The sequence below is a fragment of the Cololabis saira genome, chromosome 15 (assembly GCF_033807715.1).
Source record: "Cololabis saira isolate AMF1-May2022 chromosome 15, fColSai1.1, whole genome shotgun sequence".
In the NCBI taxonomy this organism is placed as follows: domain Eukaryota; kingdom Metazoa; phylum Chordata; class Actinopteri; order Beloniformes; family Belonidae; genus Cololabis; species Cololabis saira.
In genome coordinates, this window is record NC_084601.1 from 19,367,600 (window position 1) to 19,430,669 (window position 63,070).

Sequence of the window (63,070 nt, forward strand, 5' to 3'; positions counted from 1 at the left end):
CAGTTATTCCTTTTTGTATGAATGAATATGGGGCCGTTCCAACAGAAAGTTGTCCTGGATGAAATCTTGGACCTTTTCGAACATTCTCTAATCACATAGATGGATCATCACCTTGCGGCTGCACCGGACAGTGCACTTAATTCTTCATGTGACAGTCATAATGAGATTTATGCATCGAGCACAGGCAGCCGCTGTCCTGTCTTCTCTGATCTGAACAATAATAGTTTCCCTGAGTGACTGATGGTATTTACAGGCCAGAGATTTATTTTTACACACAAAGGTACCAGCCAAACTGACATTTGCACAATTTACAAAAAAAAAAAACAAGAAGTCTGTGGAATCAATGTAAAATGAAAGGAAGATATTTCTTCTTGTCTGCCTTTATGAGATTATTTATTATCATATCACAGATCTGAGAACGCCACATTCTTCTCTGTCATTATGCAGCGAGAGCCCTTCACTGCACCTCGCAGCTCTCGGATTACGCTAAAAGCGAGTCTAATGATCACAGCATTTAGATTCTGACTGAGTGCATGAGGAAGGCCTGAGCAGAGCCGGGCCTGCCAGCTGGGTGGTTGCTCTCTGCAGCCTCAGTGCAGAAAAAGCTGCTGATGTGACGATTTCTTCATCCCACAGGAGGAATGAAAAGGATCTGAGGAAGCACTGAAACGATTTTAAGGTCGCGGAAAGGCATCTCAACGCTGACATTAGATGCAGAAGTGAAGCGCTTGTGACTCGTAAAATCCCGCGAAGCTGCTAATTTTCTCTCCTTTCACTGAAACAGATAATTCTGGCCTTTGAGTGTCTTCCTGTCACAAGAAACTCATAGCAGCTGTTTCAAACTTTAATGATGATTTTTTTTTTGTTTTGTTTTTTCACCCATGACCACATTATTACAAACATTCCCGAGTATTTTCTAGAGTATGAAGCTGGGGGTTGCATGAGAAACGCATCTGGATGAACACATTTAATGTTTATGTGATAGTGGATCAGTAATGCTTGATGCTTGATCTTGAGATACGATCAAACAACATAGCAGATTTCTCTGTTACTTTATTTTTGTAGCTTTTTTGCTTGTATCTTTGGTGTTTTTCTGACACCATGTCTGTGTGAAACCCTTCACCATTTCAACTTTTGTTTGTTTTGAGCCTTTATCCATTTGAACATTTGTTCTGATTCATTCGCCTATTCGTTCGTTCATTCAAACCTTTATTTATGCATTTAGGCCAGTTAGGAGCGATCTCACCTAGTTAAATTAAGAGCAATAATAATAGATATAAAAAAAGAGCCTGCATTTTAGTGTATCTGAAATACTGTTAATATGAGAGTTCAGTTCAAAGGGTTTAGATTGGTTAAAAGTTAAAAACAGGTTTCCCAACAGTGTGTTTTTTCTGGTGTGTTAGAAACATCAGGGAACCATCTAAAACATGGAGAGACACCAGTCCTGAGGACCTGGACTGGAAACACTGATTTATGTTCATGTAAAGATGTGGCAAAGGCCAGGATTTTGTCAAGAAAAAACCCATAAATTAGTGGAAACACAGTTGTACTGCTAAAGACTGCAGGCCAGTTGTGTCATTGAGAATACAAAGACAAAATCTAAAGGTGTCCTCAGTTTTAAGACATATTGCAAACGACAGTGAGTTTAAAAGCAGAAGGAGAATTTTATCACTGCAATAAGAAATGATGAACATATAGTGCTGAGCATCAACAACTGGATCATAAAGAAATCCCAAATTAGTTTTTGAAACAAAGCTCATCATAAACAGCCCTTGTCATAACAACCAGTGGGGATGAATTTGTTTAATTAGCTGATACAACACTGGGATAATTAAAATACTACAGTGATTCAGCACCAAGGCTCATCAATCATGTCTTTTTACATCTTTTCATAGGAGTTGGTTTTAGAGGACTGCTCTTGCTCCCCCGTCAAAGGTGTGCCTCTCTTTAGGTCTGACCTACGACTTTGTGATATCCAGGATCAATGCAAATGCATCACGAGGGGAAGTCAAGCTGAGAGAAAGGTTGAAAAGCTTGATAACGATCTCTCATCTGGGTCTATGATGTCACAGAACCCTGCAAACCTGAATGGCCCACAGACCGACGGGATTTCAGTCTTAAATGGTCCCAAAAAAAGTGAGCAGGTTGTGTTAGAGCTGAGCTTGTGATTCAGTGATCACCTTGAACACCCAAATATATGCTTTAAATGCAGAAAAAGCCCCCCCCCAGCATGTCCCCTTTGATGGCAATAAAACAGACCCTTTCAGTCACTCTCCTGTTTTCCTTCTGGCAGGCTGTCACAGCTCATAAAATGTGCCTTTAATTTAGCTTTAACTGAATTACCGTCTCTGCCTGTGTCTGTGCCAGCCTTTCTCGCTCTTTCTCTTCCCCTCTGACAGACCTTGATTTCTCATTGTGTGGCGAGTGAGCAAACACAGTGTTTCTGTATAAAAATGAAGCTGAATAAACCTGCAGTAAAAGCAAATTTACTCAAATGTTCACACAAGCCCGGCTTCTCTACGCACCTCGCAATGTTAGTCTGAAAAAAGCTTCATCAGGTGCCCAAACATGGTCTGTGTATCCAGAGATCAATTGTTTGTATGTGCATGTGTGGGCACAGGAACAAAAACGAAAAAAATCAACCATGCCGTGTCCCTCCAGGCAGGTTTCTGGTTCACTCTCTGCTATATTGTGTTTTGGCGCCAGCGTGCATGTGTGTGCTGAGGGGCTTTGTTTCCTGCACCACTTTTATCATCGGCTACAATGACAGCCTGGTTGCAGGAGTTCAGCCTTCACATTCAGCTCCACTGACGGGTTTAATGTCCTGCTGACACACCTCCAACCTCACAGGTGTTACATCAGCCCACTCCAGACACCCACAGTAGAACCTTATAATTATACATCCCATGGTACAGGTGCAAACATGTTACTTAGGAAGGAAATGAATCAGCGCTGATAACTTATCACCATCCTGTAATTTACTAAACTATGGTACAAATAAGTAATTTAGGGTTCTCTGACTTTATGGCGTTCATAGTTAAAGAAAAGACTGGAAGGAAATCTACAAAACTGCAAACTGTTATTTGTACATAACATCTACTATGTATAAAATGAAGAAAATAAAAATGTAAAAAAGAAAGCGAAAGACATTTCAAGTTCTGCGAGCAGAACTGGCTGATCCTTACTGTAGACTTGTAGTCAAGAGCACTTAAACCGAGACCAAGACACTACCAAGACCTGAGAGTATCAAGACCGAGACCAGACCTAGACTTGTTCAGCTCGAGACTAATCTTGTGTGAGTTGTAGAGCATCAGCACCATCCTGGTTCAGCTAGTTTCCATATGAGGTTGTATTCAACTGCAGCTCAATAACCGACAAGTGGATGTTTGATGTTGAACTCACTATAAATGTTTTCATCAATCAGCCGAGATCAGATATGTGTGGCGACTGCACTACCGTTATTTCTACACTATTGGAGGATTGACTCGAGTGCTTTTAAGGATTGATACAACTACTAACAAGTCCCCAAGTCACCTAACAAAATAACCAGCCTCCAACACCCTCCTCCCCCTCAGAAAAGTAATGAATAGTAAATGTTACTGATTTAAATTGTACTTAATTTGGAGATGAAACGTGAATTTTAAATTAAAAATACACACAATTATCTATAACTTGCATTATTTACCATTAAAGTAGCCAGATTACCGTACACCATATATCAGCATCACTGAAATGCATAGACCTAATGCTAATCAATCACAACGATATGCAAATATTATTCAAAGGCCATTGATGCCATATATTTATTCAAACAAGGCTGTTATAGTCACAAAACTGTAATTAAATACAGACACACATGCAGATGCACCAAAACATTAAATCAAATGCAAAATACAAATAGTTTACAAAACTGTACATTAACAAGAGGAAGAACTGGTGATCACCAGATTCTGTCACCTTGATGTGCAACGGCATCTCAGTTATCCGAGACATGGCAAGACCGAGACAAGACCAAGAGCACAAAAAAGTGGTCTTGAGAACTACAAGTCTACCTTACTGCAAACGAACCGTTCACGGACCGTTTCACCAGCATGCTGTCATTCAGTTTCTTTGAGTTACTGGTGCTGACGCTGTCGTTAAACACAAACTTGGAGAACAACGTCTTGTGGTAAATGTTAAAGGACTCTTCTCTCCTTTGTTTCATCCATGTTCAGGATTAGGTCACAACCAGGCCCCCAGTTGTGCTCCTTTTCCTGTACTTCATTTCTTGATTTCAAAACGTAATACTTGAAAATGTAAAACTTAATTGCCTCAATTTCTGCACATTATGGAACATTATAGGAGATGTGATGAAATGAGGAGTTGTACATGAGGAAAAAGAAGATGGGAGGGAACAGTCCCTTGTGCTGCATATTGCATATAAAGAGTATCACGGAGATCAAAATATGCAAAAAGTCAGTTTTGTAATCGAGCTTGAAGGGGGAAAAGTTGAAGGGCATGTCTGACAGCTTTGATAATCCAATATGTGTTGCTGAAGTCACTGCTGGAAGTAAATGAAAAACATCAACCATGGAAGTGGTGATAGAGGCTGAGAAGCACCGCCAGGGTTTGCCCGCAGGCAATAATGAGATTTTTAGCACAGAAGCAAGGAAATATTAAGACTACTAAGAAGCTGCCAGAGGGTTTCTCCAGCTGCTGATCTGACTGACGGGAGCATGTGGGGAGGGAGAAGAGAACTCATGTCTAGTCCTCATACAGATTCTTAAAACAGACCCATTTCATGTGTGAAACTGTGCACAAAGAGCAGAAATGTGCATCCGTTGGCCTCTTTTATAAATCTAATTTATCCTTAAATTGCATACATGTGCACAGGCATGAATTGAGACACCATTTGTGTCATGGGACATGTATGAGGGCAGCATGACAGCAGTGAGAAGTGTAACAGTTTGGTTTCAGGCGGAAGGATCAGCATCAAGGATCGAGCGTCCCCTCGTTTGTCAGGGTGATGAAAGGATTGACAGATGACTTTAGACAGGAGTGTCCATGGACTAGGATGTTTGTGGATGAGCTGTTGCGAGAACAAGACAGGATACTTGTATAAATGAAAGGGAAGCAGAGGAAATAGTAAGGTGAAGAAGTGCAGGAGAGTAAATACTATGCAGAGCAGTGGGGACACTAGAAACCAGGTGAAGAAGAGAGGACTGGCTTGGAGACAGCGGCTCTGACCAAGGAACAGGAAGCACAGCTGGAGGTATTAAGATGTCCTTAGGCGGTGAAGAGGATGGATAGGTTTGAAAATAAACCAGTCACAGAAACAGCCAGGTTTTGATGTCTTGGAGATAAAGTAAGAGATGTTTCAAATACATCAGGAAGAGGGATGGTGAATACATTGATAGCAGGATGCTACTGACGGAGAAGATTTGTGGAAGCTGTGGTTGGTGTGACAGACACAGCAAAATAGAAGCACAGTCTTATCAAACGTGAAAGTGAGACACTTTTAAGTATGATTCACCTGGCGGCTACGTGAATTGTGGTGGAAGCATTGCATTGTAGCCGGCAGCAGCAGTTGTTGCTTTCAGTTAAGAGTCGGCTGGCGCTGCCCAGATCCGGAGGCCAAAGCTTCACCACCGTGGCCCCAACTTGGCCCCGTGCCGTCAGCTCCTCCCCCCCGGCACAGGCCGGCCAGTTGCTGCCTGTTGCACCCGGCAGAAGCCTGATTTAACTGCCTGCTCGTCCCCAGCTACCATCTTGACTTTCATCCAAAAGCTGCACCGGGGCTGTTCGATGCCAACCCAGAGCCGGTTGTGCCAGTCTGTTAGGGCCATTAACAGAAAATCAAGCCATGTCATGTTCAGAGTAAGAGTTATTCAAATTAAAATGTACTTTATTAACCCTAGAAGGCAAATTATAATAATTAATTAGTAAATAATGCTTTATTACCCCTTAATTCACAGCTCAAATTCATCTAGTGGTCAGTGGAGGAGCTGCTGGTTGTTGTGAGATTGTGAAGCCAAATGCAGCCCCTTGGTTATTCCTTTGAAGACAAATGCAAGAGCTGATTCCATCGTTCTGGCTACGAGATGCTCTTCAGCTTCTATAGCTGGTGCAGCTTGTCAAGAATATCCTGAGATGAGGGAGCTGTGCTGTCTCTCACCGCTGTGAGGCGACTGCAAGCGTATGACAGGACCTGATTCCTGCACGTGCCCTGGTGCACACATGACACACTCGCTCTGACACACTATCCCCCGTAATCCATTCAGTATTTGAAACAAGACAAATCTGTCTCCTGCACATTTATGCATCTGTTATCCCGTGTGGCCTCTGTGCTTGTTTGGGTGTCGCTGTGATTGCAGCTGGCATCAGATCTGTGCTTGTGAGTGAGTGTGTGCGTGAGTGTGTGTGTGTGTGTGTGTGTGTGTGTGTGTGCGTGTGTGTGCGTGTTTTTCAGCATGTGGGTCACACAGTTCACATGATGACTCGAGAGCTCATCTGGTCTGATCTGATTTCCCCCCAGCTGGCAGATGTGGAAGAGTAGCCCAGATGTTACAGAGATTACAACTCGTCAGTGTTCGAGGACGAAGCATGGAGACCATTCAGGAAAAAGAAATGCCCACAGGCATGAGATGTTTTTCTCTTTTACAGACGACCAAACTGTAGCTCATGTAGTTATTTATTTATCATCTAATATTACTTCTAAAATAAGCAAAGAAATTAAATGCATTAATATCTTAATTTCAAAATGATTATGTATATATATATATATATATATATATATATATATATATATATATATATATATATATATATATATATATATATATATATATATATATATATATATACCGGTGTATATATATATATATATATATATAATGTATGTATGTATGTATGTATGTATGTATGTATGTATGTATGTATGTATGTATGTATGTATGTATGTATGTATGTATATAATAATTACCCCATGAAGTAACAATGGTAAGGAAAATATATTTAAAAAAAGACATTTTAAATATTTATATTTAAATATTTTGTTGTTTTTTTGTTATATACCGGTATTTATATGGCAGGCATTAAAAGGGTAATGATAGAAGCGTGTGTGTTAGTTGCAATGAGGAGCATTTGTGCATGGAGAATGGAGCCCCTAATCTAAATTAAAAGAGCCAATAACACTCAACGACGGTGGCAAAAGTTACAAAAAATAATAATAAACGAAAATAAATATTGTATTGCAGGTTTTTTTTGTTGTCTTTTATTATTTCTTTTCAATTGTGTCAGCGGATTTGCCAATCGTTTTTCTGGATGAATATGGCTGAAACGTCACATTCTCATGTGTGAAAAACAAACAAAAACACCTTTAAAACGGACACTGAAAGTGTCCTGCGTGTCCGTCCAGAGAACGCCGAGCCCGTCCCTCCTTTGAGTGTTTTTTTCCCACACAAACTGCACTTTGCTGGTCCTTTCACAACATTTCTGAAGATCAACTTGTGTGCTTCGAGGTGTTGTTTTTCTGACGCATAAATCTCCAGTTTGTGTAATTTTGTGGCAAACATCATTCTGATTAGTCCACATAACCTTTAGCAAACTGCAGGAGAGCAGCATTCTTGGAAAGTTGTTACACACACACACACACACACACACACACACACACACACACACACACACACACACACACACACACACACACACACACACACACACACACACACACACACACACACACACACACCGCTGTTAAGGGTCCTACTTATGTACTAACGCAGAGCGGAAATAAAAAGAGACACGTCCTGCTCTTGGAGTGAACCTTGTTGCTGGAAGACTCCTGGACAGCGTTCCTGCATTTCTGCACAAACCAAATGTGAAATCCAAACTTTCTTGGAAATATTTCGTAAACTTTCCAGCCCACTGGGCCCCAGCAACCTTTTTCTTGTGAGAAGAAATCTTTGTGTCAAGATACATTTCCACAAACACATTGCAAAAGTCCATTTCTCTGAAGTCTAATTATGGGTTTGTTTGGCTCATGGAGTTCTGCCATTACTTTTGTTAGCTTTAGAAAACACAGGTTCAGGTTCAGGTTCAGGAGAAAAGTCAACAGCCTTTAGCCACATGATTTTTATTGTAATAGATCTCTATCATATACATACAGTACAATATGCTCAAGACAGATTTTATGGCACATCCATTTTGCACTCGCTGGTATTGCTGTGAGGTTACAGTAAAGTGACCATCTGAATTTTACTTGGGTAGATACAACAGGTGGTTCGACCTCAGTGGGTTAAGAATAAAGTTGCTACAGCAAAACTCATGCACTGTTAAGTTATATATATATATATTCATATATATTCCACTAGGGATAGGTGACACATCCAGTTACACACATCAACACCTGAAGGGGGTGGGGGGGTGTTGTTTTCTATTAAAACCCCTCGGTTGTCATCTTTGAATGTGCTACAACAGTGGCTACTGTGATCCTGGACAGCTACAGGATGTACATAGTTCGGGTGTTCGGTTCTAATTCCGGCGGCGTGAATCAAGTGCCACATTAATGTTTGAAGAGCTGACACTGCAGGTTTAGTGATTTTGGAGGTTTGAGTTTTATTCATTTTATTCTTCGACCAGCAAACACCTTCTGAGTTCTGGGTTCAAGCAGAACCTGGACTGTCCAGTGGGATCGAAGAATAGTGGTGTTCCAGGATCAGACATTCAGGTCTCTACTGCAATACGACATGACCATCGATACTACATGTGCAGAGTAGCGCTAAGCTATTCACATATATACAAACTCTGTCATGAGTGCAGAGATTTGACAAGTGAATGTGCTTTTTTTTTTTTAATATATACATATACTGCAGAGCATGTTCGAAATAAATAAAAAAAGCACAAAAAAAAAAGCAGTGATAGACTACAAACCATTGCGTGCCACCAGCATGCTGCAGTGCTGTTGTCTGTTTTTCACCCTGTATTTGTTGCCAGTTGAACCAAAAAAAATCAGGACTTAAATATTTCAATTACAATTTAAAAAAAAAAAGCTTAAAATGATTGTCTTATAAATAATTTAAAAGTTATGAAAATAAAAAGCCAAGTAGATACATAACATGATACAAAATCTCATCAGCGCTCCCTTTCAATCAGCTTATGTGAGTGTCGCAGGTGTGTACATTGTATATATATATATATATATATATATATATATATATATATATATATATATATATATATACACACACAAACATCTGCATAGTTTTACACACACATCCTATATATATATATATATATATATATATATATATATATATATATATATATATATATATATATGTGTGTGTGTGTGTGTGTGTGTGTGTAAAACTATGCGGATGAAGGGTTGTGAGCGTTTGTGGTATCTACTTCCATCCTTAATGTGCCATCTTAAAACATAACATGTTGTGCCATCTTAAAACTTGCTTCACAAGCGTGCGCCCAGCCTCCTCCGTGGAGACGCTTTGTGTTTTTAAATGTGCAATTTTAGCATTTGGATTTTCTCCCAGTTTTCCACCGTTTAGTGTCAGACAAAACTAAAACAGTACAAAAAAAACCAACCGAACAATTAAAAAAAATACACAAACAGTGTGCAGTCCTGATATACAGTAGAGTAGACTTGGCTGAAGTCAATGCAGATAAAAGGTGGAGTGTAGAGGTGCGGGCGGGGGATCCAGCTGCGTGTTATATGACCTGGCAGCAGCTGTGCGGGGTGGGGGTGCAGAGGAGCCCCTCCTTGGGGCCCCGGTGGATGTTGACAGAGAGAGTCTTCTCCGTCAGAGGCATCTGCAGCACGTGGTTCTTCATGTTCCTGTGGTTGTCCCTGGCCAGGTCCAGCTCCCGGAGCCTCAGGCTCCCCGTGCAGGCTCCCTCCAGCAGCGGGTCTGCCAGCGCGTCCCCGAGCACCGGCTGGTGGTACAGGTTCCCCCGGGGGGAAGGGCCCCCCAGGAGGGACACCTTATCCAGGCTGCCGGTGGAGCCGCCCATGCACATCCTCCACACGGGCCGGTCCTGCGCCTCCCCCCCCACCACGCCTCCGCTGCCTCCACCTCCTCCCGTGAGGGTTTGGAACTGAGAGCTCAGGCACAGGCTCATCAGCTTCAGGCTCTCCACCAGGCCGCTGGCCGCCTTGGCCGTGCTCTTATTATGGGCCGCTCCTGATCCCGGACTAGCACAGTTCGGGGGGGAACCCCCTTGTCCTGTCCCCCCTTTCTCTACATCCTCTTTCCTCCCTTCTCTCCCGTCTCCTTGTCCACCTTCGTGAAATGTCTCCGGTTTAAAGTGACTCTCCGTCTCGTCGTCACTAGTCTCTGAGCTTGGAGAGAAAGACGCAACTGGCGCCATCACGCCGACAGTCTGAGGTGACGCCGTTTGTGACGAAGGTGACGGTATCCTAGAGTTCAGATTGAGGCTCAGACTAGGTTTGGGGGGGTTAAGTCCATGCAACTCTTTTCTCACCTCCTCCTCGTCCTCCTCTTTATCTTCTTCATGAATCTGGTTAAGAACCGGGGCGCTCATACGAGACGTCATACGGTTACCGGAAGACATGGATGATGAGGAAGAGGCGGCTTTGCGACGAAGCACCACCTGGGAAGGCAGTGAGAAAGGGGGCAAACACTTGTCTGGAGCCCCTTCTTCCTCCTCATCTTCTTCCACGCTGAAAAGACTGGGGCTGCGTGGCTTGCAAGGGCCCACCGCCCCCAGGGAGCCCAGGGAGCCCAGGGAGCCCAGCCGGAGGGGGTTGGAGTGCGGCTTCGCCAGAGGCCTGAGACCCCTCTCCTGGTTGGGTTGTGTGGACTGCTGCTGCTGGCTGGACGCTGGGGACGGGTTCTCCTGGCGCTGACCGAGGTCCAGCAGGGCTGTTTTGGGTCTGGGACCTTTGTGGAGGCTCTCTGCACTGCGGGCAGGAGACTGTGGCCCTCCGGGGTGGGACATGGCGGGACCTCCTAACCCATCACTGACATCCTGGTGCACGTCCACTCTGGTGGGCCAAGACTGCCTGTGTAGAGGAGAACGGCGTTAAGTGGTTTCAACTTTATATGCAAACGTTTAACATGTTTAATAGTAAGAAGATAATGATGCTTTTGTTAAGAAAAAAAGGAAAAAAGAGAGAAGATTTGTGCCCTTTCTAACAATCCTGAGTTACACGGCAGGAATATCAGTCACCGTAGAATAAAGACTTGAGACAACTCACCCTGACACATTTTTCAGTCTTTACCGTAAGCTACGCAAAAACGCATATATCATTTAGTACCGTATTTTCCGCACCAAAAAGCCTTTAATTTTCCTCAAAACCCCTTATAAGGCACACTGCCTTATATAGGATCATTAAGGTCATTTCTGTTACTGTAGTCAGGGGGATTGTGGGTATTGTAGTCGGTGTCGCCGAAGTAATGCTGCGAAAAACGGCTGTAATGGGGGTTTCACAAAGGCAGGAATCGTCACAGACGCTCAAGACAGTAACCGTAGCGACGCTGACTTACATAATGACGACTGAGGAGACGGAGCCAGGAACATTGGGTGCCGCACTCGCCCAGCTGCTCCACTCTGACACGAGAAGATTTTGAGGGATTTGGGAGTGATCAAAATTTTCCGAAAGTTGGATTTTATTCTGTTAATAAAGTTTGACTTACAGTACTTTTCTTCTTGTTTTTTTTATTTCCATCAGGTACAATAGATACTTAACTCAGCCACTATACTACGGTATCTTGCCGTGTATTCGGTGCGCCTTATATATGGAGAGAGTTTTAAAATAGGCCATTTATTGAAGGTGCGCACTATAATACGATGTGCCTTATGGTGCAGAAAATACCGTATTTACTGCTTAAAAATGGGCAAGAAAATTAAAACGTTTGCTACCGTCCAGCGTATGAATCCATGTTGCTTATCTGCATGACTCAGTTTCCCTCAGCAAGATGAATGTTCTCCCTCTTTTTCCATCTCCATCTTTACATTTACAAGGTTTTGGCCGACCTAGAACCAAAGCTGGCGGGGGCCACACTCGTGCAGGAGGAGAGTTTTCATCACCAGAGGGCGCCCCCGTCCCAACCTGCAACCTTACATGACGTCCCTTTAAATTCTTCATAAACCAGCTGGAGTGGTTTGTTGCAGATCACTGCTTCAGTGCAGGAAATTAAACTGAAATCATGTCCTTAAAGTTATCTTTCCCTTCATTTTCTGTCGTATATCCATGACAGGCTTATTTCCTGGAGGTGACGGTACCAAACACTGCAGAGGGAGCGCGCCGTTTCTTAGGAAAATGCTTGTGCACGTGCATGTGTACCTAAACTGGGCCTTGCTGGGGCTGGGCGACCGCGTCTGACTGTGTTGCTCCTTCTCCTGTCTGTCTCTCAGCATCCTCTCTGCCAGCAGGAAGTAGGTGGCGGTGATGTGGTTGTACTGGTTCGACTCCAGAGCCCTGAGGAAACAGCATCAGCCATCAGTTTGACATCAACCCTGTACACCGGCATCAGAGAGACTGAGGTGAACATGCCAGGGGTTCACATTCCACTGCCATCTGCTTTCTAATGGCAATTAAATTCTTGATTACTGTCAATTAAGCTTTAGCGGGATGAATGAAACATGAGGGATCTTTGGAGATTAGGCAGGGAAAACAGCCAGCTGCATGTTAACTTATGCATGTGTGGGGTTGGTGGCGGGCCGACACGTACTCAGTTATGGCGTCTCTGTCTGCGATGGCCCCCAGCACCATGCGCTGGATGATGGAGCCATGCTCCTCCTCAGATAAGCTCCGGTGGGACACCAGAGGGGTGGACAGCTTGGTGGCCGGGGAGGGGTCGACACCTTGCAGCCACTGGTGGTCCCCGATCTGCTCCAGGGTCGCCCTTTTCTTGGGGTCTCTCTGCAGCATATGGCCTATGAGGCTGGAGGGGGGGACAACGGAGATTAGCATCACGGCCGGACCAAAGAAACATCTGCTCTTTGCTTCAGGAATATTTAGATGTACATATACATTTGTAGTTGCTACGTTGCTTCACCAATATTTCATGACTGTAAATTTGTATTTATCAAAAAACATCTGGGAACACAACAAGTACAAGCTGAAAAAAGACAAGCAAACAGTCTAAACACAAATGTGTATATGATTAAAGTCAACATTTCCATGTTCTTCCCTCCCCCTTTTTTAAGAAAAAAAAACTATTTGCACCCCAAATGGTTTAGATTCTTTAGAGTCTCCATGCGCTGTAACACCACCAACATGGCACGCAAAAACTTTCTTCGTAATTATCTTTCCATCTTGGTGACTGAAACAGATATGTTGTTTCTGTGGTGTTTAGTTCCCTTTTTCTTTTATTTGCCAAACAAAACCCTTGGCTGCTCCCAGACAGCTATGTTTTTATTGTTCCTTATCAGGTGGCTTCTATGCAGACCACCCATGTGGCGTAAGCAGGTTCTGCCAGAATAGAGACAATCATCAGGATGTTACTCCCTGGGTCTGGAACGATCCAAACACACGCTATATTAAGACCGTACAAGAAAAAAAAAAAAAAAACTCTCCAGCCTGCAGAAAGTATTTCCTTAGGAAGCACCGGAGCCTCCAGCAGGACAATGAGAGGATAGACCAGTTCCACAGAGGAGCTGGGTCTCCGTATCAATGGACCATTAGTGGTGGAATTTCTGGGGTCGCGGCTTCCAAAGTATCGGAGCATCAAGTCACGTAACTCATTGGTTTCGGAAGCAAGAATTTTAAGCCCATTTTTCTTTGTGCTGAGCGCAGCCATGTTGATTGGGAAGCCGGTGGGAACACGCACACCATATGTCAATCAAAGTTAGCTGTGGCCCCCAGCTCCTACAGCAGATCCCTGCCGAAATATCTACAGAATATCTGCCAAAATGTCCCGTTTCACATGTTGACTAAGTGGCAAAATCAAAAAGTACTGTTTGGCCGACGTTGGGTTTAATGTGAACTGCTGATTGTTTCACTGAACGCAGTAGCATGATGGTTACAGAGGATAAAGTGATAACAATTCACCCCTCAGAGATTTCATGTGTGTGAAATCAAACGACTGAGACCAAAACTTTGTTTTTTTTCCCCAGCAGGCTGTAAATATGCTCATTTCTGCTCTGAAGGTGGACATTTTAACATGGAGGTCAATGGAGAGCGACTCGCCATTGCTCTAGTGGCCAGGAGAGGAACTGCAACAAAACTGATCGCCCTCAACCCAGAAGTTAGATGGCTGGCGCTCGAGCTACAGTCAAAACTTTGACACCAAAGGACAGTTTGGTGTCCTTGGTGTCGCCCGCACGCAAGACAAACTTTACAAACCAACTGCAGAGTACTTGTCCTGCCAAAACCTGCTGCGTCTTAAAGCCTGTGGATAAATCCCGGTGGGGTAAAAGAAATAAATAAATAAAGAAAGGCTGGAGAGCGATGGAAAGCGTTTGCACAAATGTTCGGGGAGCTCAATAGCACTTGGTGTGACATGTTTGAAATGTCAGGCTGCAGATCGTTGCTTAAATATACCGAAGATTTGCAAAAGGTGAGATAACACATTAGTCTTATCCTCCTCTAACAGCATGTGGAGCCTCTGTGTAATTTCTGCCGATCCTCAAAAGATTAAGTTATGTAATTGACCAGTTTTTTGTTTCACATTGTAGTCATGAGGTGAGCAGCTCGTGGGTGCTGGTGAGATGTGACAAACCTTTAACCGTTACTTCGCAAATTAAATCAGGTGCTACTTCTAAAATTAATGTACCATTGGTTTTGTTTCCAAATACTATACAATAACCCTGACAAGGTGATCAAACATACAACAAAGCAGCATTTATTATAACGGCTGGATAAACAACATGTGTTGTGTCTTGTCATCTGGAAGCCATGGAGCTAATGAAAGGGAGGCACATTGTTAATCAGCTAATGCAGGTGTGACTTCACCGTCCCTGATCTATTATTACTGCCAAACTTGCTGCACAAAGATCAAAGTTATAAACAGTTACCACATTTCTCTTTAAACCACGCAGCATTTGGAGCATCAGTTTGAAGTTTAAACGATCTTATCAAATAAAGAAACATTTCGCCTCTCGGCATCTCAAATCCAAAAATAACCCTAACAAAAAAAAAACATTTGCTGGGGGGAAGTGTTGTTCCTGCGAGGCAACGTGGGAAATCGGCTTGTATATGGTTTTAAATATAACAACAATGATACAACGCGTGAACCAGGAAGCGTGCCAGTATTTGAAGTACCGTGTAACAGTCAAGATAATCCAATGAAGTGACGTCCAAACACAATGTGTTTGCAGAGCCACAGACATTCAAAATACTCAGCAAATATTTGTCCCTGCTCCGCTTTGACGCATCCTTAAACCCTCACCGTGTTAAAAATAGAGGGCTGATTTAAAAGGGAACATTAGATACACTTAACGCAGCACTGCAGCACCGACTGAAAGCAGGACAGCGATGAGCAGCAGCAGAGACGCTGCACCCGCTCTCTTCACTCTCCTTTTCCTTCACACATCTATAAACATGAAATATGCAGAACCTGCAGAGTACTCCGTCCATCTGTGTGGGTTTGAGCGCTCGGGCATTACTCACTCTTTGCATGCATGGGAGATGTGCGGAGGCACTGTGTATTTACAGTCCATGATCATAGTTAGTGTCTCGCTGTCGTTGGTCTCCTGAAAGGGGGGCTGACCGCAGACCAGCATGAAGAGGATCACCCCCAGACTCCAGATATCTGCAGACACACAGGGACAAAAAAGAAATGCAAAGTAAGGAGGAGGAAGACCACAAACATGCAAAAAGAAGCACATAAATATGATGCTTTAACGGAGTCAAGCATGTATCTCCTCGCTGCCTAGTGACCTGGATAGGAGCCGTCTCCTCCCGAGTTCAAATGAAGCGTGAAACACATTCGATCACAGCCGTTTCCGTAAATATGTGCTTAGGACACATCTGTCAGAGCAAGGATGAGACTCGGCCCCGGCTGCCCGCAGCCAACAGCACGCTCGCGTGCACGCCAGCTCAAAACACACAGACCCCAGAAAGTGGGTTAACGTGTTCGCCCCTTGCAGCTTCACGCGAATGCTAATTTGACGAAGAGTCTGATTATTCCAACAGAACAACTGTTTGCTCAGGGCTTTCTCTGCCGCTCTGGTCAATGGGATGCTCCACTGACACACTTTCTACAAGGCCCGCCATCGTCTCTCAGTAATTAGTCAGGGCGTTGACCCCTCCTCTGCAAATGTCGCTTTTCGCCGCTTTGATGAAACAGCGAGATGAAAGTACATCCACCGCTGCTAATCCTGTGCACCTGTGCCAAATCTTTAATTAACTTTCATCGGAATTAACTCTAAAGAATAAATTCCTCGAGCATGATTGAAGCAACTCGCTGGCCCCGCACACTCTTGATTTACTTTGTTTTGAAGGTGAAGGAGGTCATATCTACGCAATCTTTCTCTCCATCAAATGATTTCTCGTTTTAATCTGCAATGCGTCACCTTATTGAGCTGAAAGACGCACAAATTGCCACCCCGCTGTGATATTTAAGCTGCAATAATTGATTTTTTAGGCCATTAACTACAGTGGAAGAAGTGCAATATGGTTGCATTATTGATGTGACATCAAATAGCATTCAAATGTTTGGTCCAAATGTTCTGTTGCTGCGAGTGGTTTAATGAGCAGGAGATGGTACAATGGTCTATTTTCAGCAGGAACAGCGTCCTTTTTGTTCAATTTTAGAGTAAAAAGGAGGAAAGAGCATTGTGTGTGTGTGTACATTTATATTTCAAAGCTTTATTAATTGTCTGGCTCTTCAAATCCAACAAATGGCAGCCATGGCGACGGCTAAACAGCCGTCTGTCATTCTATCGAGAAGTAATTTCCTGGTTTTAAATTGTCCTTCACACGTTACTACAAAAGACTGGAGAGAAGGTCTGCATTTATGAGTCTCCGTTTTACACGCCACTCAAGCAGCAGATGCTCAAAGAGAACACATTATAGGGGAAATACAAATCTGTCCTTGAGACATTTATAAGTGTGCTTAGACTCAACAACTTTTCCATAAAACAACCCAGACATGTTATTGAAGGAGGCCCTGGAAATGTTGTGATTAAAGTGAGTTGTTCTGACTTGTAGGATTATGTCACATCACCATCCCCGATCCTGACATGTACCATCGAGGCCTGGAGCAAGTGGCAACAATGCAACAATGAGGCCGATGGGGAAGCAAAACAACCCTGCAGTTCATCTCACTTTAAAAACCCCATATTGTACATTTCTGTTTATACATTTTACCTGTCCTAAGTCATCCTACGTCACTTTTTGTAAAGACTCACATCCGACACTTTAAAACCTCATATTGTACATTTCTGTTTATACATTTTATTTTATCTCTTATATATTTGTTTGTTTTTATATTTTTATTGTATTGCAACTTGGCAATAAACCCTTTTCTGATTCTGATTCTGATCAACTGACCACTAGGAGCTGGCTCCAAGCATGTGTCAATCTCCGTTGACTTCAGGGTCAAAACTTTGAACTTTGCAGCTAAAATAAACATATTTAGACCCTGCTTTCAAAAAAAAGAAAAAAAAAAAACAGTTTTGGTCTCCATAGTTAGATTTCACAAACATGACAACCATTTGTCATTGTATACCTTTACTTGATACTCCAGAGCTCATAAAACAGTATTCATTTCGTACCAGCCCTCATATCATCTTTATTTCCAACCAAAATATATTTGAACCCAGGCAACACAGGGAGGGCGAGCTGGGTCTGAGTGGCCGACTCCACCCTCCAACAGGGACCGCAACGACCAGAGCTGCAGAGACACGGTTGAAATAAGACGTATCCCAAGACGTACTAAGACCTCAGTAAATCACGTCGGCTTGTTGAAAACAGAAACAGATCAGAATGTCTCTTTTAAGATGCTGCAGTCATGAGAACTTTTACTGGAATTGACTCCCTGCAGTTGGAGGTTATGCGAGTGGTGTGAACAAGTGAAAACAGTAAAATCTGAACCAAGAGCTGAGAGGGGTGATAAATCCCTCCACGGAGATGAGGGAAACTGCAGGATCAGGGGTGAAACTGGTGATGAGTTTGGCTCTCCTTTGCGGTCCTTTCATCTGATTTATTGTGAAAGTAAATATATTGATCAGTGCGGCCTTAAAGCTGTTGCTCTGCCAACGTCACAATTTAATCAGTGTGTCTGTTCCCTTTAAAAAAGGAGACATATGCACCATTTCAAAATTAAACACAGTCTTTGTGTGCAGCTGGAGGGGGAGTTAGCATCTCAAGCCCACCGCTCTTCCTCTGAAGGGTGTGCCTCTTGATGAAATGGCGCTGCAGCTTTGTGACTTCAGACGTACAGCAAACGGTGGTTAAAGTGAAATTGCTTGGGGGTGTTTTCGCTGAATGACACATTTTCAGACTCAGTGGAGCTCGGCAGAGGACATTCTTTCATAACACGGGTGAATAATGATGCTTGCTCGCCCGTGGCGGCGGTGGCCTGTCTGGACTTGACAGACAAGCAGAGTTTGTGTTTTTACAGTAACGGTGAAATGGCAGCTCTTGTACCACAACAATACCTGCTAATTTGTAACTGGATCAGTCAGGAATTTAAAAAAAACAACCTCAGTGGCGTCGCCATCCTCAGCCCCCTTGGGTGATGTTTTCCTGTTTTCTTTAAATCCCTCCAGTTAGGAGTGATTTAAAGAAATTCAATCTATGGGAGTGAATGTGCTGCTTTACCGAGCTGGGAGGCTGTTTCATCGTGCTGATGGAAGGAGCAAATGCTTCAGCAGTTCCCACCGCCACCTCACCCCTCGCCAACGTATCCTAGCAACCGCAGCCCTGCTCCCTTATCACTTGCGTCAGTCGTCCGCCAAACTTCCTTCCTCGATAACTTTATTTATAAACCAGATGGTTGACACATCTCTGCAGAACACTGTTGGAGTCACCACACGGCAGCATCGCTGGCGGCGATCACACCGGCTACTTAGCGTTGGCGGCCGGGGATGTAAACATCCCTTTCTGGAGCCCCGCAAGTTGCATTTTTAACACCCTCCCTGAGATAATGAACAAGCAGTCCCCTGTGTGTTGACACAGTAACCCTCGCCTGAGCGGGTCAAGCTCAGCATCCTGTCCTACTCAACATTATGCAACACATTCTTTCTAAAATAATACAATATACAGACTTTTTTTTCTTATAAAGGACAGCTTCTTCCTCTTAAAGAAAACTACACTTTGAGGTTCTTTTTATTGACAAGCAAACTATCTGGGACCAAAGAAGTCCGTCATCATTTCCAGGTGAGAAACTGTGGACCAGCTGGCAGTAGACACATTAACATTAGTCAAAATCTAATGAATAAATAGAAATGATAATAAAAACTGCCATTGATAGGGGTTTTTATTTTATTTTATGCGCAACAGTCATACGAAGCTTGAAGCTGAGGTTAGTCAAAAGTTCTGTTAAAGATAAATTGCAGCACAGATTCTTAGGTCTGATCATCTTGTTGGTTTTGAGCGCAGCGACAGAGCACTTGTGCCCATGTGAGACGAGGATCATCGCTATCAGAGGTGAGGAACAGTGGAAGAGTCAGTGGTGAACCTAAGGATATGAGGTCTCTAACGTCCTCTGTGAGAGCGCCCCCAAGGTCCAAGCCAGCGTCAGGGAAAAAAAGAACTGAAGAAAGAAAAAAAGGTGCCATTAAATTAGGGCCGCTCTTGTTTAACTGTGAAAGCGTTTGCTTCACACTCTTTGGGTAAAATATTGAAATTTCTCCAGCGAGCGGGACTTTCATAGAGTTTTAACAACAGTGTAAAGATTAATCCAGATCATTATCTGCATACTCTGACAGATTTCACAAATGACCCTGATGTCAAGGCCTGGACTTTGTCATTTTTATACATTTCTGGATCATAAACGCTGATTAGATGTGACTAACAGATAAATGCTATCAACTGTTATCAACAGCAGCTACGTTGATAACAGTCATTCTGAAAGTAAAAGCAATAAATTCACGGAATTTCATGAGTCATATATGACTAATATTTATGTAAAATAGCTTTAATTAGATTTTTTTGTGTGTGTGTGTGTGTGTGTGTGTGTGTGTGGGTGTTTTAAGACTGATTAATCACCAAAACAGCCCCTGACTCTTTAATTTGGAAGACAAAAACAGAGAACGCAACACTATTAATAATCTAGTGCGCAGTTTCTGCTGAGCGAGTCCTGTGCTATCGGGAGGACTGACTCACACCTCCGACCGGACCTGAGCAGGAACAGCCTCCTTATCTCTGCAACCGACTGGGCTCGCTGCCACCGGCCAGCAGGAGTCGTCAGCGCAGCCTCAGCCGTCACCCCGGGCCATCGGGCCATCGGGCTCTCCGGTTCTGGGCGGTCCAGGCGGTTCCGGGTGGCACGGCTGCGCCCTCCACTTGCTCTGCCGCTGATACGATCGCACGAAAATTACATCTCGGCTGAGCGGATTAATCCCGGCAATCAAAACAGCGTCATCTCGGCTGAAGGAAACGATAACAGTCGCTCCTGGAAGCAGAGATGAAGCGGCGGAGACGTGCACGAACACGCGCTCAGACAGGCCTCACATTATCAGGCGAGAAACAAAGAGACAACATACGCAGCCCAACTGTCCACTGAGAGCTCGGAAGCTGCCTGGCAGGAAGGAGAGGGAGCTCAAACGGACGGAAATAGCTCTGCAGACCACTCGGGTAGAAAAACCCGCCCGTCTGGGCCGACAGACGGACTGCTGACACTTTTCTTGTTTCATCTGTTTTTCATGCTCCTCCACTCCTCTCCTCCCTCATTCTGCAGGCCCCTCTTTTGATTTCCATGCCCGTGCCTACTCGATTCAGTGTCCGAGCACCGACATGCACGAGTGAGGCCGTTTTTAGGTGTGCGTGAGGCTCACCAGTGTCAGCAAAACGTCACTGCAGGACAGAAATAAAACCCAGTTGTGAGACTGCAGAGCTTGTGGGTCAACCGTAAGTTATCGCTCCGGACTTTGCACAGTCCCTCTCCTTTTATCGAGTCACTGATAATAAGTGTGCCAGTCAGTCTACCGGGTTCACCGCCCGGGCGCTGCGGATCATATATAACACGTCCAATGCCATGATGGTGGCAGAGCCAGAGTGTGAATGTGAAAGCGCGAGTTAATCACGCTGATGTGCAGCGGAAGACAGCGTGCTCCGCCGCTGGGATCAGGCTAGACAGCTGGAGCGGCTACTGAACTTGAATCAGCATCTTCCCGCTGCGTGACCCAGATGCCACTCTGATCCCCCCCCCACCCCCGACTTACCCACGGCGGGAGCGTCGTACTCGTCCCCCAGCAGTATTTCCGGAGCGGAGTAGGCCAGCGAGCCGCAGGAGGTGTGCAGCGTCGTCCCGGGCTGAAAGCGGTTGCTGAAGCCGAAGTCGGTGAGCTTGACGATGCCCTGCTTCTCGAAGAACACCACGTTCTCGGGCTTGAGGTCCCGGTGCACCACGTGCAGCCGGTGGCAGTAGGAGATGGCGTGGACGATCTGAGCAAAGTAACACTTCGCCACCTGGGAGAAGAGAGGGGGGAGAGACAGGAAACGCAATCAAGAAACAGTATCTCGTGACTGTCGGACTACGTAACTGATTGGCGCTGGTTTCATGACGAGAACCTGCTGAGACGCGGTTCACTTCTCCCCCTCATTCACTGGTCGAAAGAGAAAATACCAATTTAGTCTCGTTATGTTCTGAAAATATGTGGACCGTGAAAATAAAGGTCAAATCTTTCATCCGTGTGAAATAATGAAACCAGGACCTGTCACAGGTCTCATGCTCACGTCTTAACTTATAAAGATCCACCTTAAATGTCACCTTAAATGAAGCCCTGGTGTCCAGAATTCATTAACTTCCAACACCCCATATGACCTCAACTACGTCTATATTCAAAAGTTAAACATCTAAACTTTGTTCCCTAGGGAGATAATCTTTATTAACATGGATCTTGGAGCTAATTCCAGGTCAGGTGGTCTAATAACCCCCCAAACCTCCACTGATGCAGGTAAAACAAGCAATAATCGTCCGGGTTCCCGTCATCCTGCGTGCTCTTACGTCTTCTCCGAGGCCTCCCTCGTGCTTCATGATGCAGTCGTACATGTCGCCCCCGTCGCCCAGCTCCAGGATGAGGTAGAGCTTGGTGGACGTGTCGATGGCCTCGTACAGGCGCACCACGTTGGGGTGCTGCACCATCTTCATGCACCGCACCTCCTGGAAGAGGTGGGCCCGCGCCACCGGGTCCAGCTTGGTCTTATCTATCACCTTTACCGCCACCTGGAAGGGAAGGCAAACGCAGGAGCGCGATAACGTTATCAGTCGCCCCGCTCGATGTACAGCCAAGACAGCAAAACTATTCCGAAGTTTGGGAACGCCTTGAGAAACAATGTGAAGGCATTCTGGGGATGCTGTTGACATTCCTTCACAAAGCCAAGACAAACACAAGCTGCTCAGCACTCCTGTCTATTATTAAGAGCAGGGGTGCAGTCTTCAGCTTCGGCATGTTCAGACCGGCTATTTAAATATGTCCTGGCTCTAAAACGGCGTACCTTTTCCCCAGTGAACACATGGCGGGCCAGTTTGACCACGGCAAAGTGGCCGCGGCCCAGCGTCTTGTCCAGGTCGTACAGCCCGGCGATCTTCCCGTCGTGGTGGCGTTTGAGCCCGGCCATGTCTGCCGGCAGACGGGAGGGAGGAGCGGCTTTCTGTCCCCTGCTGGTCCCCGGGTCGTCAGTCCTCCATCTCTCCCCCTGCTGAGGATGGATTTAGAGGAAGCTCGAATCTCTGCTGTGTCGCTTCCAGAGGCAGCTTTTCAGGAAGTTTCAGGAAGGATCTCCTGTTGGTTGTGGCAAACGGTTCCAGGGATTTGTCCTGCTGTGCTGCAAATGTTCACCGGCTCAGTTCAGGCCCATTCTGTTGTGATCTGAGGAGGTGGGGGGGTAAAACACAGACGATACATGATCCAAATGTCCAAAATTCATGCTTAAAATGTCACGCTGTTGAACCGCGTCAATAAATTACCTTTAAATTACCTTTAAGAAATGACCATACTTTAGTATGCAGTGAGCAGAAACAATAACTGGGTATTTTATTATAAATGTCTTGTAATTATTAGTTTTCTACTTATGTCATAGAAGAGTTATATAACCAGACAACCGTAACTGCACTACAGGAGTGTTTTTGGTTCCACCGTTCATGACATTTATGTCTGTAAAGGCAAACTTAATCTGTTAACATGCTGAAGTTCATCTCATTGTGATTATTTCCCCCTAATTTTGATGTGCAGTTGAAAAAGATTTCATTCTTTTCATATCAAGTCTGGTTGTAGGTTTATTGCATAACTGGCACCCATAGTGTAATAAATCAGTAACGTCAGATTTAACTGTAGAACTGTTAACTATTTTAATGTATCAGTACAATTAGGATTATACTTGGGTGTAAGAGAGTACAAGCCAACACGTAGCTTTCATGAAACAAACACGCCGATGGCTGTTTGGAGACAATATCTGTTGTTTCATAGGAATAAGATTTGAAACATTAGTCATATTACACAAAATTTACTACATCTAAGAGTTGAGGAGACATATTGCATTTCTTTCCAAGAGACAGTTATCGTAATTATTCACTTAAATAAAAATGGTTGTCTGGAAACAATAATGAAAAAAAAAAAATGAAATGAAATTCTTACATTTTTTTAAATGTTATTTTTAACAAAAGTAATAGTGTTACGCTACTTGATCGTAATTTGTGCCAAAAGGATGACAACACTCTGCTAATCCGACTCCTCTCAAACGCAGCTTTGTTCGCATGTGACCCTTCTCTCGGTTCGTTCGCTCCCGTCACACAAAATGCAGCTTCACAGGCCTGATTGTGCAACAACGCCTGCAGGGGAGGCATGCCATTCCACCTCCAGGAATCTACCTGCGTGCCGACAGCACGGCAACGGCACAGGCCACACAATGTACTAGCACATAGCATTCCTGGGAAGTGATTCTCACCCAGGTGTGCCCCTTCACTTCGGATTTCACAAACACAAGAGTAAAGACTGGTTGGCAGGGAGTTCACCCGCCACTTATCAACCTCACACAATGTGACTAAACAAGAGCATCCATAATCCATCTTTTGTTGCTTCAATTAAACCCGCCTAGGCTACTCCCTTTCTGTCATACGCTGACATAAAAAAGTCATAGTGCTCAGCATTCTTGTCCTTGACATTGCCAACATGTGAACCATGAAAGACGCCTGCTCTCTCTTTCTCTTTCTCTTTCACACACACTACTCTAAATGATGGGGGGGGCAGCAGAGATCAATGTGAGCCGGGTTGGCCTCAGTCAAACCCGGTGATCACCTATGAATGGGCAGATCAGCTCATCTAAATCCAGGCTTCTTATTTACCCTAAGCGAGTATTTAATCGCTTGATCAGTTTAAAGCCGCCGACAGGTGAACTAACTCGCTTACGACACCGTTGGCTATTTTGACTCCCGACCCGGCCTTTGGCTCCAGCCTTGGTGCCACGTCCACATGGAAGGCAGCCGTGTACCAGCCATGTCCACATGTTGGTTGTGTAACTGTCCGAGGCGGCTGGTTGGGTATTGATCAACAGGGGGAATTGTGTGTGCGTGATTACACAAGCGTACACAAACACGCAGGTCAAGAGCCTGTTTTAATGGCTGCTCTGCTCTCTGAGCCCGGTGACTGACTCAAGATAAGAACATGAACTTGTTCATTGTAAAATCAATTTCCTGGTGCAATCGAGAAAAGTATGTCAAAGACGCTCCCACTTAACCCACAAGGAACACGTTGACACACAAATGGTGAAATATTGAACATAACAGCTCTTACTATGGTTGTATTTCATTTTTAGCTTTAATTACTTCCCTGGAAAATTGAATATTATTATGAATTTTACATTATAACAATAATTCTTCAGTACTTTAACAAATACTACATAATCTTGTATTCATGTTACTGCAGGATTATAGTTAGTTAGTTGTGTTATATTCCTGCATCCATTCATTGAATTATAAACAAGCCAATAGCCTTCATCAACAATGATCCATACTGTGTCTCGATGTCTTGCTCAAAGACACTTGGACATGAGGACTGGATGGCAACTTAACCAACTTTGAATGTCTTTGTTACTGTTTTTTACCGTGCAATACTTCTAACTGTGCAATATTCCACTACATGTGTAACTAAATACTATCATCTGTAAATAGAATCTCAGGTCCTCACTATTCAAATGCACCTTAACCTTTTTTATATTTTTTACATTATTTATATTTCTTATTTTTCTTATTGTTTGCACTATTGTTTCTTATTTGTCTTAGACTGGAGAGGTGATGCTGCTTTCAATCTCACTGTACCCAGGTACATTGACAATAAAGTATTCTATTCTATTAACCAGTGACTGTGATTAGCAAATTTGTTAAATCAGCACGTGATATCAACAAAATCTTATCAAACAGGGGCTTCTGAATCAGATTAAATAAAAATTGGATCATGGTTGATCTTGTGATAGCATTAAAAATTAAATTGTCATCCAGTGACTGGATTAATTATTGTACCCTGATGAGAGCTACCATTTAGACCCCTACTACAAAATAAAGCAGGGACACGTTCAAGTCCACATCACATAGCATCAGTCCATTTGCATTATGTAAAACGTAAAACAGTGAGTGGAATATGAAGTGATCCCTGTGTTCAGGGTGGTAGATGATACTGTATGGATCAGCTGTAGCTCCCACTCCCACCATGTCAACATGCTTGCAGGCTGCATGAATGCACGTCCCCGTCTGGAGAGGGAGGACCCCACTATCCTGAACACAACTGCAGCAATGATGCATGACCCGAAACAGACCCGTGACAACTTAAAACACATACACATAACCCGGCCGGCCGCTGCCAGGCTGCACCGTGCAGACCTGCCCACATGAGTCCACTTACCGCAGCCCGAGCACCGGCCGGGACCGACACATCCACACGCCTCCCGGTGCTTCTAACCAGCCCGCCGGTGTTCCCGGTCAACCAGCGACACGCTGACAGCAGACAGGTCCGGGATCTCAGGGCAGCAGCGGTAATCTGTTACCTTGTCAACTCCAGTCGCTTTCCCTCTCACCGCTCAGGCGCTTTCAGCTGCGCCAAGTAAACACCGGCGACAGGAAGACGGCTGGAGACTTTCACAATAAAGGCCTGGACAACGCGGTGCAACGCTGATGAAAATTATGGAGGACCAAATCTGACATGATTAAAAATAAAAGCAGAAATATATATATATATATATATATATATATATATATATATATATATATATATATATATATATATATATATATATATTGTTAATCCTATTCCGTATACATGCAATGTCGTCAAAAATTATGTGTATTTTGTTTTTTTCCTTTTCCTTGTACATGCATTTGTTGTTTGTTTTTTTTTACATTCCCTCATCTCCTCTTTTCACTTTACATGTAATGGTAAAGTAAAAAGGGCTTTTTTACTTTACCTGATGCAAAAATGCTCATTTGCATATAAGGCCGAAATGAATAAGGTAAAATGAAAAGAGGAGACTAGGAAATGTAAAAAAAAAAAAGGAAATGTAAAAACAACAAATGCATTTACAAGGAACCGGGTCGCGGGGGCAGCAGCCTCAGCAGGGATGCCCAGACTTCCCTCACCCCAGACACTTCCTCCAGCTCTTCCGGGGGGAGTCCGAGGCGTTCCCAGGCCAGCCGAGAGACATAGTCTCTCCAGCATGTCCTGGGTCTTCCCCGGGGTCTCCTCCCGGTGGGACATGCCTGGAACACCTCCCTAGGGAGGCGTCCAGGAGGCATCCGGTACAGATGCCCAAGCCACCTCAGCTCACTCCTCTCAATGTGAAGGAGCAGCGGCTCGACTCCGAGCTCCTCCCGGGTGACCGAACTCCTCACCCTATCTCTAAGGGAGCGTCCAGCCACCCTGTGGAGGAAACTCATCTCGACCGCTTGTATCCGCGATCTTGTCCTTTCGGTCACTACCCAAAGTTCATGACCATAGGTGAGGGTAGGGGCGTAGATTGACCGGTAAATCGAGAGCTTCGCCTTTCGACTCAGCTCCCTCTTCACCACGACGGTCCAGTACATCGACCGCATTACTGCGGACACTGCACCGATCCGTCTGTCAATCTCACGCTCCATTGTTCCCTCACTCGTGAACAAGATCCCGAGATACTTGAACTCCTCCACCTGAGGCAGGACTTCTCCACCCACCCGGAGAAGGCACGCCACCCTTTTCCGGTCGAGAACCATGGCCTCGGTCTTGGAGGTGCTGATTCTCATCCCTGCCGCGTCGCACTCGGCCGCAAACCGCCCCAGCACATGCTGGAGGTCCCGGTCTGATGAAGCCAACAGGACAACATCATCTGCAAAAAGCAGAAATGAAGTCCTGAGGTTCCCAAACCGGATCCCCTCCGGCCCCTGGCTGCGCCTAGAAATCCCGTCCATAAAAATTATGAACAGGACCGGTGACAAAGGGCAGCCCTGCGGCTGCCGGAGTCCAACATGCACTGGGAACAAGTCTGACTTACTGCCGGCAATGCGAACCAGACTCCTACTCCGATCATACAGAGACCGGACAGCCCTTAATAGAGGGCCCCGGACTCCATACTCACTCAGCACCCCCCACAGAATGGCACGAGGGACACGGTCAAATGCCTTCTCCAGATCCACAAAACACATGTGGACTGGTTGGGCAAATTCCCATGAACCCTCAAGCAGCCTGCGGAGGCTATAGAGCTGGTCCAGTGTCCCAAGGCTGGGACGAAAACCGCATTGTTCCTCCTGAATCCGAGGTTCAACTATCGGCCGTAATCTCCTCTCCAGTACCCTGGCGTAGACTTTCCCCGGGAGGCTGAGAAGTGTGATCCCCCTGTAGTTGGAACACACTCTCTGGTCCCCCTTTTTAAACAGAGGGACCACCACCCCGGTTTGCCACCCCAGCGGTACTGTCCCCTTCCTCCATGCAATGTCGCAGAGGCGTGTCAACCAAGACAGCCCTACGACATCCAGAGACTTGAGGTACTCAGGGCGAATCTCATCCACCCCCGGTGCCCTGCCACTGAGGAGCTTACGAACCACCTCAGTGACCTCGGCTTGGGTGATGGATGAACACGCCTCCGAGCCCCAACCCTCTGCTTCCTCAGTGGAAGGCATGTCAGTCGGGTTAAGGAGATCCTCAAAGTATTCCTTCCACCGTCCGACAATGTCCCCAGTCGAGGTCAACAGCTCCCCACCCACACCGTAAACGGGTACTGCTGAGTACAGAGTACTGCTTCCCCCTTCTGAGGCGCCGAACGGTCCTCCAGAATTTCCTCGAGGCCGACCGAAAGTCCTCCTCCATGGCCTCCCCAAACTCCTCCCAGACCCGAGTTTTTGCCTCCAAGACTGCCCGAGCCGCGGCCCGCTTGGCCTGCCGGTACCTATCTACTGCGTCAGGAGTCCCACCGGCCAACATAGCCCGGTAGGACTCCTTCTTCAGTCTGACGGCATCCTGTACTTCCGGTGTCCACCACCGGGTTCTAGGATTGCCGCCACGACAGGCACCGGAGACCTTGCGTCCACAGCTTCGAGCTGCCGCGTTGACAATGGAGGCAGAGAACATGGTCCACTCGGACTCGATGTCCCCCGCCTCCCCCGGGATCCGAGAGAAGCTCTCCCGGAGGTGGGAGTTGAAGATGTCCCTGACAGAGGGCTCGGCCAGACGTTCCCAACAGACCCTCACAATCCGTTTGGGTCTGCCCGGTCTGTCCAACCTCTCCCTCCGCCAGCGCATCCAACTCACCACCAGGTGGTGATCAGTTGACAGCTCAGCCCCTCTCTTCACCCGAGTGTCCAAGACATGCGGCCGAAGGTCAGCTGAAACGACAACAAAGTCGATCATTGACCTCCGGCCTAGGGTGTCCTGGTGCCACGTGCACTGATGGACACCCTTATGCCTGAACATGGTGTTCGTGATGGACAAACTGTGACTCGCACAGAAGTCCAACAACAAAACACTGCTCGGGTTCAGATCGGGGAGGCCGTTCCTCCCAATCACGCCTCTCCAGGTATCACTGTCATTGCCCACGTGAGCGTTGAAGTCCCCCAGTAGAACAATGGAGTCCCCAGTTGGAGCACTATCAAGTACTCCTCCCAGGGACTCCAAGAAGGCCGGGTACTCCCCACTGCTGTTCGGCCCGTAGGCACAAACAACAGTGAGAGACCTTTTCCCGACCCGAAGGCGCAAGGAGGCGACCCTCTCGTTCACCGGGGTGAACTCCAACACATGGCGGCTGAGCTGGGGGGCTATAACCAAGCCCACACCAGCTCGCCGCCTCTCACCCTGGGCAACTCCAGAGTAGTGGAGGGTCCAGCCCCCTTCAAGGAGCTGGGTTGCAGAGCCCAAGCTATGTGTGGAGGTGAGCCCGACTATCTCTAGCCGGTATCTCTCAACCTCACGCACAAGCTCCGGCTCCTTCCCCCCCAGCGAGGTGACATTCCATGTCCCCACTGTGAGGGTTTTGGTCCAGGGATTGGGTCGTCGAGGCACCGCGCCACGACTGCTACCCAGCCAACATTGCACCGGCCTGCCATGGTCCTTCCTGCGGGTGGTGGGCCTACAGGAAGGCGGGCCCACGTCGCCGTTTCGGGCTGAGCCCGGCCGGGTCCCACGGGCAAAGACCCGGCCTGGCTCCAGGGCGGGGCCCCGGTGACGCCGATCTGGGCGACGTTACAGTCCTTGCTTGCATTCTTCTCATGGTAGGCTTGTGAACCGCTCTTAGTCTGGCCCGTCACCCAGGACCTGTTTGCCATGGGAGTCCCTACCAGGGGCGAAAGTGCCCCCGACAACATAGCTCCTAGGATCACTCGGGCACACAAACCCCTCCACCACAGTAAGGTGGCGGTTCAAGGAGGGGTATATATATATATATATATATATATATATATATATATATATATATATATATATATATATATATATATATATACATATATACATATATACATATATATATATATATATATATATATATATATATATATATATATATATATATATATATATATATATGCGTGTGTTATTTTTTATTCATTTCTGCCTCATTATGCAAATTAGGTGGGCTGCCCTTCTTAGTGCAGCTCCTCAGCTATTGGTCAATAAACAGGAAGAAGCAAGATCTGGACAAAATTAAGACTATTGAATTTAAAAAAGGATCTTTTAATATTATTTGATGTAGATGTAGTCAAAGGGACAGCTAGTGTATATTAACCACAAATTTAGACATTAATAGTATTAGTTATAGTCTTGAATTAAATGTTGAGTAGAATCGAGATTAATATAATTCAGTGTTGAGGACATTTATCAACTACACTGCCAGGAATGGAAAAAGCACTCATGAGCTCTGGCTTTTCTTCTGTTTGTAAGTTCAAGAAACACAAAAGTTAAATAATGAGTATTTATTTATTTATTTATTTTTAATCATGTGGGCCATCATTGGCTTTGGCACAATAGCAGCCAGAAATTCCCAGCCCATCCAAACTTAAAGATGGTTGAGGATGTGTGCAGTGAGCGACCAGCCTAGGCATGCAAGTGATTAGCCTCTCCAATACTAAAGCACGTCAGGGACAGTAGGCAATCCAATGACTTGCTGCGTTCTAAATGGATAAATAGATGGATACTTTATTAATCCCAAAGGGATTTTTGTTTATTTTTTTCTACACCAAAATAACTGGCCAGGTAACAAAACAGTCATCTTCTCAGTTACCGGTGCAAGCCTATCAGCAATCAGATCAATAGCCGGCTTCGGTTTGGATATAACCTCCTGTACAAGGATGTGGGCACTGATTGTTGCGCAACAGTTTTAATTTTTGACCAATAGCAGAGGAGCTGGACCAAGAAGGACAGCCCTCCTCATTTGCATCTCAAGCAGAAATGCATAAGGTAAAATAAAAAGGGTAGATGAGGGAATGTAAAAAAAACAAACAAATGCATGTCACATGCACAGTCAGATTTTAAAATGCAACATCTGGAACAGCTGATTGCTATATTACTACTTATACTTACAGATCCAATTAAGTGATAACTTTTATCAGAGTGATTTTTTTATCATGTGTTTTACTCTTTGCCATTGCTACAATTGTGTCATTACAATTATTGTAAAAAAAAAAAAAAAAGGTTTTACTTCATATCTTTCTCTTTTCCTTCCTATTATTTCCTATCCTTAGGTATCTTTTCAGTTTACTACAAACTCAATAGGGGTAAACACAGCTAGTTTATGTATCTGTAGATTTTTTGAGCATGTTTAGGATAAATATAATACCGTTACACGCATGTACAAGGCCAACTAACTGAAAGTAAAATGATGGGAATTTTCAGGGTACCTCTTTTTAAATAATAGTGATGATGATCATCTTTATAGCCTGTCCATGGCTCATGCATAAAGATAAACAAGGAGGACAGATGCAACATGGACATTAAATTCTTCATTTCACTGTTTATGAAGACAAATTATGTCGGTAATAAATAAACAAATCAAAGAAAAAAACTCGAGAACAGCCTCGTAATTTGAATTTACCATTTTAATTTTCCTTCAATCCTTTATAAGGGATTTTATTTTGAAAGAAATTTTGTTACGATTTCCGGTACGGTTCCACTGAATCGCAGGTGGGGGACCACGTGACCACTGCGCATCGTCGCCGTCAATCTCTGACGTCAGAGCCACGTTCAGATAACAGCGTGTTTTTCAGGCTGTTTTTCAAGATTATTTTGATTTATGTTTTACCTGTTCATTTAAGTTCCCTGCAAAGGAGTCTGGGACAACAATGTTTTGTTAAAAATATTATTCAGTCTGGTAAACAATAATACATCCTTACTGTATGGGTTTATGCTTATGCATAATAATAAATATCTGCCATTCAGGCTACTGAGACCACACTAGTCACCCATCCTGAGCAGCATTTCTCAGGTTGGCAGGACGAATTCAATCCTCCAGGTTGGTGTTTAGGGGGAGGGAGTGTGTTGGCACAGATCTATGTCCCTGTTCTCTGCACAGAACCACCTGGCCGGCGTTCAAGTGTGTTGTTATGTAATGTTTACCAGAGATCTGAAGTGGAACCAGTTTGGCTGGTGGCAGCATCTCCCACAATGGAGGCTTATTTCAGCTGCGAGCAGCATGATGTCCACAGAAAGAGCTTTTTGATGCTCATTTGTTTGAACTGAGGAGGAAACAGGCGCCAATGTGTTTGTGTAAACACCGGTTCAGTCAGCGATGATAAATCTTCCTCTTTCCCCACAAACTGTCAGTAACCATGTCCTTGAGCTCACTCTGCAGAGATGACCAGTTTACATTCAGAACTATTGGGTTTATATACATGCATCTCAAACCCCTATCTGATTAAATGTTCTACCTATTTTATTTAACGGATGAAAAACACAATGGGCCACTGTTAGTTAAGTCTGCCACCTAGTGGATTCCTAACACAAGATCTCTCGGTGGAGAACAGTACATGTCCAGTCAAACACCATAAAAAAAATGGCCAGTCCCTTTTCATATCTATAAAATTTTACTTTACTTCTTAGAAAACAGAGATCCAGAGAACCCGAGGCCTATTGGGAGCAATATGTGGAATAGTGGTTGGAGTCTGAACCACAGACCGTACAGTGGCCTAAGTAGGTCTTAATAAAGACAAAACCACCGAAACACTAAAAGAAAAAGCCAAAATACACAGAAAATCCAGTATTTTACAAGTAATAAACTATAAGGGTGAAAACCACAGTCATAGAAGTTATATATTTGCTAAATGCATGGGTGTTACATCATATGCCTACAGTATGTTATTTATGTAGGCTCATTTTCTTGTTTTTTCCCCTGTTCCTGATTTAATAGCGTAAATCTGAAGCGGAACCAGAATGCGTGCTGTGACTCCCTCAGCTTGTCAGTCAGGCTGATGGGAAGCGGTGAATGTGTGCTGACAGCACCGACACAGCTCCTACCAGCGCCGAACAGCAGCCTGATTATTCTTGAAGGCCGTGACTTCCAAAGGTTGAGGCCGGCTGCTCTCCATCTCTGCACCAGTGTTCCTGCAATCCTGGCCCTCAGGACCCGCTTTCCTGCAAGATTTAGATGTTTTTCTGCTCCAACAACCTGGAAGTGAACACTGATTACAGTGGAGATGTGAATGGACCTCAGGAGGCACCCATCAAGATCACACCCGCTAATAACGTCAGACAGCCGGAGAGACTTGTTAGTGTCTGGGTACCACAAAATAACTTTAGAAAAGAGAGAAAGAACATCTTATTTTCATAAGAGTAAATTTAAAGAAATTAAGCACAAGTTTCCTGCTTTTCATAAAGAGATTGAATTTATATCTATATTTCATTAGAGAGAGAGAGAGAGCAGAAAATTGAAAATCTCCGTTTAAATTTTTTTTTTTTCTCTAATTTATTTTTAATTAATGAATTTCCATTTTATCCCCCTGGAACATAATTTCTCTTTTATTATAAACATTTTTAACTATCTGCATCGTTAATACACTATGATGCTTCATATTTGGTATATTAATTTCTAAAACCTCAGTACCACCTTCATACCACAAAATTACTAATACATAAAACAAAATTATCCAATGCAATCCAAAAAAGTATTTAGAACCTATTGAATATATTTAGGGTGTTTTAACTTTCATTATTTGTAGTATTTACATATAATAATGGGCGGGGGGGGGGGGGGGGATTTTCTATGCATTACTTTCTGTCAGGCATTAAAAGATTGATAATGGGGGGTGTAAACAAACACAACAGAAGTGTTTGGGAATCCCCATCATTAACATCATCCTCAGGATGCTCCTGGTCTGCCAGTACAGGTCTACACCAGTAACACTGTCCTGTGCACGTCCTTCACAGTCAGGTTTGGAGCTGCCAGAAACAGACCGGAGAGAACAACAAACTAAGAAAAGGAGTAGAGACTACCATGAGAGCACTTGAGCCCTCCTGCTAAGATCTACACTCAAGTACCAGAAGGGAAGCACTGCTGACTCCTCACACACTGGACTTAATTCTTTTATTAAGCTCCTTCTCCTCCAGCAGGTGTAGAGTACTGTACTTCAGAACCAGCTTAGTTTCACCACTCAAACGATGGTCCAACTTCATCTAACAAGACTTTGACAAGCGTGTACTTACAAATTGATGAAGCATTAGTGGATGAAATCCATACTAACATTGTTTTGATTAGTCTATAAATTAAATTTGTCTCACAGTGGGTCAAACAGCCAAATTACCAGTTTATCAAAATGTGTCAATAAAGCTGACTAAATATCAGAACTTTAAATTGAGTATAAAAATATGACCCTGAATACATTCAGTCCTACTGTTTTCTATATTTTGATTGTTGTACAGCAACCTTAGCTGCCATGAAAGGCGTTAACACAAATCATGTAGTTACTTCTGGAAACAAGTTACTTAGAGACAAATACAGAAACTCGGCCATTAAACTAATGCCACGAGATATTTCAATTTGGCCTGAATAAGCTCCTACTGCCAGCATTAGCATCCTGCCGGGTACAGATCTGATGTGGGAATAATGTGTTCAGTTTGGTATATTACCACCGTTTCTTGCTCAGTTTTTAAATACCAATCCGCCAGGTTAAATCAGTACATATGAATTCAGAGAATGTAAGAGGGGAAAAAATAAAATTAAAAAACTATAATAATAAACAGAAAATTCTGGTAAATAATGGAGAAGACACCCAATAACAACTGAAGAGAAATTTATTTTGTCACAAGTGTTCATTTCTTCGCTGCCTCCTTCTGGAGCTTCTTCACCTCGTGCTTGATGATCTTGTTCCTCTGCACAAACAGAAAATATGCAGTTATCAAAAAATGTTAAAAAAACAAATTGGTTTCCTTTGTGTTCAGAGCAATCAGGATTAATCTTAAAATAATTAATCTCCCATGAATGAATCCTGAAGAGCATTTCTCTTGTGCTTACCATCCTCTTGGCCTTCATCACCTTGAAGCGATCAAAGTCAGACATCTTGGCCCTCTGAAAAGAAAAATCCAGACAAAAAGGGTCAATTATTCAACCCGATGGCCAGAACTGTTTTAGCTGCCTGTATGTTAAATTGTTATAAATCATAAACAGTGGCCGTTAAGCAAAAGTTTTCTCAATGGTGAAAGGTAGTTTTACCATCTCCAATTATATCTAGTTCTTCACAACCTGATGCTTCTTACTGAGTAAATGTTCACCGAAAAACTGACAAATCCTCAGTTTTTCCCATCATGTCATTGCTGAAATTCATGACGTTATCCCATTCCTGTTCCGATGGAAATATCTACATGGAGGCGTACTATAAAAATGACTAAAGCTTCAAGTTCATCAACACAGGCTACTAGTTAATGTTAGCAAACGTGGTCTTTTCTCATTACATTAAGCAGACAGGTTTATCTAAAGCAACATCCAACAGAAGAACACAATCAAGCCATAGTAACACAGTGGGTCACAACATGAGCGCAGTTAAACCAGCATTCAAATAAATAAAACTAAGATGACATTTGAGTTCAAACTGTTTAAACTTGATGGGGAAGTGTTTAAAAAAAAAAAAAAAAAAAAAAAAAGTCAGTTGACAGAACTTAACCGTAGAAGGTTACATTTAGTTTGGGACTCCATAGCTCTGACTGTCCATCATCAGCTTTTATTACAACGGTAACAACTACTTAACTGAAAACCCTAAGCCAGGTTAGTGTACGATGTAAGAGATGACTTACCTTCTGTTTTGCCTCAATCTTCTTGGCCCAGCTGCTCTGTGCCCACTTCTCGTTGACTTGAGCCTTCTCCCAGGCCTTCCTCACAAACTTCTGGCGGGCGCTGTGAATCGTCACACACAGTTAAGTACTAGCACTATGATACAACACATGTGCATCATTAAGCTTGTTTGCATCGCCTGGAATGTGGATCAAAACATCAGCCACGATAGCTGGAGACAAAAAAGCTACAGTGATGCTGGAGCAGCAGCTCCGGTCGGAGCAAACAGAAATACTGATCCAGTCAGACAATTAAGTTCTCAACTCTTATCAGTAAAAAGCCTCCATTTGTTTTGACAACATGGCCTGCTACTAAAGCTGCATTCAGACAGTCTAATCATTCTGTTCACCTTTCAGCCTCCGTTTCGTTTACAGAAGATTTTAAGTGTGGATGTGATGTGTTCAAACACATCGGTCCCTCTAAACCGATGGCGAGCAACATTTGTTCCCCCCATAAAACCCATTGTTGTCAAATCTCTACGCTGTTTAAGTGGGCATAAATCACATACATTTAAAACATGGGCTGCCTATTCTATGATGCATTCCCAATCATCTGACGAATATTTACCAACAGACATTCGTTAAAACATTTTTTCATAATTCTTTTTTGAGTGCTGGATTGAGGTGGTACAGGCCGGTTCTGGCCCTTCAGCCATATCTTGCTTGTTCACTCTAAACCCATCATGGTCTGATGTGATACACGTCTTAACTATTTGGGTCTTCAGTTACACGTCAACATAATTTAAAAGTTTAACAAATTAGTTAACTATAGAAGCACACTTCCAATTCAAAGGGTTTTTCATTTACGTTTTTGTTCTCTTTGTACTTAGGTTATAATAGACAAATCTGATTTTTATTCTCCTTCAGAAAGACCTTAAGGTTCAGATGGCCTTTGTTTTCAGTAGTTTTAAGAAAAACCAGACCCTTTGCCATTATTATACAAGGCATTTAGACATTATCTTTCATACGTACCAGCACATTTTTTTATGTTAAAGCTTTTACTTTGAATAAGTCAGTCTAAATGCTATACTGTCACAACTTATACAGTACAGACCAAAGGTTTGGACACAGCTTGTCATTCAAACAAATGGGGAAGTGTGTCCAAACTTTTGGTCTGTACTGTATAAACAAAAACAGATAACTCTTAAGAAAATATAATTAGACCTAATTCCACAACTTGCATTAAATAAACATTTTAAGTTCAAGAACCACCCAAAAATTGCAGCTGTACTGATCTGGTGACATACACATCTGCAACAATGTCTAAGCAAGTCTGGGTTAAACTATGGAGGAATTTAGTTTTATCAGGACTAAAAAGCACCCACTTTTTATTCAAGTGTTTCGCAATCCTAGTCTTCAAGAGCCACTTAACATTTTCCAGCTCCAGGATTCCTGGCTCAAATTAATATGTCAAACACACTTGTGCAGATCTTAAAACATGATTATGCAAAGATCTAATGATCTCAAATTATTTACTGAAGCAGGGAAACATCAAAAACATGTATAGCATTAGACTCTGTGCACCAGGATTGGGAAACACTGTTAAATACATTTTAGCAATCAATATACTATGATACATTTGTATCAACATAACTCTGGCTCATTGCTGTTCACTATATTTGTTAACGTGTACAGTGAACACAAGACAGCTGTAACCTAACTAAACTCCATTCTTAAGTACAACAGCATTACCATTATGTGAAAACACAAGTTGTAGTTGCATCTAATGAATCTTGTTTACAGGTCAAGACACTCGTGCTCTCACCTGTGAGGTACTTTGATGACGTAGTCTGTGAGCTGCATGCACTTGAAGGGCATGGATTGCCTCCTCACTCCTGTGCAGGGTCCATCAACCAGAGCCTGGGGGAGACACGGCAGAGGGATGACTCCACGTACATTTAAAAGTGAGCCCACCATTTATCAGAGCAACAGTTTCTTCACCACTCACCCTATTTTGATCAATGACGTCTACGATGGCCACCAGCTTGCCAGCGTGGGGTCCGAAGGAAATGTAGGCGACGCGACCTATCTCAACGAAACGGGTGAACACCTAAAACACACCAGAGAGAAGAACATATGGGATGACAGGGGTCGGAAAATGGTATGCTTCTGTTTCTCACTGGGGGCTAAGCAGCCCGGCTAGGAGTGTGTCTGGATCATGTGTTCACCATCCTCACTAGGGTTGCCAACTCCCTGAAAAATAAATAAGGGACACCTCATCGGCAGGCCGGTTTTCTGCCAATTTCTGCTACCTGCCGAGAAATGCTACTTTGTGCTTCCGCACAGTCAATTTTCAAAGTTTGCATCATTTCTTGCACAATGTAAAATTGATAATATGGAATGTTGAGTATTTGATCCTTCAAAATACACCACCCATGACATGAATTGCATTACACTTTGTGAACATTATACGATAAAGAGAAGAAAGGAAGTGGGCTAGGGAGTAAAACACAGTAAATTGTAGCTCTGCAAAGGTAGAAAACCATTAGGGAGCATTTTTTGACCAAGCAGCAGAATTTGGCAGAACACCGGCCAACCTGATTGCCTTCACCTTTCCTGGGGTGAATTTCTTAGCCCCCTTTTTGAGAGTGAAACAACTTAACTATTTGAGTAAAACCTGAATTGAATTAGATGCATATTTTTGAATGCCATGAACACATGGAAAACTAATTATCCAGCAAGTCACTTTAATACAAAGAAAATGAACTAAATAAATATCTTTCTTAAACATAAACCTGTCCTGCTTAACTTAAAATTGTATAAATGTATTAAAAAAATAGAAAGAAAGCAGAACATCCATTCTGTAAAAGTGCACATTTAAAGTGCAAACAGAAAGTCTGTAGAAAACTTGTAAACATATTTGTGCCTCAAAGGCCATGACTGTAGGCTACAGTTGTAGTAAAACAGAAACTTACTTATGAACTCAACAGATCATTGCCATTTTATAACTTTTTGACTCTCACAGTAATACGGGACAAAGTGCGTCTCTTTTCATCTCAACACGGGACTTTAGTTTATAAATACGGGATGATTCTGTTTTTCAAGGGACGGCTGGCAACATTAGTCCTCCCCTTTTCGCATGTAGCTCGTGTTTCTAACTCCGAATACTCCGTACACACACCATATATATACGTAATCGAAAACAGCAAACAACGTGGATAACACCATTCCCCGCTGTTATTGAATCAGTGTTAGTATATAAACTCTGAACTGTTCACCAGGAGCGTCTCGGCCCTGCAGCCTGCGGGACCACGTTGTAGCGCGGCTGCTGGCCGACATGCTGATACGCCGTTAAAACCTACATTTCATCTCGGAAAACGGCGAACCAATGTGCCTTTATATATTTAAGCGACTAATTATGGTGATATTGTTGGAAAACGAGCCCACACAGGGTGATAAATGCAGCTTGTAGCGCCGAGTGTTCCCGCAGCAGCCTACCATGATGGCGGTCCGGGAGCAGAAAGGACGAGACACTTCCGGTCCACGCTCATACGGCTTCCGCTCAGCCACGGCGCATGCGCAGTCGTCCAGTCGCGCTGCTGTCAGTCAGGCCGTTTCCGAAATACATGTTCTTAAAAATTAATAATAATAATAAATAATCATAATAAATTAATTAATCAATAATAAATTAATCTTTTTTTCTTTTCATTAATACCTTTTTTTTTTTTTTATTGAAAGACAAAATGCATACAGCCCAATCCAACCGCCAGGGGGCGACACACACTCAGCGGCGGAAAATCAGGAAACAATGAACTACAGAAATACATTAAAAAGAGCACACAAACTTAAGGCCTTGATGGCCTTTGCATTGGTGGAGAGTCTAATGGTTCTAATATATTGTTTGACCTTATTTTCAAAAATACAAAAAAGAGGTTTTTGATAAATATAACGGGATTTGTGAATCAACCATTTTGCCAATAATATAATAAGATTAATGATACATTTCTTTTTTTTTTTAACAGATGGATAGTCAATGAAACCAAACAATACACGTTCAAAGCAAAGGGAGAAATGTGGTTCAACACAAAGACAAATCAAATTACAGATATTGTTCCATAATTTGGTAGTAAAAGAGTAACTTCAAAATAAATGAAAAACATCTTCAGGTGATCCTTCACAGAAACAACAGACACTACAGTGTCTATGTCTTTTTTGAAACGTTGAAGAAAAACTTTACATGGGTAGACTCTGTGAATTATTTTAAAAGATACTTCCTTCATTTTATTAGTAATTAAGTATTTTGCAGGTAATGACCAAATCTTTTTCCAGTCAAGATTGTAAACAAAGTTATTCCAATAAGAAACCACATCTGGAATTGATACATTTTTCTGAAACAATGCACGTAAATGACGATTATTATTGCGTCTTGAGGAGAAACAAATCTCACCAATTTCAAGTTTGGTCGGATCAAAAGACAAATTTCAATTCAAGTTCTGTCCCGCCGTACTTTTAAATAACATAACGCCTCCAGTAGGGATTGCACTTATAATGACATTAAATTCCTAAACGGGGACAATAATATTGTCAGTCTGAATCTAATGTTTGGTTTTTCTCCATGTGTCTCTTGCCTGGTAGTTAGTGATGGCAAAATGAAGCTTTTTGAAGCATTGAATAATTTTGAACAACTGTGTCATAAGGTCATAGCTGTCAAGTTTTGGACACGGGAAATTTTCCAGCCGCTGGCCCACCCAGCCCAACCGAGGTCCAGTGTCTTACTACACTTTAAGACAGGTTTACAAAAAATCTAAAATAACTACCTGTCAACCACTTACAAACTTCAATTATGGGCTCATAGCCTGATAGTTCTACCTTTGTTGACACTGAAATGCTGTGGCATTCCTATGTATGTAATTCCTATAATATAGTCTAAATGAAAACGCAAAGGGGAATTAAAGCACATTTATTTATTTTAAATATTTTCAGTTTATATACACATTGATTGTCTTCAAGTGAAACATTTACATTTTCTTTTAATTTGTCATTTTCACTCATCCTGCTCATCTTTAGGAAAGAAAATTCTATATCCAATTTTTAGAAATATTTACACAAAGTCTTTGCGAAATGTCTTCTCTCTCGTTACATTCAATTCAATTCAATTCAATTCAATTTTATTTGTATAGCGTATAATACAACAGATGTTGTCTTACATCCATGCATCTCTGATTTGTTGTTCCGAGTTTGTTCCCGTTGTCGCCACTGACCTCGCGAGAACTGCCACCCAGGCTGCATCAGGTGGCAGTTCTCGCGAGGCTAGTGACAATTGAGTTTGCAGTTTAAAAATTATTACATTATAAAAGGGGAAATTTAGGGGAAAATACTAATACGGGAGGACGGCGGGAAATAGGGCAGTTTCCCGGCCAAAACCGGAGACTTGAGAGATATGCTTGAGGTGGTTTAATACCTGAAGCTTCATTCAATTCCCTTGGGTGACATCTACTGGCAGTAGCGACAGTTTCACAATTATATCTTACGTAGCTATCAGGTTCTTAGGCTTTCAACGTTGGCGTTACCACATAATATAATGCACCTAAGGAAGGCCTTTTTGGGATTGGGAAAAGGCTTAATTTTTATTTTAGTTTAATTTACCCGGAACCTACAATGGTAAGAGCTTTTACATTTAAAAAAAAGAAAAATTTACCATGAAATGAATCCTCTTAATTATTTTGGTATATTGTTTTTCTTTACATCTGACTGCTTCCCAGAACAGTAGGTAAGACCATCTTTCATCACAACACAAGTTTTAACCTTCTGCTTTTTAATTCTTCAATAATTAATGTTTTCTTTCTGTTATTTTAGAGAGGAATTTTGGAGAACTGTACATGCAGTCAGAATAAATGGTTACCGAATCCTTTTTGAGATGGGCAAATACACTCGTGAGGACACTTCAGCGTTAGTAGACGAGGTACGTCTGATGGGACATAGTGTGTACAAGTATGACAGTAATTTTAGTCCTCTGACATAATCCGGCTTTCATTTGTTGATCAAATATGCTAAATCAGACTGTCGAAGAAAGCTGGTGGATGACACTTCACTTTCACCAAAGCAAAAAAGTAACATCTGCTGTAAGATTAAAATGCATGTATATTTGATTTTAAAAGTTTTTGCCTATTGGGCCTTTACCACTTTTAAACTATATGCAGATGATTGTTTTTTTTTTAAAAAAAGGATGTCACTGTCAAACAATTTAAATTGATTTTACTCATCCAACATAGAAAGTTTATTCTCTGCGGTGTGCTTATTTTGACACTACAGGCTCTTCACAGCATCCTTTTTTTGGGAACGATCATGATTCCATATTTTTCCCCAGAGTTGCTTTTCTGGGGAAATAATGATCTATTATTTACCTTGATGGCGTACCACCCTCGGCCTTTTCAACTCTTCTCCTGTCAATTACCTAGACGAGGTCCATTCTCATGTGTGTTGGACATGGTAAGGCTGTAATTTGTGACAGTATGGAATTCCTCCTGCATGCACAGCCTTAATATATCATCTTAAACTATTTACAGTAGACATTGTACTTCATAATAATTTTCACACATCACAATGGAGAGCAGAACTTGGTAAATAACAATAATACTTTGTCTACCTTAACAATTTGCTGTCTCCACCTCATATTTCTGATTTTGCCGTTTACTATGATAAGGGCTGACTCTTGATGGGAATCCTCTAAAATTAGAACTATGGGGGGAATATTTATTAAGTTATAACCTTTTTATCACTTTTGGTAAATTATGTTAAACACACAGGCAAAGCAGTGGGGGTTATATTCCTACCCAACAAAACCATTAACTATTACATGGAATTGACCCTGGCTATAAATTATTATAGCTTAATTGGTCCCAAAAGAACAAATGCTATGTTCCACAGGAATTACCAATGTGAGTACACTCAAACACAGTAGACCACGTACACAGCATACCACTGGGTGATAAAATGGGGAAAAAAATTGTGATTAAAATAAAAAAAAAGAAAAAGAATTGTTTGTTTTAAGACCTATGACAAATGTGAGGTGGGTAAATCTTTTTGTACTATGTCCGCAGAATTTATATAAACCATAAATGTATTTCTAATATGGTTGATGGATAGTCGGGTCAGCCAATCACTAGCCGTTATTACTCCTTCATCCGTATATGTCATAGTCTTAGTGATGCAACCACCTGTTTGTATTAAACCAGCATCAGCTATGCACTGTCATTTTTGGATTCACCATCGAGTCAACATGTTAAAGGAGCTGGGGGCAAAGCTAACTTACATTGACAGCAGGCGGGGGTGTTACTGTAAGCTTGCTGAGCAACATGGCTCCACCCCATACGAAGAAAAATGGGCTTCAGAAACCAATGGCTCAATGGTTCAGCTACATGTGTTCAGTCAGACAAGGAGAATGAGGAAGTTTATGAATGTACTGTATGTGGAATGGAGGATTGTCTCTCAACAGCCAACATGTAACCCATCCTGACTAACTGCAAAACAGAGACAAAGGAAATTGTTGGTGTGGCCTTTGCCTCAACCGCACCTTTTTCCTTTCAATGGTAGGTTGGATTTTTTTATATTTCCCCAATAAAAACTCTTTCTTATTAAACTCAGATATGTGAAAGTGGGTCTACTTTGGTCAAAGACAGGATGCCGTGTGCTCCAATATTTATGGCCTGCATAGGAAAAACGTCTTAACATTTTAAGGATTTTGAAGGACCAAAAGTCATAGCAGTAAACTCATGATCGAGCTCAACATTTTGATATATGAATGGTTGCAATAGCTAAAAAACTATGGTAGAAGTTAATCGCCAAGTTAATCGGTTTAAACAATACGAAAGCTATGCCTTGGTTCTGAGGACGTGTCTTTCAACAACTGTAGAAACTTGCAAATCCAGATGTGGTCAGTCCACAATGTACTGTAGCAACCTGTGTTGATTGTTATAGCAAAAGAAAGACTACTGGTAAAATAACCCATATTGGCAAAGGGGTAGTAATTGTCATGGAAAGAAAAATGTCTCATACCCACAAGTTTAATGGGGAATCCAAGAAAATTGTATTTATCTTGATTAACAACTCAGACACCTCCTTTGATTTACTATTTTTTATTTCTCATTTGGTGAGTCCTTCGTAAAAAATGATCCAAAAACAAACAAACAAAAAACAGCATTTGAGGAGAACGCTACTACATGTAATAAATTTGATACTTTTTTTGTGTGTTTGCTTGCAGATTGTGCACCTGACTGGACAAGAAAATGAAGAGGAGATAAAAAATAGACTACAACAGTTCACCCAAAATCTGATGACAGCAGGTTTTAAAAAGCCTTTGTTTTCCTCCACCGTCTGCATCTCTTATGTCTCTACTTCAGTCAGGTACTACGTAGTGTCCATGTAAACCTTTGGTTATCATCCTGAAAAAATCATTGCTGCTGAATCCTAATTTAGCCCCTTTAGTAATAAATGGAATAATTATGTAGCTGTACAGTCGACCCCATATATATTTTAGGAGTACTTTAGTGGAACCATCAAACTACCTGTAGATAGTAGGTGTCATATACAGTAACACCAGGAGTAGTTAAAAAAGATGCTTGCAAATCCTGTGTGAACCTGGTGGTGGACACTGGAAGTAAGGGATGCTGTTAGGCTGATGAAGGAGTCCCATCGGGCCATGTTGGTTTGTGGGACTCCTGACGCAGTTGAAAGGGGCCGTCAGGCCAAGCAAGGTGCAGCTCGGGCAGTCCAGGAGGCAAAAACTGAGGCCATCTGACGGGCTCAAAGAAAGGTTTGTGGGAGTTTGCTCAACTAGTCCACATGTGTTTTGTGGATCTGGAGAAGGCCTTCAACTGTGTCTCTTGTGGTATTCTGTGGGGGGTGCCAGGGCCCTCTGCTAAGGGCTTTTCAGTACGACTGGAGCAGGAGTTTGGTTCGCATTGCCGGCAGTAAGTCAAACCTTTTTCTAGTGCATGTTGGAGTCTGGCGGTGCTGCCCTTTGTTACCGATTCTGTTCATAATTTATATGAATAGGATTTCTAGGTGTAGCCATGAGGCCGGAGGGGGTCCAGTTTGGGAAACACAGGATTTCATCTTCGCTTTTTGCAGATGATGTTGTCCTGTTGGCTTCATCAGGCTAGGATCTTCAGCATGTACTGGAGCGATTTGCAGGTGGCTGGGATGAAAATCAGCACTTCCAAATATGAGGCCATGGTTCTAGACCGGAAAAGGGTGGCATTCGCTCTCCAGCTAGGTGGACATGTCCTGCCTCAAGTGGAGGAGTTTAAGTATCTTGGGGTCTTGTTCACGAATGAGGGAAATATTGGAGCATGAGATTGACAAGCAGATTGGTGCAGCATCCGTAGTTATGTGGTTGGTGTACTGGACTGTCATGGTGAAGAAGGAGGTGAATCGAAAGGGGAAACTCTAGATTTACTGGTCAATCTATGCCCACCCTCATCTATCGTCATGAACTTTGGGTAATGACGAAAGGACAAGATCACAGACACAAACGGCTGAAATGAGTTTCCTCCGCAAGGCGGCTGGGTGCTCCCTTAAAGATAGGGAAGCTCAGTCACTTGGGAGCAGCTTGCAGTAGAGTTGCTGCTCCTTTACCTAGATAGGAGTCAGGTGAGGTGGCTTGGGCATTTGTATCGGATGCCACCTGGACCCCTCCCTAGAGAAGTGTTCCAGGTATGTCCCTGTAGTAGTGCGAGTGCTACAGGGGCCCGACCGACAGGACAGAGAGAACACAGTGTTTTAGTGCAGAACCTGTTTATTCACTCACACACGTGCACCAGCCTCTCCAACAGCCCCCTGCAGCTCTGTTGTAAGCTGCCTTTTGAAGGCAGGCAGGGTGGAGAGGTTGATTGGGCCCACCTGTGCCCTAATCAACCTGAGTGGCTGCTGCTCCTCCACCCTGCCACAGTCCCACTGAGAGCCAGTCTCGGATAAGCGGATGAAAGTGGATGGATGGATGGATGGATGGATGGATGTAAAACGGTTTGTGAAGCAACTGTCTTCCATGGTGATAGAAGAAAAATTATACTGAAATGGATGGTAAATTGTTTAGTCTTCCAATCAAAGGATTATTGCATGTTAAATTCCAGCATTGTTGGATATAAAATACCACATCATGTCAATTTATCAGTTTCTAGTTTCAGTTTTCTACTATAATTGGTTGACATGTTTTAATATTAGTAAAGCAATTATTTTCTTTATTTTATTATACAAAGATGGTTATTATTATTATTATTATTATTATTATTATTAGTATTATTGTTAGTATTATTATTATGTATAGTATATCTTATTATTAGTATAGGTATCGGATAGGTGAATGGATGAATGAATGGGATGCCTGGGTCTGGGGCCCTCCGTTGTCGGGCCTGCGCGGGTGTCGCCCTGTTGGGGGGTTCCCTCTCTCCGGGCCCGTCTCCGGTCCCCCCCGCTGCCTCCGCGGCGGGGCGCCCCTCTGGTCTTGGGGGGCCACTTTCGTGGGGGGCGGGTGCGCCTGCCCACGTCGGCGGCCGGGGCGGCTCTGTCTCTCCGGGCAGGCTGGCCCCCTGCCGGGTGGGGGTCGTTGGCCTGAAGGGTGAGGGCCTCCTGGCCCCGTGTCCGGCCCGGACCGGGTGGCCGGGGATTGCCTGGGTCGCGGTCCGCCGCCGCGGGATCCCTGGCTGCTTCTTCCCGCTTCTTCCCGCGCCGTGGGGGCCCCGCCCGCGGTGGGTTGCCTCCCTCCTACTTCTCTCCTCTGTGGGGTTGCTGGTGGCCTGGGTTCCGGGTTCTTCCGTGTCAGCTTCTGGTCTCGCGGGTGGCGGGGTTGCTCCCCCCCCTCCCCCACTATAGATACATTTCAGATGGAGCTTTGTTTGGTTTATTACACACACACACACACACACACACACACACACACACACACACACACACACACACACACACACACACACACACACACACACACACACACACACACACACACACATATAGCCACTCAGTCACATACATATACACACACATACACAGCCACACAAACATATACATACACACACACACACAGCCACAAGGACATGTACACACACACGCACGCACACACACACACACACACACACACACACACACACACACACACACACACACACACGCACGCATGATCATATACATACACGCATACACACACATAGACATACACACTGGCTTGTTCACCTGCATGCTGGCTCTGTAGTTTTTGGGGTTAGGTAGCGGTAGCGGTAGCTTAGCTCAGACTGCGATCAGATCTCAAGATTTGGGTCGATTGCTGTTCGTGTTTTGGTCGGCTCCGTGCCAGTTTCGTGTTTTGTTTGTGGTTTTTTGTTACAGATTTCCAGTGCTTGACGTGTGTCTCCGTGTGTTCCTGCTTCCTGGATTGGCAGTGGATGTCGTCACCCCCCCCCCCCCCCCCCCCCCCACCCCAAAAAAAAACAAAAAAATCACTGGGTTTGTATGTGTATATTTATGTATGTGTATGCATATGTATGCGTATATATATGTATATATATTAAATATAGTAGTAATGCACATATATATACCTTTGGTTTCTACCTTCATGGTATCAATCATTAATATGTGTGCAGACAAGGTAAAAAAAAAAAAAAGCTATTATTTTCTGTTGGTGTACACTGTAAAACCACTTTTTATCACCTTCTTTTGGCATCAGCTGTTTTTTACCCTCTGTATCTCTAACTTCAATCAAACATCTAATATATCAATCCAAGGCCTTTGAATGCATCAGGCAAAGAAGAAGTGTTTAGCAAAGAAAGGACAGAGTGGCCGCATTGATCAGTACTTCTCAAGAAGTCAATTGAGTCAGTTGGATGAAGTCCAGCGACAGGTTGAAAACCACAGTTCTCAGGATATCAGTAGTACTGTCACTGAGGAGGAGCAGGAGGAGGTAAGAATCGATGCAGGTGAGGTTAGCACACCAGTCAGAGAGAAACATGGAGCAAAAAGCTATAGTTAGATGGCCTAGGGCAAATGCTAGTAAAGAATCTGAGTTGGTTAATAAAGATGTGTTGATCTGATTAGACAGGCTTAGAGGGAATGCAATAGATAGATTAGAAAATATATGATTTAATTTATTCATATGGTGAAGAGAGTTTGGATGTGCATGATAAAAAGAGTTGTGAGAATACACAACCAACTTGAAAGCAGTTATACAATGTTTTGCTGAATGGTTGGAGCATGCTAGTTTAATCTGGGACCAGATTCAGGTAGCTAAGATGGAGAAAAGAAAATTGCATCTGCCAATTAAGATCTTGCATATGTATTTGGTTCAGTGCCACAAAGCTTTATTTGAATTGTGTTTGATTATTTTAGAGTGCCTGGGTTAGTTGTCAAAGCAGCACAATGTAACTTTTCCACCTTCAGAGTCATTGTGATGGTACATCAACTTACAACAGGTTTAATGACACCTCTGTCACGGTCTGAGGGGTCTGTATCGCCTTCACTGGCACTATGTAACTTTGAGGTGCATGGTAGGAACCCTTCCACATTACTGGTAAAGCACTACCACTTTTGTCCAAAGGAACCACCAAACTCAACAAAAGCTGAGAGTTACATTGTGCTGCTTTAACTTGGTGAAAGCATATTTTCAGAACATTAAGCTCTATATACTGTAAGTACGGCAGGTTTCACAAAAGGCTGACAGAAGTTAGAAATAGATATTATAGCAAGATGTACAATTTTCCCACTGGCATTCACAGTGGCAATGGAAGTAATCATTAGATCTTCCAAGTGGGTTGTAGATGTTGAGAGATGCCAGAATGAGATACAGCTCCAACCAATTAGGGCTTACATGGATGATTTGACACAGTTCCATCTACAAAGAGGCTACTGGAAAGGGTGATAATCAACCTCAGGTGGGCTAGGATGAAGATTGACTCTAGTAAACTTAGGAGTAACTCAATATGTTAGTCAAAGTTAAGTAATAGGAAGATTTTCATTGATAAGGAGAAAATTCCTACAATTAGGGAAAAGTTAGAGAAAAGTTTAGGCAGGTGGTACAGTTGGACCTGAGGCAAGTCAAGTCTACTAGGAAAGCTGAAGTTGTGGTGTTAGCATTTTGGGTTATTCCCTAAGCTGATGTGACCATATTCAATGTATTCCAATATCCATTGTAGGAAAAATGGAAAGATTAGTTAACTCTTACACAAGGAACTGGTTAGATTTTCCTAGGTGTTTTAATAGTGTAGCATTGTACCGGAAACAAATACTCTAGCTACCAATATCAAGTTTAAGACAGGAGCTGTTAGGCATGTAGAGATTGTTGGCGAATTTCAGTTTGGCCAGGGAGGCTTGGGCTTGGTTTAGGCAAACTGCTGTAGAACAATCTGAGAAGGAAATCCAGGAAAATTAAAGTTATTGAAGGAAGTGGGAGTGGCCTATCTAAATCTGTTTATCTGGGACCATGCTGGTACCTTTGTTTGCTTCTGCTAGATCAGTGGTCGGCAACCCAAAATGTTGAAAGAGGCATATTGGACCAAAAACACAAAAAACAAATATGTCTGGAGCTGCAAAAAATGAAGTCTTGTATAAGCCTTAGAATGAAGACAGCACATGCTGCATGTATCTATATTAGTTATAACTGGGGGGAGATTTTTTTTCTTCATTATGCACTTCGAGAAAAAAGTCGAAATGTCGAGATTAATGTTTAAGTACAATCTTAAGAAAAAAGTCGGAATGTTGAGAAAAAATCGAAATGACGAGAAAAAAGTCGAAACGGTGAGAAAAAAGTTGAAATGTCGAGATTAATGTTGAAGTACAATCTTGAGAAAAAAGTCGAAAAAAGTTGAAATGTCGAGATTAAAAAGGAGAGGAAAAAGGAAGAACAAAAGAGAAAAAAGGAGAAAAAAGAAAAAAGAAAAAGGAAAAAAAAGAAAAAAAGAGAGAAAAAGGGAAAAAAGAGAAAAAAGAGAAAAAAGAAGGAAAAAAGAAAAAAAGAAGAAAAAAATGAAAAAAAAGATCAAACATTTTAGAAAAAGCTCCAGGAGCCACTAGGGGGGCGCTAAAGAGCCGCATGCGGCTCTAGAGCCGCGAGTTGCCGACCCCTGTGCTAGATGTTAGGGAAGGTCATATGGGCATTGTCACTACCTGGAGCTTGCATGAACTAAGCCCGGGTCTGATGAAGGTGGCTAGTTCGACTTTGGTAGTCATTTTGTAGGGAAACTAATGGCATTTGTTGTATTGGTGGTAGGCATTTTGTAGATTAGGTGATGGAGGTTGTTGTGTTGGTGAGGCGTGAGAGGTGGAATAAGCGGTGACTGGGATGCCAAAGATTGCTGTTTATCCTTCTGGAGGTGTTGTGAAACTAACTAAATTAAACACAGGCGGATGGAGGCTCCCACATGGAAACACCAGAAATGTAAGTTATTGCTGCTCACAGTCAAGTTGTGCCAAGACTTTTACCAGGGCTCTCAAGTCTCATGCATCGAGTGTGAGACACACAATTTTGAACAAGTTCACATGCCACACATGGCATTTCTCACGCTAAGAAATTATTAACGTAACTGCACAGAAATCCAACAGCACATCTTACAAACGACTACACTGCTGAGCGCTCATACAGCTCAGAGCAGCTGTCTTGAATTACCAAACTATCGGCCAATCAGAAAATAGAATTTTTTGTTGCCGGGTAAGGTCTGAGTGTCAGCCTCAAGAACGTCATGTCCTGTAAAACTGCAAAGTTTTCAAGTTATGCTAAGTCCATAAATATGACACAAGACCAAATGTAACATAAACTTAAAGCAAGGATTTTCATAATTTATTATTCTTGTTAATGGTGAAAATACTCCAGTTTGTGTGTCTTTGCTTAGTTGTGCAGCCATGTTGCCCTTTACTGTGCGTTTTCCACATAGTCCTCTATTTGAAGTGTGCTCGTAAGAACTCCGTTAGGAAGGTTAGTTAGCCCTTCTCCTTAACTCTCCCCCTTCATCTCAAGAACAATCAGGACACCAATACCAAATCCCACATTTTTTTGAAACCTCTTAAAATAAAAAATATAATTTACACTTGGTGGTGGATAAAGGGCAAATTATAAAAACTTTCCTATTGTAAAAATAGTTATAGATTCATTAAATATCTCATGTAGACAAAGCACACTGTGATATATTTAAAAATATCTAAACTAAATGCAAATTAAATAGTCAGCAGAGGGCAGTATTTGTACAGATAAATGAAAGCAATGATCACAAAACATTCCTTTAGAAAGCCGCCAATGATGTTACAGTTTTTCACAATTGTTTAAACACATTTCCTGATTGACTACCTCACCTTCTCAAAACTCTAAATACACATTACAAAACTCACACACAAAATGCAAAATCCTACACTTCTCTTGCAAAAGCACACTCTACCCTCAAAACAGAGTTAACTCTTCACTAAATGGTATTTCCTTCTCAAATGCCAAACACCATTTGAGTAGACATTTCTAAGCACCTACTGAACACTGATGTGCAGAATGGAAGACACTATAGTATGAATGAAAAACACTATATGAATGCCTCAGTAGAATCATGCATTTGTATGTTCAGTGTTACACCTTCAGCTGTCAGATGTAATATATCCCCATATAGTATTCTTATGTATAGCCTACTCAAATAGAAAACACACAATTCTTTACTGTAACAACAAATACGTAATATTTTACAGTATGAGTAGGAAAGCTAGAAGAAGTGCAGGGTTGTAGGGGCCAAGGGTGGCATGGTGATGGAGGACGCCGTGGTGATTGAGTCCAGTTTGCCAGTTTGAGCAACATTTATTTATTTTTCTTATTTATTTTTATTTTTTTTCTCATGATTTTGTTTAGTTTTTTCAAATCTTGCACTATAGTGGTTACATTGTGTTACTGTAAAAGGGTAGACAAAATATGCTTTGGCTTCAGTCTACACCTGTTGGTCCTTGTTTGATATACATGCAAAAAAAACAACTTTGTATTGATTACTGACATCTATAACATGACCAAATAAACATATCAAATCAAATCAATCAAATTGATGGCAGCACACATTGTTATGTTCCCTCCACGTTGGCCAGGGACCTCTGTGATGGCACGCTGGCCAATGATATTCCTCCCTCGGCGCCTTCTTTTTACAAGGTTGAACCCCGCTTCATCAATGAATATGAATTCAATGGCTGATTGCTGGTTGCATATTGCACAACAGCCTTTGGAGTTTAGAAATGTGATTGACTGTGTGTTCTGTGTGAACAGCAAGAGAGGGAATTCAGGAAGAGTGTGCAGGATATTGGGAATTATGTGTAGTGTTGTGAGAAATGTGTGGTATGGAATGGGGATTTGAGTCTAGAGCAGTAAATGTGCTTGGAGTTCAGCAGGATTGGTTCAGCCACCTGAAACATGAGTTTCAGGTTGTGCACATTGTGTCTGATGTTCCAATAAATGTGTTTAAACAATTGTGAAAAACTGTAATGCTCAGCAAATACAGAAATAAATCATTACAAAGAAAACAAATCCCTTCCATCAATTTTTAAAAGGATAGCCTTCAAACGTAAAGAAGTAATAAATCCTTACATGATGGAAGCTCAAAAATATCTAGACATGCAGAAAAACTATATTTAGCCAAATTAATTAAAGATTAAATCTATAGCCACTGGCCACACATAAGTATAGTCATATGTAAGAAGAAAAGTACCATCTTTCAGTTCTTAGGTTCTATATGTCAGGAAATAATAAAAAAGTAGATCCAGATCAATTGGATCTTAAAATTGGAAAAATAAACCGCTAGTGAATACCACGCTAGAGTGTGTTTCTACTTATGTATTAAAAATCAAGAAGGTGTGTGTGTGTGTGTGTGTGTAAATCCTGTCAGGTGTCAGGAGAAAACATATCAGCAAGGATCTGGGAGAAGCAATGTTTTACTGCCTTTTATTTTGGGGAAGAGTCATATGGTCATTTCCAAACAACTTGGATTTCATGATTGTACACTTTCTGGTCTCCTCCACCATCTGTGTCTCTAGATCCAGCGTTCCAGTCAAGTACTATGGCGCGTCCGTATCCGCCAATGACGGCAGCCCTGGGAAAATAATGATTGCCGCCTCCTGCCTAAGTAACTGGGACGATTGTGTAGCTGATGCAGTGATGACCTACTATCCTAATAAACTCAAGAAGCTGTACTTTAATGGAACCATCAACCTACCTGCAAATGTCATTTGTCGGGCTTTTAAAATCAGCAACAGACAAAATCTTGAACCTTGTAGATCGTGTGGAAACATGTTTGGTTTGCAAACAAGAGAAAGCCATGAGTGGGCCTATGGTAACTGTGCTGAAGCTGAGAGTCTGAGCAACCTGCTTAGAAATGAAAGACAAGTTAAAGATGGAGTACTTCTAACATCTGGACCATACCAGCAAGTTGACAGGAACAGAGCCAGAACAGAGTTTCTGAATGAGCTCCGCAATGAGCTACTCAGAGTTAACTTTACCAGATGGAACGGGAATTTCTATCAAGCACAGAGACGGCGTTTCCGATAAGTAGGAAAATACTGTGCAATTATGACCTTTATCTACAAACTCACAAAATGTATCTCCACTTTATGAATAAAAGATACCCCATCGTGAATGTGACATGTAATTACACAGTTTTTATTGTTATCTCAAAAATGAACTATGGTCCAACTGTTTGTAATAATTTCTTTGATGGTTGTATTTGATTTCTTGTCAATCACTTTCTTGTAAATACAGCGAATGTGCAACCTGTGCTGATTATGTTAAGAATAAAGTTCAACTATAATATTAGCCAAAGTGTATAATGTATTTCAATCTGTAAATCTCTGAAAAGTGTGCAGAAGCAATTTGTATTGCAATGGATGCTATTTGAATAAAACCGAGTTGAATGAAATGCCATAGTGTTACGTCCCTGTAAATGTACTATTTTTGTTTACTATTTTTATTCATTTATGAGTGTCTGCTACTGGGATGCAGAGGTTTAATTGGCCATCACTAAATCACCTGTGAGCTCAGGTCCTCTGGTGTGGGAGGAGTTGGAGCTGCTGCAGGTGTGCTGATGAAGAGCGACGCCCACCTCTACCAGAAGCCAACCAGAGGGAACCTCTCCCCCTACAAAGCTGCTGCTGGAGCAGTGCTCGTTGGCAGTCGTCTCACTCAAACCCATGTGTGAAGACGTGCTGTCCATCCTGGAGGTTGTGTGAGCTTTGGGGCTAAATGTTTGGTTTCCCTCAGCCTTTCTGCCCTTAAGTTTGGTTCCTGCTAAATCTTGTTTGTTGAAGCACTTGTGAATGGAAGCAGTAGGATCAATACTAGATGGCTCCAACGCCTGACTATGTAAAAGCCTGATTTTTTTTGGAGGATTGATTTAGAATAGTCAGTTTAGTATAGGTAATTTTGTTGTACTTTTGTTTTTGTTAAAGGTTAGGTTTAGTTAGTGGATTTATTATTTTAAGGTTAGGGTCCAGTTCTTATGCTTGTTTCTTTGGTTTACGTTGGAGTCATTTTCTTTATATAAACTTTAGTTCTTTGAGTTTAATTTGTAAACTGCTTCCCATCACTATTGTAAATAGTCACTTGCATCATTTTTTTTTCAACCTGAACAAAAGAACCATTGGTCACAATAAAACACATCTTTGCTCGCAAAACCTGCCTTTCATTTGCGTAGTCTGTGATCCCTGTAGCAGAGTACGTAATATGGGGGCTCGTCTATTTTAAAAGGCATGGTTGGTGAGTAAGGTTGTGTTTTGTTTTTTTCTATTTGGCAAGGTAAGACTTGTAAACGCTTTTTTGTGGGTTAAAGGCAGAAATGGTGGTCTTTGATTTGGAGGATTTTGTGGGTGATCCCACCATTGGCAAATTTGATGCTTGTCGCAAAGATGACTTAATAGTCATTGCGAAAAACTACGGGATTGTAGTGAATGAGGCCTTGGTTAAACGGAAAATTAAGGATGTGATTTTTGTGAAGCTGGTGGACATGGGGGTACTGGTGGTTCCGGCAGTGGTTGAGCAGGAGGAGGTGAAGGAGGAGAAGGCCGAGACGGGGGCGAATGTGGCGCTAAGAGGTGATGCAGAGGATAGGCCCGAATTGGGAGGTACAGTGGAGCCCGAAAAAGTCGTGGCAGCGGCGGCAACACTGACTCCCGGCCTGGCGTCACCGGGCCTAGAATCAAGCTCGGACTCGGCCAACTCTGGGAGTTCCAGAAGTAGCTCTGCAAGGGCTAAGGCGAGGGTGCGCATAGCGCGCCTTCAGACCGAACAGCGAGAGCGGGAGAGAGATCGAGAGGAGAAAGAGAGAGACCGGGAGCGGTCCTTTCAGGTTGAGCTAAGGAGGCTCCAAATAGAATCGGAGACAAAAATCCGCATCCGCCAGCTGGAGCTGGACAGTGAGAATCAGCGGGCTGCTATGTCCGCTAACTTGTCTGGTGTCTCTCTCTCCCCGCCCGCAACCACTGTGACTGCGGCTGCAGTCACACAAACTTCATCATCATCATCCTCATCGCTCTATGCCGGTCCCGTTACCAGTGCTACCCCGGGTCCACATCTGGGTACAGCTACCCCTTTCGATGTTTCCAAAAATATTGGCCTTGTTCCTACTTTCCGTGAGTCTGAAATTGACTCGTATTTTGGGGCATTTGAGCGTGTGGCTACTGCCTTACGCTGGCCCAAGGACGATTGGTCCATTTTGTTACAGTGTAAATTGCACGGCAAGGCGCAGGAGGCTATCGCCACCCTCTCTGTTCAGGAAAGTATGCAATATGATATAGTTAAAGCCACTGTATTGAGAGCATTTGAAATGGTTCCTGAACATTATAAACAGAAGTTTAGACAGCATGTCAAGGGCTCGAGTCAAACTTTTGTGCAGTTCTCTAGAGAGAAAGAGAGCCTTTTTGACAGGTGGTGTGTGGCCAGCAATGTAACTGATTTCAAAGCGCTCCGTGAGCTCATGTTATTAGAGGAATTTAAGAGATGTGTTCCTGAGCGCATAGCTATGCATCTGAATGAACAGAGAGTGACCACTGTGTCCGAGGCCGCGGTTTTTGCCGACGAGTTTGTTCTGACCCACAAAAGCGTTTTCAATGTGAAGCCAGCGAGTTCAAGCTCGCAGGGTAAATCGGGGTACGTGCGTAATAGCGCACAGCAGGCAGGCCAGGCTCCTTCTGAGCACGGCGGAGAAAAGAAAAAAGAGGAGCGGGTTTGTCATTACTGCAAGAAGCCGGGGCATTTAATTGCAGAGTGCAGGAAAAGAGAGTGGAGAAACATGCAAAATGGTTCAAAAAGTTTGGGTCTTATTAAGACAGAGAAAAACCGTTTTGATTCCTCTGTGTGTGTCCGCCCCGGGCCTGATCCAAGTTATGAACCGTTCATTTTTGATGGTTTTGTTTCTGTGTCTAACAGTGAGAAGTCTATTCCTATTCGGATTTTGAGAGACACTGGTGCTCAGCAGAGCGTGATATTGTCAGGGGTCTTACCTTTGGGTGTAGAGACTGCCTGCGGGTCGAGTGCCATTATACGGGGGGTGGAAATGGGTTTCATCGTGGCACCGCTGCACACTATTCATGTGAAGTCTGCTCTGGTTACGGGGCAGTTTAAAGTTGCAGTGTGCGATGCATTACCTTTTGATGGCATTTCTTTTGTCATGGGCAATGACATTGCTGGTGACAAAGTCTATCCTGTGCTTGAGGTACTTGATGATCCTGTTTTTGATGATGTTCAGCAGGACGAGTTGGGAGATAAATATCCTGACGTTTTCCCGGTGTGTGCGATCACTCGTGCACAAGCACGCAAAGTAGGTAAGGATGATTTTTCTAATTCCATTGTGATGCAGGCCCTTGCGGGGGACGAACTGCCTTCTGCTCCTAAAGTGTCGGCACAGCGATCGGGTGTTAACATTAAGGGGGGGGAGGTAATCGGCATCCCAAAAGAGAATTTAAATCTGCCGGTTACAAAGGAAAGCCTCACTAAGGCACAGAAAAGTTATCCTACACTGGGAAAATGTTTTGCTGCTCGAGATGCAGTGCAGGAGTCGTTGGGTTTCAGCCCGAACGAGCTCATTTTTGGCCACACGGTTCGCGGTCCTCTCAAGGTCCCCAAGGACAGAATTATGGCCGCGAACCTCTCTCCCCAAATGAATGTGTCTGACTTTGTGAGTAAGTTCCGCGGGCGTCTTAGTGAAGGCTGACGCCCTATCTCGGGTTTGGTGTTAAATCGTATCAAACATATTTTTGAGGGCATATGTTTGATTTTGAGGGTGGGGGTGTTACGTCCCTGTAAATGTACTATTTTTGTTTACTATTTTTATTCATTTATGAGTGTCTGCTACTGGGATGCAGAGGTTTAATTGGCCATCACTAAATCACCTGTGAGCTCAGGTCCTCTGGTGTGGGAGGAGTTGGAGCTGCTGCAGGTGTGCTGATGAAGAGCGACGCCCACCTCTACCAGAAGCCAACCAGAGGGAACCTCTCCCCCTACAAAGCTGCTGCTGGAGCAGTGCTCGTTGGCAGTCGTCTCACTCAAACCCATGTGTGAAGACGTGCTGTCCATCCTGGAGGTTGTGTGAGCTTTGGGGCTAAATGTTTGGTTTCCCTCAGCCTTTCTGCCCTTAAGTTTGGTTCCTGCTAAATCTTGTTTGTTGAAGCACTTGTGAATGGAAGCAGTAGGATCAATACTAGATGGCTCCAACGCCTGACTATGTAAAAGCCTGATTTTTTTTTTTGGAGGATTGATTTAGAATAGTCAGTTTAGTATAGGTAATTTTGTTGTACTTTTGTTTTTGTTAAAGGTTAGGTTTAGTTAGTGGATTTATTATTTTAAGGTTAGGGTCCAGTTCTTATGCTTGTTTCTTTGGTTTACGTTGGAGTCATTTTCTTTATATAAACTTTAGTTCTTTGAGTTTAATTTGTAAACTGCTTCCCATCACTATTGTAAATAGTCACTTGCATCATTTTTTTTTTCAACCTGAACAAAAGAACCATTGGTCACAATAAAACACATCTTTGCTCGCAAAACCTGCCTTTCATTTGCGTAGTCTGTGATCCCTGTAGCAGAGTACGTAATAGGTGCATGCGCCCTAGCCAGAGAGTTTTTGAGTGATTCTCAAAAAGAGATGAAAATGAGATGAGATGAAAGAGCACTATGATAAGGCCACTGTTGCGCGCTCTTTCTCTCCAGGAGACCAGGTGTTAGTGCTGCTGCCTATCCCTGGCTCCGCTTTGTCATCCCGTTTCTCTGGGCCACATGTGATCCTGGAGAAGATTAGCGACACTAATTATGTGATTGGCACTCCCGACAGAAGGCGTAAGAGCCGTGTCTGTCACGTGAACATGTTGAAACCATTCCATGTTAGAGAGGTAGGGTTATTAGCGACGGAGACTGTAACCACCTCTATTGGTTCTAATGTTCGGGGTGAATCTGATTCGCAGGTGCCAGAGGATGATGGGTTAAGGTTGCGTGCGTTTCCCACACAACATCCTCGGTTATGCAACTCGGAAATGATTGCCAAATTGCCAGATCACTTAAGTCACTTACTTCCCGAACACCGGAGTGATGTTGTCCAGCTAGTTGCCGATTTTCCTGTAATATTTGGGGATGTTCCTACTCGCACTACTGTGCTAGAGCATGATATTGACGTGGGGCGCGCCAGGCCTATTAAACAGCACGCGTATCGCGTCAATCCCACCAAACGAGCGCTCATGAAAAAAGAGGTGGAGTATTTGATCTCTAATGGTTTAGCGCGGTCGAGTTCGAGTCCGTGGAGCTCTCCCTGTCTATTACAGGCTAAATCAGACGGCAGCCCTAGGTTTTGTACTGATTACAGGAAGGTTAACGCAGTCACTGTGCAAGATTCTTATCCTCTCCCTAGAATGGAAGACTGTGTGGATAACTTGGGTTCTGCTGCATTTGTGACTAAGTTAGACTTGCTTAAGGGTTACTGGCAGGTGCCATTAACGCGCCGTGCTTCTGAAATATCTGCTTTTGTTACTCCTGATCATTTCATGCAGTATGACGTCATGGCCTTTGGTATGTGCAACGCACCGGCCACTTTTCAGAGGCTCGTTAACATTGTGTTGGAGGGGGTGCCCAACTGCAATGCTTATTTAGACGATCTAATTGTGTATTCTGGGGACTGGGCGGAGCACATTAAACTCCTCAGAATTGTGTTCGAGCGTTTAGCGAAAGCCTCTTTGACTCTGAATTTGGCTAAATGTGAGTTTGGTAAGGCTACAGTCACTTACCTAGGCAAAGAAGTGGGGCAAGGACAAGTTCGGCCTGTTGAGGCTAAGGTTGCTGCTATTTCCGCCTACCCCGCTCCTACCACTCGGCGTGGCTTACGCCAGTTTTTAGGCGCAGCGGGCTACTACAGGTCTTTCTGTGCCAACTTCGCCACCGTTGCCCACCCCTTGACCAGTCTGTTAAGTCCGAAAAGAGCATTTATCTGGTCTCCTCCGTGTCAACATGCATTTGAGTCCATTAAATCTCTCCTGTGCAGTGCGCCCGTGTTGGCTGCTCCTGACTTCTCCCGTCCCTTTTCTCTAGAGGTGGATGCCAGTGGGGTGGGAGCTGGAGCTGTGCTGCTGCAAGAGTCTGTGAGTGGGGTCAATCATCCTGTCTGTTACTTCTCACGAAAATTCAACAAACATCAGGTGAATTATTCGACCATTGAGAAGGAGGCGCTGGCTATGTTACTTGCGCTGCAATACTTCGAGGTGTATGTTGGGTCAAGTCCGCTGCCAGTTGTCTGTTACACCGACCACAACCCTCTAGTATTTTTGCAGCGCATGCGTAACCATAACCAACGGCTCATGCGGTGGGCTGTCCTCATTCAGGATTATAATTTGGAAATCCGACACAAGAGGGGAGCAGATAATGTTCTGGCTGATGCCCTATCTCGGGCTTGGTGTTAAATCATATCAACATATTTTTGAGGGCATATGTTTGATTTTGAGGGTGGGGGTGTTACGTCCCTGTAAATGTACTATTTTTGTTTACTATTTTTATTCATTTATGAGTGTCTGCTACTGGGATGCAGAGGTTTAATTGGCCATCACTAAATCACCTGTGAGCTCAGGTCCTCTGGTGTGGGAGGAGTTGGAGCTGCTGCAGGTGTGCTGATGAAGAGCGACGCCCACCTCTACCAGAAGCCAACCAGAGGGAACCTCTCCCCCTACAAAGCTGCTGCTGGAGCAGTGCTCGTTGGCAGTCGTCTCACTCAAACCCATGTGTGAAGACGTGCTGTCCATCCTGGAGGTTGTGTGAGCTTTGGGGCTAAATGTTTGGTTTCCCTCAGCCTTTCTGCCCTTAAGTTTGGTTCCTGCTAAATCTTGTTTGTTGAAGCACTTGTGAATGGAAGCAGTAGGATCAATACTAGATGGCTCCAACGCCTGACTATGTAAAAGCCTGATTTTTTTGGAGGATTGATTTAGAATAGTCAGTTTAGTATAGGTAATTTTGTTGTACTTTTGTTTTTGTTAAAGGTTAGGTTTAGTTAGTGGATTTATTATTTTAAGGTTAGGGTCCAGTTCTTATGCTTGTTTCTTTGGTTTACGTTGGAGTCATTTTCTTTATATAAACTTTAGTTCTTTGAGTTTAATTTGTAAACTGCTTCCCATCACTATTGTAAATAGTCACTTGCATCATTTTTTTTTCAACCTGAACAAAAGAACCATTGGTCACAATAAAACACATCTTTGCTCGCAAAACCTGCCTTTCATTTGCGTAGTCTGTGATCCCTGTAGCAGAGTACGTAATACATAGTCTTTCATTAAGCAGAACTGAATTGAAAATAAATTTACTGTACACCAGGGTGGAAAATTGTCTTTGTTTGATTTCCATCAAGGCAAGGCAAGTTTATTCATATACAGTAGCACAATTCAACAACAAGGTGATTCACAGTGCTTTACAAAGACATTAAAACATACATAAAAAGCATGAGTTAAAGTAAAAAAATAAATAAATAAATCTTGAAGGTGCTCTTTGGTGTTGGGGAAAAAAACAATATCTAGTCAAAAAAGGGAGTCCAAGGCACTCTTCTTGTGGAAAAATATTAAAAAGCCTTTATTGAAACATGGCAAATAAGTTTAAAAACATGGGAGCAGAGACCCACGCGTTTCGGCGCAAGCCTTCGTCAGGGTACTGCTCAAACAGGAATTCCTAATGATATACACCTGCCCTGCACAGGTAGGAAGTCACATGAACCATTTCCCAGGTAAACATTACATGCAAGGGCCACTAGGTGGCCACGCAGGTGTCAAAAGCCAGTGAATGGCCAGGTAGAGGTAGAGTAACCTTCCTAATGGCATTTTTATGCTCAGAGACTCTGTCTTTTAGACGCCTTTTTGTACGGCCTATATAAAAACAGCCACAGGAGCATGATAAACGGTACACCAGAAAGGTGGTATTGCAGTTGATGAATGCTTGAATGTTATATGTTTTGTTAGATTTGAAATCAATAAATTGTTTGCATTCTTTCATGTTGGAGCAATGGTTGCAATAGCCACATTTGTATGTACCAGTTATCAGTCTATGGAGCCAGGTGGTCTTTTTTTTCACATTAAGATGGCTAGGTACAAGTTTGTCTCGAAGGGTGGGGGCCCTCCTAAATGTAATTTTGGGGGGGACTGGAAATACTTCTCTAAGAGTAGGGTCACTTTTCAACAGGTTCCAGTTAGACAAAATTATCCTTTTAATCGGATTGGCAAAGCTGCTATATTTTGTGACAAAATAAACTTGATCCTGACCAGATGACTTTCTTTTCTTTTTTTTGAACAGATCTGTCCTCTGAGTGGAGAGAGCTTTTTCATTGGCAGACTGTACAACATCAGTTTTGTAGCCCCTCTGTGTAAAACGATGAGACATGATTTTGGCCTGCTTCTCATACTCTAGGTCTGAATCACATATACGTCTCAGGCGTTGGAATTGTCCAAAAGGTATATTCTTTTTTAGCCAGACTGGATGGAAACTATCTGCTCTCAACATAGTATTTCTGTTTGTAATTTTGCGGAAAACCGTAGTATGGAGCCGGCCATCCAGTCCTTTTGAGATAGTTAGATCTAAAAAGTTAATAGTTGTTTTTGAATGTTCCATAGATAGTTTAACATTTCTATCATTATTATTCAACAAATCATGAAACATAGACAACTCATCTTCAGAACCGGTCCAAATTAGGCAAATATCATCTATGTACCTCCCATAATACTTTATCTTGTCACTATAGACATTATTGTAAACACATTCCTTCTCCCATAGGCCTAGAAAAAGATTTGCATAATTTGGGGCAAAACATGCCCCCATGGCAGTCCCACATACCTGAAGGTATAATTGGTCTTGGAACAGAAAGATGTTATTTTTCAATGTCCATTCAGTGAGTTTAATTAAGAAATCGGATGGAGGTGAGCAGTCAGTAGGCCTGTTGGATAAGAAGTGGTTTAAAGCTTTTAGTCCATCGCCATGAGCAATATTCGTGTACAAAGACTCTACATCCATAGTGACCAGATACGAATCATCAGAAACGGTCATCTCATTCAAGATCTTTAACACATGAGTAGTGTCCTGTATATAAGACGGGAGCTGTTGGGCGAGAGGCTTTATATGAAAATCTATAAATTGGGAGGCAGGTTCTGTAAGAGAACCATTTGAGGATATAATAGGCCTTCCTGGTGGACATTCAAGGGACTTGTGTACTTTAGGGACCATATAGAACGTAGGTATACGGGGATGTTCACATAAGAGGAAATCGTGTTCTTTTTTTGAGATCCATTCGGCCTCCATGGTTGTGGACAAAAGTTCATTCAGTCTCTCTTTTGTGTGATCCATTGGATTGGAAGACAGTTTTTTGTAGAAATCTGAGTTGTTCAGTTGTCTTAGGGCTTCTTCAATGTATTTTTCTTTGTTGAGCACCACAACAGCGCCCCCCTTGTCGGCTGGCTTTATGACTAGGGAATCATTTTTTGCTAATTGGTCAATGGCCAGTTTTTCAGATTTAGTCAGATTCTCCCTAACCTTCTGAGCAGAGTTGCTGAAAAGTTCTTCAATTTCATAATCCACTTTTTTGGTAAAGGCAGTTAATGTAGCATTCGAAACTGGGGGCATAAAATGTGATTTTGGTCTGAAGGGTGAGCTTTGAACAGTTGTAACACTTCTTTCGCTGTGATGGTGGTACCAGGCTTTAAGGTGGAGGCTGCGGTAGAATCTGAACAAGTCCACTTTAGTGTTGAATTCATTTGTGTGGTAGGTAGGAGAAAAAGACAGTCCTTTTGACAACACGCTGACACAATCAGGAGATAAGGG

At 43.0% G+C, this 63,070-nt stretch overlaps 3 protein-coding genes across 3 annotated transcripts; 1 reads left to right on the plus strand and 2 right to left on the minus strand.

Annotated features, from left to right (window-relative positions):
• Nucleotides 1–8,097: 8,097 nt before the first annotated feature.
• On the minus strand, nt 8,098–26,160 carry LOC133460477 (SNF-related serine/threonine-protein kinase-like). The gene is made up of 8 exons (XM_061741047.1): nt 25,966–26,160; nt 22,568–22,941; nt 22,077–22,295; nt 21,292–21,538; nt 15,572–15,713; nt 12,690–12,902; nt 12,302–12,436; nt 8,098–11,017 (listed from the first exon to the last, which is right to left on the minus strand). The coding sequence occupies exons 2-8, from the start codon at nt 22,688–22,690 to the stop codon at nt 9,703–9,705; spliced, it is 2,394 nt and encodes a 797-aa protein (XP_061597031.1). The 5' UTR covers nt 22,691–22,941; nt 25,966–26,160; the 3' UTR covers nt 8,098–9,702.
• An 8,622-nt stretch (nt 26,161–34,782) lies between these two features.
• Nucleotides 34,783–39,337, minus strand: rpl14 (ribosomal protein L14). The gene is made up of 6 exons (XM_061741945.1): nt 39,271–39,337; nt 37,781–37,882; nt 37,598–37,692; nt 35,797–35,896; nt 35,021–35,074; nt 34,783–34,878 (listed from the first exon to the last, which is right to left on the minus strand). The coding sequence occupies exons 1-6, from the start codon at nt 39,271–39,273 to the stop codon at nt 34,819–34,821; spliced, it is 414 nt and encodes a 137-aa protein (XP_061597929.1). The 5' UTR covers nt 39,274–39,337; the 3' UTR covers nt 34,783–34,818.
• Nucleotides 39,338–41,695: 2,358 nt separating this feature from the next.
• Nucleotides 41,696–53,409, plus strand: LOC133461157 (uncharacterized). Its single transcript, XM_061741946.1, has 4 exons — nt 41,696–41,734; nt 42,085–42,261; nt 44,033–44,175; nt 52,801–53,409. The coding sequence occupies exons 2-4, from the start codon at nt 42,118–42,120 to the stop codon at nt 53,309–53,311; spliced, it is 798 nt and encodes a 265-aa protein (XP_061597930.1). The 5' UTR covers nt 41,696–41,734; nt 42,085–42,117; the 3' UTR covers nt 53,312–53,409.
• The last annotated feature ends 9,661 nt before the right edge of the window (nt 53,410–63,070 follow it).

Excerpts from the sequence above, each read along its gene's own strand:
- LOC133460477 (XM_061741047.1), bottom strand. The coding sequence starts at position 22,690 with ATGGCCGGGCTCAAACGCCACCACGACGGGAAGATCGCCGGGCTGTAC. Across the intron at positions 12,903-15,571 it reads ATCTCCCATGCATGCAAAGA|CCTCATAGGCCATATGCTGC; the intron begins GTGAGTAATGCC and ends CCCCCCCTCCAG. Across the intron at positions 12,437-12,689 it reads GACAGAGACGCCATAACTGA|GGCTCTGGAGTCGAACCAGT; the intron begins GTACGTGTCGGC and ends CTGTTTCCTCAG.
- LOC133461157 (XM_061741946.1), top strand. The coding sequence starts at position 42,118 with ATGATTCCATATTTTTCCCCAGAGTTGCTTTTCTGGGGAAATAATGAT. Across the intron at positions 42,262-44,032 it reads TCTCATGTGTGTTGGACATG|ATTGTGCACCTGACTGGACA; the intron begins GTAAGGCTGTAA and ends GTTTGCTTGCAG. Across the intron at positions 44,176-52,800 it reads TATGTCTCTACTTCAGTCAG|ATCCAGCGTTCCAGTCAAGT; the intron begins GTACTACGTAGT and ends CTGTGTCTCTAG.
- rpl14 (XM_061741945.1), bottom strand. Across the intron at positions 35,897-37,597 it reads GTCATCAAAGTACCTCACAG|CGCCCGCCAGAAGTTTGTGA; the intron begins GTGAGAGCACGA and ends GACGATTCACAG. Across the intron at positions 34,879-35,020 it reads TGATGAAGGCCAAGAGGATG|AGGAACAAGATCATCAAGCA; the intron begins GTAAGCACAAGA and ends CTGTTTGTGCAG.